The following is a 63,600-nucleotide window of genomic DNA, read 5'->3' as shown; positions in this document are numbered from 1 at the left end:
AAAAATGTAATTCAGCGATTGTATTAAGAATTAAATTGTCTATCAATCGCTGTCCACCCTATATTTTTTTAGTCACGTTTATGAGTATTTATGTATAAGACTAGATCACTGTCTAATATGGCGCACGACATTTTCTGACCAGCTGGGCTACTTTTGTCATTGTCTAACCATGATTTTGGTGGCTAAATATGCACATTTTCGAACAAACTCTATATGTATGTTGTAATATGATGTTACAGGAGTGTCATCGGAAGAATTCTGAGAAGGTTAGTGAAAAAATTAATATATTTTGGCGATGATTACGTTATCGCTCTCTTTGGCTTGAATCAATGCTCTGGTAACGTTTGCATATGTGGTATGCTAATATAACGATTTATTGTGTTTTCGCTGTAAAACACTTTGAACATCTGAAATATTGTCTGAATTCACAAGATCTGTGTCTTTCCATTGCTATGTGCTGTGTATTTTTAAGAAATGTTTTATGATGAGTAAATTGGTAATACATGTTGCTCTGTGTATTTATTCTAGTCGATTTGTGATGGTGGGTGCAATTGTAAACTATGATTTATACCTGAAATATGCACATTTTTCTAACAAAACCTATCCTATACAATAAATATGTTATCAGACTGTCATCTGATGAGGTTTTTTCTTGGTTAGTGGCTATCAATATCTTAGTTTAGCCGAATTGGTGATAGCTACTGGTGTTGAGAAAAAATGGTGGACAAAGAAAAATGGTGTCTTTTGCTAACATGGTTAGCTAATAGATTTACATATTTTGTCTTCCCTGTAAAACATTTTAAAAATCTGAAATGGTGGCTTTATTCACAAGATCTGTATCTTTCATTTGGTGTCTTGGACTTGTGATTTAATGATATTTAGATGCTACTATTTAATTGTGACGCTATGCTAGCGATGCTAATCAGTGTGGGGGGGGTGGGGGATGTTGTCATAGGTGTACCGACCTCGGGCTTGCAGCCATAAGAGGTTTTAAACACTGGAGTGATAGATGTGAAAAAGATGAGTGTGCAAGTAGAGATACTGGGGTGCAAAGGAGCAAAATAAATAACAGTATGGGGATGAGGTAGTTGGATGGGCTATTTACAGATGGGCTATGTACAGGTGCAGTGATCTGTGAGCTGTTCTGACAGCTGGTGCTTAAAGTTAGTGAGGGAGATGAGTCTCAAGCTTCAGTAATTTTTGTAGTTCGTTCCAGTCATTGGCAGCAGAGAACTGGAAGGAAAGGCGGCCAAAGAGGAATTGGCTTTGGGTGTGACCAGTGAAATATACCTGCTGGAGCGTGTGCTACGGGTGGGTGAGCTGAGATAAGGCGGGGCTTTACCTATCAAAGACTTGTAGATGACCTGGAGCCAGTGGGTTTGGCGACGAATATGAAGCGAGGGCCAGCCAACTGGAGCGTACAGGTCGCAGTGGTGGGTAGTATATGGCGCTTTGGTGACAAAATGGATGGCACTGTGATAGACTGCATCCAGTTTGCTGAGTAGAGTGTTGGAGGCTATTTTGTAAATGACATCGCCCTTATACATCGTCAGTTTTACGAGGGTATGTTTGGCAGCATGAGTGAAGGAGGCTTTGTTGCGAAATTGGATGCCGATTCTAGATTTAATTTTGGATTGGAGATGCTTATTGTGAGTCTGGAAGGAGAGTTTACAGTCTAACCAGACACCTAGGTATTTGTAGTTGTCCACATATTCTAAGTCAGAACCGTCCAGAGTAGTGATGCTGGACGGGCGGGCAGCTTGGGAGTGACTGGATACTGCCCATAGCTGTGGTATATTGGCCATATACCACACACCACCGTACCTTATTGCTTAATCATAGCATTCAAACGAGTTAAATCGACATCCATTTATGGAAAATGAACTGGGGAGTTTAATAAGGGCAAATTATTTTCTCTTATATTCCATTTAATTTATTAAGTCACGTTAGCTCGCAATAATTATTATTTTGATGGAGAACCACATTTTGATTCTTATGTTGTTACAAGTTACGTCGATATTCCTTCTTAATTCGCTTGATAACGTTATGGAAAATGGGTTTATTGGATATAGGCGGAAGATTTAAAACGTTAAGTTGATCGATCCCGTGGAGGGAGGAGCTGATTTTTTGTAAATGACAGTAAAACATTATTTTGATGACTATAACATGTGTCGGAACCTTCAATTCTTGAACATTTTCTCAACACTCACCCGCTCAGGCAAATTTGCAGAACTAATAAACTTGGAACCAAATCAGAACTCCCGTACATACTCCTCGTGATGAAGGCAGCCAATGGCCTGCTTCTATCTACGATGTAAACACAGCCACTTGTGAAAAAGCGAACTGCTGTCTGATGAAGAGGAACACAAATACATACATTGAACAAAAATGTGAATGTAAAGTGTTGATCCCAGAAATGTTTCATATGCAAATTAGACCAGCTTTTAAGCTTGTGCGCAGCTCTTTAAGCACACACAGCCCCCAGCCAGACAATGTTGCAGCGCAAGGTGGAATAGGCTATATACAGTACCAGTCAAAAGTTTGGACACACCTACTCATTCAAGGGTTTATCTTTATTTGTACTATTTCCTACATTGTAGAATAATAGTTAAGACAAAAAACTATGAAATAACACACATGGAATAATGTAGTAACCAAAAAAGTGTTAAACAAATCCAAATATATTTTATATTTGAGATTCTTCAAAGTAGCCACCCTTTGCCTTGATGACAGCTTTTGCAGCTTTGCACACTCTTGGCTTTCTCTCAACCAGCTTCATGAGGTAGTCACCTGGAATGCATTTCAATTAACAGGTGTGCCTTGTCAAAAGTTAATTTGTGGAATTTATTTCCTTCTTAATGCGTTTGAGACGGTCAGTTGTGTTGTGACAAGGTAGGGGTGGTATACAGAAGATAGCCTTATTTGGTAAAAGACCAAGTTCATATTATCACAAGAACAGTGCAAATAAGCAAAGAGAAACGACAGTCCATCATTACTTTAAGGCACGAAGGTCAGTCAATATGGAAAATTTCAAGAACCTTTGAAGTGCAGTCGCAAAAACCATCAAGCGCTATGATGAAACTGGCTCTCATGAGGACCGCCACAGGAAAGGAAGACGCAGAGTTACCTCTGCTGCAGAGGATAAGTTCATTAGAGTTACCAGCCTCAGAAATTGCAGCCCACATAAATGCTTCAGAGTTCAAGTAACAGACACATCTCAACATCAACTGTTGAGAGGAGACTGTGAAATCAGGCCTTCATGGACGAATTGCTGCAAAGAAACCACAACTAAAAAGGACACCAATAATAATAATAAGAGACTTGCTTGGGCCAAGAAACATGAGCAATGGACATTAGACCAGTTGAAATCTGTCCTTTGGTCTGATGAGTCCAAATTTGAGATTTTTGGTTCCAACAGCCGTGTCTTTGTGAGACGCAGAGTAGGTGAACGGTTGACCTGCGCATGTGTGGTTCCCACTGTGAAGCATGGAGGAGGAGGTGTGATGGTATGTGGGTGCTTTGCTGGGAACACCGTCTGTGATTTATTTACAATTCAATTCAAGGCACACTTAACCAGCATGGCTACCACAGCATTCTGCAGCGATACGCCATCCCATCTGGTTTGCGCTTAGTGGGACTATCATTTGTTTTTCAACAGGACAATGACCCAACACACCTCCAAGCTGTATAAGGGCTATTTGACCAAGAAGGAGAGTGACGGAGTGTTGCATCAGATGACCTGGCCTCCACAATCACCCGACCTCAAACCAATTGAGATGGTTTGGGATGAGTTGGACCGCAGAATGAAGGAAAAGCACCCAACAAGTGCTCAGCATATGTGGGAACTCCTTCAAGACTGTTGGAAAAGCATTCCAGGTGAAGCTGGTTGAGAGAATGCCAAGCGTGTGCAAAGCTGTCATCAAGGCAAAGGGTGGCTACTTTGAAGAATCTCAGATATAAAATATATTTTGATTTGTTTAACACTTTTTTGGTTACTACATGATTCCATGTGTTATTTCAACATGTTGATGTCTTCACTATTATTCTACAATGTAGAAAATAGTAAAAATAAAGAAAAATCCTTGAATGAGTAGGTGTCCAAACTTTTGACTGGTACTGTAAAAAAAAAGATGACATTCTTGGAATAGGTGCAAGTCATTGGGCTACTTTTTTTCATGGGGTTTAGCCTAGTACTTTGTTCTAAGTCAACAATAACAACAACGATTTATTGCAGACAATTGTCTATAAATAGCAGCAGACTACATCATTATTATCAGAGAATAGAAACCGAAAGTGGTGGGAGGCAGAGAGGAAAAACGAATCTGAATTTGAGGGGCGGGGCAGATCAGCTGTTATATACCAGGCTCAGCTGTACACGGTCACCATCTTCAATCGTAGAAGTTGTTTTTGTCAACACACCGATTTCTCAAAACTATTTGTTGAAACAGTTTGCAAGACTTCACAACAAGGACTTCTCAACAATATCTACTGAAAAAGGTAAGTATTTTTTTCATCTTTAGGCTATAATACTTTATATAACTCTGCTGTTAAAGCTAAATAGCTATCAAGCAATTCTCTAACACATTATTTTAGTTATTACAATGGGCTGAATCAATGGTAGCCTTGAATCCTGTAGGTTAATATAAAGGTTATAATATGTTGTATAAATTGTCATGAGCATGTATGATAATACCCCCTTATGTCTGTCAATCATCTCATAATGATTCTCACTAAATTCCAGCCATTTGAGTCAGCAGAAATGTTGATAGAGAGTGGACATTATATATTGAAAGCCTTATTATAAGACAAAGGATCATACATGCTTTCAACAAGTTACAAAGCATTATACCAGCAGGCTTTAAGTAAAGTGTTACTAGACTAAATCATTCAATTGAGCTATGCTAATGTGAGGCCAAATAAATAATACATGAAATCCTCTTTCAGATATCTATCATGGAACTCACTATAACACTTTTGAATGGGGACTCACATCCCCTGACGGTTCAGCCACACACCACTCTGGGGTCGCTCAAGAGTCTGATCAACCAACACTTTGGAGTGGCCATGGAAAGGCAGAGGCTGTCAGGTGTCAATGGGAACAACATCAGTCTCAGCGATGATTCAAAAACTTTGAGTGACTATGGCCTGCATTCAGGATCTAAAGTGATGGTGCTGATTACAGAACCCACTCACATCCAGGTGTTCCTGAAAAACGAAAAGGGCCAGACGCACACATATGAGGTGGTGTCAGGTGAGACTGTAACCCAGTTCAAAGCCAAGGTCCAAAACAAGGAGGGAGTCCCAGCCAACCAACAGAGGCTGATTCATGAGGGCAAGCAGCTCGATGATGGCAAGAAACTGGAAGACTATGGTGTCAGAAATCTAAGCACTATTCACCTGACGCTCCGTCTAAGGGGAGGCTGAAGACACCCAGTATCGACCTGAAACCACAGGTCACCTGAAGCCCTTAACTTATTATGCATTCCATGTCTATTGAGAAAAAGCTATCTTGTCCAAAAATGACCAGTGTTACTTTTGTAGTCAGTTGTAAACTTTTAAATTAAGCATGGCTGATATTGGCTTTTGTTGAAATAATGTAAATGAGATTGTAATAAAGTAATAACCACGTATAAAACTCAGTCTACCATCATTGGCATGGCTCCAACTCAAAACAAAAGTTAAAGCAACATAAGGTAATGGACTGGTTTTTGCTTTCATTTATAAAATACAGTTAAATCAAATGCATCAGGATGTAAATGTGCTGTCGCTCCCTTATTTGGCCTGATAGAGACAGAAAGAGTAACAACATTTACAGTTGAGTTGAGACTCAAACTAAACTGAAGGCAGTCCACATGAGGAAACTACAGGCCAGCCTTGTCAGCAATATACACAATGCTTCATGGTCTGATAAATCTTAACATTGCATATTCATATGGTGTTAAATGAATTGCATTCAAGGGTGAAATAGTTACTGATATTCATTTCCTACAGCACATTTGCTTAATCTTAAATTATAATATACATTTGTATCTTTCAAGAATAGGTAACATGTATTTACCATTGTTCAAACCAAAATACACCACGGCACAAAGATACTCAAGTATTTCAATTAATTTAAGATTGGAAGTACTGGTAGTAGTACTTTTGTAGTATGCGAGTGAAGGCCTTCACATCACACCAGTCAATCTGCCTGGTTGTACCAGCTTGCTGCACTGGCATTCACAGGCCTGTCCTTGTAACGTTCTGCAGCTCCAGAGGCACACCCTGTGCCCTCTACATTCAGTAATCAGGGAGAAGATCTTGGGAGTCTTCACTTCCTCACAGACGCAAGGTAAGCATACCAAAATAAGGCCACCATGTTGGCAAACAGCACTCGAAACTGAAAACACAACAACACAGATTGGTAACAGAGCACCACTACATTCCAGATGAATGCATAAAAGAAAAGCCAGTGAGAACTGCTCACCTCTACAGACACATAGTTGATGTTGATGAACTGGAAGGGGGTCCACACTTTCCAGTTCATCTTCAAGGCAGGCCAATAACTACTATTCACTTTGCTCTGGAAGTCTTCCCACCTCTTACCCTAAAATAGCATTAGAATGGATGAAAATGAATGTACAGGCATGGCAATAGTCTGGATTAGAATGTAATTAATGAACCACTAATGGAAATTAACTGTCTGAGTAGTACTGCATAATTTCACTAGGGCCAACCTAAACTGACAGACTAGGAGGCAGTCCCTGCATAAAGTTTGAACTACACAGAGTAATATTTTTTTTATACGAGACAGTGCTATCTGATCCAAGCAGGGAGAGTTGGTCAGTAATAATGGACTAAAGGAACCTAATGTTACTGCTTATAGTCCAAGGACCTTACATGTTCTGTTTAGAGGCTTACTGGCTCTGGCAGCCAAAACAGCCAAATACTCCAAACGTGAATCGATTCTCTATTGCAGTACGGTTCTAAACTTAAAGCCCTCTACTTTCATATCACATCAAAATAATTTCACAAATGCAAAATATACACTTACTGTACACTGTTTTAACACAGTTGCCGCCAACACTATTTTTCAGTGACAACACGTTTGTGGCATCAATCTTCCGTTTACCCACAGGTGTTATGAGACGCAGATAGCTAATTTGCACAGGTAGTCGACTGTCTTGATGTCTGTTTCCTGTAAACAAATGCTGTAACATGGAAATATGTCAGCGTGGAAACTCTATAAAGTTGTGTAGTAATATAAACGTTTGTTTTTTGAAAATGATTTCTCGCTGATATGAAAGATACATTCCTTATGTTTATTATATTTTACAAAACTGTATGTTCCCCCAGCCAGAAGATACTATCGTCGATAGGCTCTAAAGTCAGTAGCGTCTATGAATGGGCTAGTCAGGTGTATGGTACAGGAGACTCCATAGTGGAGAAGCTGACTTACCTCCAGGATGTTCATAACAAAGAAGAAAAGCAGCAGGAATGCAGGGGCGAAGATAAGGCGATCCAAGAGCAAGCGTTTCACCATGCAGTATGGAACAGTGGTAGGCATCAACACCTCCATAAGTTGGTAAAAGTAATGGCTTGCAGGCCCAGTAATGAGCGACCTGAAACAACAAAGGTACATTTCAATAGCTGTGTTCATTGTACAGTACATTGCAATGGATTACATTGTAACAAAAAAACATGAATTCAAGTGATTTGGACCTGATTTTAATCACATGTCTACCCATAAATGGCAAAGCGGGCAGGTCCTGAAATGTCAATCTCCTTCACTGGCCTTTCGTTTTGCTTCCAATGCTTGAGATAGAAGATTTCCCATTGCTGAGAGAATGTCACTGAAAAAGATATAGACCGTTTATTTGTAGTCATGCCATGGTAGTGATTAAAGTTTGAAGAAAGTTTTCTTCTTTAAGTGCATTGAAACAATGCAACTATGACAGCAACTGTTGTCAGGAGAGATGAGGGAGGTTCTTAGAGCAGAGGCTGATTGGCTGAAAACAGACAGAGCAAAGTAGAAAGGTCTTGGCAAAGGGACATGTTTACCTTGCCAAAGCATAGTTTGCAAATTATCAAGTAGCCCCATACCCTTATACCCTTACGATGCCTACCACAAATTAGTTGAAAATAGTTAATGCAGTCCTGTATTAAGAGCAATCAGTAGTAATTGTTGTCACTTGTTAGGTGTTACACAAGTTCGCTATAAGAGTGATCAGATGATGTGGATGCTACGCTACAGGCCTGTTTTGCTAGCACAGATTGGAATATGTTCCGGGATTCATCCAATGGCATTGAGGACTGTACCACCTCAGTCATCGGCTTCATCAATAAGTGCATTGACAACTTCGTCCCCAGAGTGACCGTACGTACATATCCCAACCGGTAGCCATGGATTACAGGCAACATTCGCACTGAGCTAAAGGCTAGAGCTGCCGCTTTCAAGGATCAGGAGCCTAATCCGGACACTTATAAGAAATCCCACTATGCCCTCAGACGAACCATCAAACAAGCAAAGCGTCAATACAGGATTAAGATTGAATCCTACTACACCGGCTTTGAAGCTTGTCGGATGTGGCAGGGCTTGAAAACTATTACGGACTACAAAGGGAAACCCAAGCATGAGCTGCCCAGTGACACGAGCCTACCAGACGAGCTAAATGTCTTTTATGCTCGCTTCGAGGCAGGCAACACTGACATATACACGAGAGCACCAGCTGTTCTGGACGACTGTGTGATAACGCTCTCAGTAGCTGATGTGAGCAAGACCTTTAAACAGGTCAAAATTCACAAAGCCGCGGGGCCAGACAGATTACCAGGACGTGTATTCAAAGCATGCGCGTACCAACTGGCAAGTGTCTTCATTGACATTTTCAACCTCTCCCTAACCGAGTCTGTAATACCTACATGTTTCAAGCAGACCACCATAGACCCTGTGCCCAAGGAAGCAAAGGTAATCTGCCTAAATGATTACCGCCCCGTAGCACTCACGTCGGTAGCCATGAAGTGCTTTGAAAGGCTGGTCATGGCTCACGATCAACAGCATCCTCCCGAATACCCTAGACCAGAGGTGCACAATTGGCCGACCTCGGTCCAGACCGAGTGAAGGTTCTATCTGGACCTTGACACATTTCTCATAAATAATTGTTCAATTAAATACTGATGAAGCAACCTTTTTTTCAATGTACATATACTGCGTTGGCTCAGCACAGCTGGGAAGGTCCCAAACAGTGCCCCATACTACTGTGTTTTGTCCAATCACGTGTGTTATTTAAATCACTTCACGAAACTCTGCCAATCAAAGTGAATGTTTACAATGCATGTTAGGAGACTGATGTTGTCAGAGAGAGAGACAGCGAGAGAAGCAAAAGCGGAAGCTAGAGGAGAAATGATAGAATGGCGTGCGCTAAAGTTAGGAAAGTTGATACAGAAAATCGAGCTTTCAAAGAGGAGTGGACAGACAAATATGCCTTTATCCTTCCCGCAGCGAGTGTCAAACCACTCTGCCTGATATGTTCAGAGACCGTGGCTCTAATAAGTGCCAACGTGAAGTGCCACTACGAGACAAAGCACAGATCTTTTGAGCAAACATATCCACAGCAGTCTAAGGTGAGGGCACGCAAAATACACAAACTCAAAGCCCAGTATGATCGGTCCACCAGAGTCCTCTCCCATGCATTCACTGCCCAACAACGTGCAAACGAATGTTCACTAAAAAATTGCTTGGATTTTGGGTCAACACCAAAAGCCATTTACTGACGGGGGAGTGGTGAGAAATTGCATGAATGCTGTTGCTAAAACTTTACTTGACGGTAAACAAAAAGACGAGCTGTGTGAAAAGATCAAGCAAATCCCAATGTCACGTACAACATCAGCAAGAAAGAGTGAAATACTAACAGAGGATGTATTAACACAGCTTGATGAAGATATTCGGAGTGAACCATGCATAGCATTAGCTGTTGATGAATCTACTGATGTGAGTAATAATGCCCAGCTTCTGGTGTATGTTAGATTTTACCACACAGAGAAGAAGGAATTCTGTGAAGACCTGTTAGGTGTAACACCACCCGAGACACATACAAGAGGAAAGACATAGACATGGTCATAAAGGAGATGCTGAGAAAGAGGGGGATAGATCTAAAACAAGTGATCTCCATCACCTCAGACGGGGCCCCTGCCATGACAGGAAGAGAGAGAGGAGCTGTGGCACGGCTGAAAGAGGACAACAATGATCTCACAGCTTACCACTGCATCATTCATCAGTCTGTCCTGTGCGCCAATCTGTCAGAAGAGTATGCTGAAGTGATGAATACAATGATGAAACTCATCAACTTCCTCAGGGCATCCTCATCTCATCAACATCACCTGCAGAAAGAATTCCTGAAAGAAGTTGAGGCAAATGACCTACTGCTGCACAACAACGTAAGATGGCTCAGTAAAGGTAGGGTGTTGCAACGCTTTTGGTCCATTCAAAAGGAAATAACAGCTTTCCTAGTACAACTCAAGAGTCAGAAGGCAACACAGTTTTCACTATTTTTTGCAAGACGAGAGCAAAATGGACACTGTTGCTTTTTGATAGACATCACATCACACCTTAATGAGCTCAAAGTGAAACTACAGGGCAAGAACAATTCAGTTTGTGATTTGATGACATCTGTCCGCTCCTTCCAGAGGAAACGAAGTGTTCAAGGAAGATCTTCAAGGAGACTGTACACACTTCCCAAAAGTGCAGGAACTGATTCAGGGTGAGAGAGATGTTTCTCCTTATGTTGACTTCATAGATACGCTGACTGGAAACGTCAGAAATCGCTTTGACAGCTTCAGCCTTGGACAGCAGCTCCTTCTAATTGAGAATCCATTCCTCATCACAGATGTCAGGGGATTGTCAAAGGAGGTGACACAGACCTTCAAGTGGGCACATGCTGGATCTCTACAGATTGAACTGATTGATCCGCAAGCAAATGTTGCACTAAGAGCACTTTCAACTAACTGATCATGACACTTTCTGGCTGCAGGCTGTGTCTGAGACTGTTTTCCCTGGTCTAACCAAAGTAGCACTACACACCTTGACCATGTTTGGCTCCACATACAGTTGTGAGTCTTCTTTCTACACTACGAACATCATTCAAAATAAGTACCGTTCTAGACTCACCAATGAGAACCTACAGTTGAAGTCGGAAGTTAACATACACTTAGGTTTTTCAACCACTCCACAAATTTCTTGTTAACAAACTATAGTTTTGGCAAGTCAGTTAGGACATCTACTTTGTGCATGACACAAGTAATTTTATCAACAATTGTTTACAGACAGAATATTTCACTTATAATTCACTGTATCACAATTCCAGTGGGTCAGAAGTTTACATACACTAAGTTGACTGTGCCTTTAAACAGCTTGGAAAATTCAAGAAAGTGATGTCATGGCTTTAGAAGCTTCTGATAGGCTAATTGACATCATTTGAGTCAATTGGAGGTGTACCTGTGGATGTATTTCAAGGCCTACCTTCAAACTCAGTGCCTTTTTGCTTGACATCATGGGAAAATCAAAAGAAATCAGCCAAGACCTAAGAAAAAAAGTCTGGTTCATCCTTGGGAGCAATTTCCAAACGCCTGAAGGTACCACGTTCATCTGTACAAACAATAGTACACAAGTATAAACACCATGGGACCACGCAGCCGTCATACCGCTCAGGAAGGAGACGCGTTCTGTCTCCTAGAGATGAATGTACTTTGGTGCGAAAAGTGCAAATCTATCCCAGAACAACAGCAAAGGACCTTGTGAAGATGCTGGAGGAAACAGGTACAGAAGTATCGATATCCACAGTAAAGCGAGTCCTACATCGACATAACCTGAAAGGCTGCTCAGCAAGGAAGAAGCCACTGCTCCAAAACCGCCATAAAAAAGCCAGACTACGGTTTGCAACTGCACATGGGGACAAAGATCGTACTTTTTGGAGAAATGTCCTCTGTTCTGATGAAACAAAAATAGAACTGTTTGGCCATAATGACCATCATTATGTTTGGAGGAAAAAGGGGGAGGCTTGCAAGCCGAAGAACATCATCCCAACCGTGAAGCACGGGGGTGGCAGCATCATGTTGTGGGGGTGCTTTGCTGCAGGAGGGACTGGTGCACTTCACAAAATAGATGGCATCATGAGGATGGAAAATTATGTGGATATATTGAAGCAACATCTCAAGACACCAGTCAGGAAGTTAAAGCTTAGTCGCAAATGGGTCTTCCAAATGGACAATGACCCCAAGAATACTTCCAAAGTTGTGGCAAAATGGCTTAAGGACAACAAAGTCAAGGTATTGGAGTGGCCATCACAAAGCCCTGACCTCAATCCTATAGAAAATTTGTGGGCAGAACTGAAAAAGTATGTGCGAGCAAGGAGGCCTACAAACCTGACTCAGTTACACCAGCTCTGTCAGGAGAAATGGGCCAAAATTCACCCAACGTATTGTGGGAAGCTTGTGGAAGGCTACCCAAAACGTTTGGCCCAAGTTAAACAATTTAAAGGCAATGCTACCAAATACTAATTGAGTGTATGTAAACTTCTGACCCACTGGGAATGTGATGAAAGAAATAAAAGCTGAAATAAATCATTCTCTCTACTATTATTCTGACATTTTACATTCTTAAAATAAAGTGGTGATCCTAACTGACCTAAGACAGGGAATTGTTACTAGGATTACATGTCAGTAATTGTGGAAAATGGAGTTTAAATGTATTTGGCTAAGGTGTATGTAAACTTCCGACTTCAACTGTACATATGTGCATGAGAATGGCACTGACTCCATTCCAGCCAAAGTTCAAATTACTGGCAGGCCAAGCAAAAGCCAATTTCTCTAACTAAAGAAAAGAGATGAAGAAATGAAGTGGAAGAGAGTAGGAAAGATAAATATTTAACTTGTGGTTTCTTATCTGTTCAAAAATCAAAGCACTTTTTTCAGAAACAGGCACTTTTGTTATTTTTGTGTGAAGATGCAGTCTTGTTTTGCTTGAAATGAGAACATTTGTGATAGGCCTACTTTTATTCATGATTAGGCTGCATATTTATTTTACCTCATGTTTAATGTGTCTGCATTGAAAATGTGCAATAGGGGCCTCCCGGGTGGCGCAGTGGTCTAGGGCACTGCATCGCAGTGCTAACTGCGCCACCAGAGTCTCTGGGTTCGCGCCCAGGCTCTGTCGCAGCCGGCCGCGACCGGGAGGTCCGTGGGGCGACGCACAATTGGGCTAGCGTCGTCCGGGTTAGGGTGGGTTTGGCCGGTAGGGATATCCTTGTCTCATCGCGCTCCAGCGACTCCTGTGGCGGGCCGGACGCAGTGCGTGCTAACCAAGGGGGCCAGGTGCACGGTGTTTCCTCCGACACATTGGTGCGGCTGGCTTCCGGGTTGGAGGCGCGCTGTGTTAAAGAAGCAGTGCGGCTTGGTTGGGTTGTGCTTCGGAGGACGCATGGCTTTCGACCTTCGTCTCTCCCGAGCCCGTACGGGAGTTGTAGCGATGAGACAAGATAGTAATTACTAGCGATTGGATACCACGAAAATTGGGGGAGAAAAGGGGATAAAAAATTTTAAAAAAGAAAAAAAAGAAAAAAGAAAATGTGCAATAAATATTGTTGAAATGTTATTGAAATGTAGTACTTTGTTTATTAGCTATACATATAGAAGAACTACATATGCCCCCAAATCATAGCGCACGTTAGACATTTTAATGGTTTGGACCTTTGGGGGGAGAAAATGTTAGTCGCTGGACCTCTTTAAATTCTAATTGTGCACCCCTGCCCTAGACCCATTCCAATTCACATACCGCCCCAACAGATCCACAGATGACGCAATCTCAATCGCCCTCCACACTGCCCTTTCCCACCTGGACAAAAGGAACACCTATGTGAGAATGCTGTTCATTGACTACAACTCATCGTTCAACAACATAGTGTCCAAGAAGCTCATCACTAAGCTAATGTTAGGATTTATGTTTATGCACTATAGCCCGCTACCATATTGTTTGAAGATGAATATTGTTTTGTTACACACACACACAAACAATACAGATGTGTAGGTGTGTAAAGACTGATCAACATAGAGGGACAGGCTATACAGGCTGTGGTCAATCTGGAGAGGGGAGGGGTGCATATCTCTAAGCCAACTAGGGAGGGTAGAGCACTGGACAATACCATATTAGGAACTGTTTGAGTGTAGAATCGACGGAGACACAAGACGGATCTAATCTACCCAACAACCAGATGCGGACAGAGGAGAGCACCATGGGACTTGGACAAGTCCAAGTGCCAGCATAGGCTGAGCAAAGTTTAAACCGCGCTCAGCCTCTACTATGATAGGCCAACGGACGAGTTGGAACTAAAGCTGTCATAGTATAAGAACTGCTATTTGAGTACATTCCACAGTTCCCTGTTTTACCCTGCGCGGTGATACAGCGAACCCGTATATACGAAAATTGCATTTACCATTTATCGCATGAGTTTAATTAAAATACTTAAAGTATATTCGGTGACTCTGAATCACATTTTGTCCTGATACCAGATTTGAACTGACGCAAATCTCTTTCACTAAGGAGCCTGGGACTAAACACCACCCTCTGCAACTGGATCCTGGACTTCTTGACGGGCATCACTGAGGCCAAGCTTCCTGCCACCCAGGACCTATATAATAGGCGGTGTCAGAGGAAAAAACAAAAAATTGTCTGGGACTCCAGTCACCCAACCCATAGTCTGACTGACCAGAGCGCCAAGTCTAGGACCAAAAGGCTCCTTAACAGCTTCTACCCCCAAGCCATAAAACTGCTGAACAATTAATCAAATGGACACCGGACCATTTGTTTTGTACACTCGCTGTTTATTATCTATGCAGTCACTTCAACCCTACCTACATGTACAAATTACCTCGACTAACCTGTACCCCCGCACATTGACTCGGTACCGGGAACCCCTGAATATAGCCTCGTTATTTATTTTGTGTTACTTTTTTTTTTTTTTTTTTACTTTCGTTTATTTGGTAAATATTTTCTTAACTCTTTTTGAACTGCACTGTTGGTTAAAGGCTTGTAAGTAAGCATTTCACGGTAAGGTCTACACTTGTTGTATTCGGCACATGTGACAAATAAAGTTTGATTTGATAACCAGAAAGACCCCTGCAAGCTAACTAACGTTAGTTAATAACAACAGCTAATGATTCCATATATTCAAACTATTTCAACAGGCTAGCTAACGTTAGCTATACTGACCTCGTCGCGGATTTGGTAAGAATTGGGTAATTCTTCAGCAGAATCAAGTATTGATGCAGCAGTCCCATATAGAGGGCAGAGTCTCGAATCGGTAAACTTTGTACAGGCATTGTAACGGTAGATATGTTGCATTTAGACGATACGTTTTGTGTTTGAAGGACCACCACCGCACAGATGTGTCTGGCCCTATGACAGATATGTTTGGCCAAATGATGAATATAAACCCTGGATTGCTGATGCTATGTACTGGCCAACGAGAGCATTTGAAGCCACCGGTCAGCCATATTGACACTTCCTAGAAGAAGCAGTCCTCCATAGGAATGGATGGAATTCTACAGTATTTTAATTAATGGTTTCAAGGACAAAAAAACATGTATTTACGTTTTTTTTGTAGAGGGACATTAACATTAGAAAATCATACTTTAGGGAAATGTTTTTATATATATTTTCATCTTTCAGGGACTAAAAGACTAGTCAGGATCGAGGGAAAGATGAACGGAGCAAAGTACAGAGAGATACTTCATGAAAACCTGCTCCAGAGCGCTCAGGACCTCAGACTGGGGCGAAGGTTCACCTTCCAACAGGACAACGACCCTAAGCACACAGCCAAGACAACGCAGGAGTGGCATCGGGACAAGTCTCTGAATGTCCTTGAGTGGCTCAGCCAGAGTCGACTCGAACCCGATCTAACATCTCTAGAGACCTGAAAATAGCTGTGCAGCAACGCTCCACATTCAACCTGACAGAGCTTGAATGGATTTGCAGAGAAGAATGGGAGAAACTCCCCAAATACAGGTGTGCCAGGCTTGAGGCGTGATACCCAAGAAGACTCAAGGCTGTAATCGCTGCCAAAGATGCTTCAACAAAGTACTGAGTAAAGGGTCTGAATACTTGGTGAATGTGATTTGTTTTTATTTTTAATACATTTGCAAACATTTATAAAAACCTGTTTTTGCTTTGTCATGGGGTAGTGTGTATACATTGATGAGGAAATTAAACCATTGAATACATTTTACAATAAGGGTGTAACGTATCAAAATGTGGAAAAAATCAAGGGGTCTGAATACTTTCTGAATGCACTGTACTTCTCAGTAGTCTCTGAACAGCTTTCAATACCACTTACCTCAGCTGACATGGCAGACATCAGTTCTGACTCATTAGAATTACATTAGTAAAATGCACAGAGGTCATTGACCCTTGGAGATGTACACAGATGCAGAAATAAAATTGTCTTTACTGGAGAACATGCAAGTAACTGTACTTCCACTGGTTACAGTTTGTACTAGAGAAGATAAGGGTGAATAACTTTGGGTAGTCTGAGATGTGAAGTCCGAAAGCCATATGGTTCAACTGCTGACAATAACATGTGATGGTTCAACTGCTGACTTGTTATCATTTTGGGAAAGGTGAGGCAGGGTGTGTCTATTTGTATTGCTGTTAAAATTCCCTCTGCACTCACGTATGTCTGACGTATCACAAGATACCTGCAATTGTTAGTCATTATCAGTATAATCTGGGCCTGGGTTTTCCCAAGGATTGGGTTTCATCGACAATGACATTAGGTTTCCCTTTCTGGTGTCCGACATACAGTATCTGTGTGAATGATAGGGAATTGTCTAGAATTATAGGGAATGATCTAGAATGGTTTCTCCTTCTGGTGTCCAACATACAGTATCTGTGTGAATGATAGGGAATTGTCTAGAATTATAGGGAATGATGTAGAATGAGAGAATTGTATCGAATTATAGGGAATGAGCTTTATACATGTTTGTGTGATATGTATAAACAACAACGAAATGTAAAAAAATGTACATCCTTGGAATGGGAGCAAGTCATTGGGCTACTTTATTTCATGGGGTTTAGGCTCTTACTCTGTTCTAAGTCTTAACTCAACAATAAAAAACAAACGATTTATTGCACACAACTCTCTACAAATAGCAGCAGACTACATCATTATTATCAGAGAATAGAAACCGAAAGTGGTGGGAGGCAGAGAGGAAAAACGAATCTGAATTTGAGGGGCGGGGCAGATCAGCTGTTATATACCAGGCTCAGCTGTACACGGTCACCATCTTCAATCGTAGAAGTTGTTTTTGTCAACACACCGATTTCTCAAAACTATTTGTTGAAACAGTTTGCAAGACTTCACAACAAGGACTTCTCAACAATATCTACTGAAAAAGGTAAGTATTTTTTTCATCATTAGGCTATAATACTTTATATAACTCTGCTGTTAAAGCTAAATAGCTATCAAGCAATTCTCTAACACATTATTTTAGTTATTACAATGGGCTGAATCAATGGTAGCCTTGAATCCTGTAGGTTAATATAAAGGTTATAATATGTTGTATAAATTGTCATGAGCATGTATGATAATACCCCCTTATGTCTGTCAATCATCTCATAATGATTCTCACTAAATTCCAGCCATTTGAGTCAGCAGAAATGTTGATAGAGAGTGGACATTATATATTGAAAGCCTTATTATAAGACAAAGGATCATACATGCTTTCAACAAGTTACAAAGCATTATACCAGCAGGCTTTAAGTAAAGTGTTACTAGACTAAATCATTCAATTGAGCTATGCTAATGTGAGGCCAAATAAATAATACATGAAATCCTCTTTCAGATATCTATCATGGAACTCACTATAACACTTTTGAATGGGGACTCACATCCCCTGACGGTTCAGCCACACACCACTCTGGGGTCGCTCAAGAGTCTGATCAACCAACACTTTGGAGTGGCCATGGAAAGGCAGAGGCTGTCAGGTGTCAATGGGAACAACATCAGTCTCAGCGATGATTCAAAAACTTTGAGTGACTATGGCCTGCATTCAGGATCTAAAGTGATGGTGCTGATTACAGAACCCACTCACATCCAGGTGTTCCTGAAAAACGAAAAGGGCCAGACGCACACATATGAGGTGGTGTCAGGTGAGACTGTAACCCAGTTCAAAGCCAAGGTCCAAAACAAGGAGGGAGTCCCAGCCAACCAACAGAGGCTGATTCATGAGGGCAAGCAGCTCGATGATGGCAAGAAACTGGAAGACTATGGTGTCAGAAATCTAAGCACTATTCACCTGACGCTCCGTCTAAGGGGAGGCTGAAGACACCCAGTATCGACCTGAAACCACAGGTCACCTGAAGCCCTTAACTTATTATGCATTCCATGTCTATTGAGAAAAAGCTATCTTGTCCAAAAATGACCAGTGTTACTTTTGTAGTCAGTTGTAAACTTTTAAATTAAGCATGGCTGATATTGGCTTTTGTTGAAATAATGTAAATGAGATTGTAATAAAGTAATAACCACGTATAAAACTCAGTCTACCATCATTGGCATGGCTCCAACTCAAAACAAAAGTTAAAGCAACATAAGGTAATGGACTGGTTTTTGCTTTCATTTATAAAATACAGTTAAATCAAATGCATCAGGATGTAAATGTGCTGTCGCTCCCTTATTTGGCCTGATAGAGACAGAAAGAGTAACAACATTTACAGTTGAGTTGAGACTCAAACTAAACTGAAGGCAGTCCACATGAGGAAACTACAGGCCAGCCTTGTCAGCAATATACACAATGCTTCATGGTCTGATAAATCTTAACATTGCATATTCATATGGTGTTAAATGAATTGCATTCAAGGGTGAAATAGTTACTGATATTCATTTCCTACAGCACATTTGCTTAATCTTAAATTATAATATACATTTGTATCTTTCAAGAATAGGTAACATGTATTTACCATTGTTCAAACCAAAATACACCACGGCACAAAGATACTCAAGTATTTCAATTAATTTAAGATTGGAAGTACTGGTAGTAGTACTTTTGTAGTATGCGAGTGAAGGCCTTCACATCACACCAGTCAATCTGCCTGGTTGTACCAGCTTGCTGCACTGGCATTCACAGGCCTGTCCTTGTAACGTTCTGCAGCTCCAGAGGCACACCCTGTGCCCTCTACATTCAGTAATCAGGGAGAAGATCTTGGGAGTCTTCACTTCCTCACAGACGCAAGGTAAGCATACCAAAATAAGGCCACCATGTTGGCAAACAGCACTCGAAACTGAAAACACAACAACACAGATTGGTAACAGAGCACCACTACATTCCAGATGAATGCATAAAAGAAAAGCCAGTGAGAACTGCTCACCTCTACAGACACATAGTTGATGTTGATGAACTGGAAGGGGGTCCACACTTTCCAGTTCATCTTCAAGGCAGGCCAATAACTACTATTCACTTTGCTCTGGAAGTCTTCCCACCTCTTACCCTAAAATAGCATTAGAATGGATGAAAATGAATGTACAGGCATGGCAATAGTCTGGATTAGAATGTAATTAATGAACCACTAATGGAAATTAACTGTCTGAGTAGTACTGCATAATTTCACTAGGGCCAACCTAAACTGACAGACTAGGAGGCAGTCCCTGCATAAAGTTTGAACTACACAGAGTAATATTTTTTTTATACGAGACAGTGCTATCTGATCCAAGCAGGGAGAGTTGGTCAGTAATAATGGACTAAAGGAACCTAATGTTACTGCTTATAGTCCAAGGACCTTACATGTTCTGTTTAGAGGCTTACTGGCTCTGGCAGCCAAAACAGCCAAATACTCCAAACGTGAATCGATTCTCTATTGCAGTACGGTTCTAAACTTAAAGCCCTCTACTTTCATATCACATCAAAATAATTTCACAAATGCAAAATATACACTTACTGTACACTGTTTTAACACAGTTGCAGCCAACACTATTTTTCAGTGACAACACGTTTGTGGCATCAATCTTCCGTTTACCCACAGGTGTTATGAGACGCAGATAGCTAATTTGCACAGGTAGTCGACTGTCTTGATGTCTGTTTCCTGTAAACAAATGCTGTAACATGGAAATATGTCAGCGTGGGAACTCTATAAAGTTGTGTAGTAATATAAACGTTTGTTTTTTGAAAATGATTTCTCGCTGATATGAAAGATACATTCCTTATGTTTATTATATTTTACAAAACTGTATGTTCCCCCAGCCAGAAGATACTATCGTCGATAGGCTCTAAAGTCAGTAGCGTCTATGAATGGGCTAGTCAGGTGTATGGTACAGGAGACTCCATAGTGGAGAAGCTGACTTACCTCCAGGATGTTCATAACAAAGAAGAAAAGCAGCAGGAATGCAGGGGCGAAGATAAGGCGATCCAAGAGCAAGCGTTTCACCATGCAGTATGGAACAGTGGTAGGCATCAACACCTCCATAAGTTGGTAAAAGTAATGGCTTGCAGGCCCAGTAATGAGCGACCTGAAACAACAAAGGTACATTTCAATAGCTGTGTTCATTGTACAGTACATTGCAATGGATTACATTGTAACAAAAAAACATGAATTCAAGTGATTTGGACCTGATTTTAATCACATGTCTACCCATAAATGGCAAAGCGGGCAGGTCCTGAAATGTCAATCTCCTTCACTGGCCTTTCGTTTTGCTTCCAATGCTTGAGATAGAAGATTTCCCATTGCTGAGAGAATGTCACTGAAAAAGATATAGACCGTTTATTTGTAGTCATGCCATGGTAGTGATTAAAGTTTGAAGAAAGTTTTCTTCTTTAAGTGCATTGAAACAATGCAACTATGACAGCAACTGTTGTCAGGAGAGATGAGGGAGGTTCTTAGAGCAGAGGCTGATTGGCTGAAAACAGACAGAGCAAAGTAGAAAGGTCTTGGCAAAGGGACATGTTTACCTTGCCAAAGCATAGTTTGCAAATTATCAAGTAGCCCCATACCCTTATACCCTTACGATGCCTACCACAAATTAGTTGAAAATAGTTAATGCAGTCCTGTATTAAGAGCAATCAGTAGTAATTGTTGTCACTTGTTAGGTGTTACACAAGTTCGCTATAAGAGTGATCAGATGATGTGGATGCTACGCTACAGGCCTGTTTTGCTAGCACAGATTGGAATATGTTCCGGGATTCATCCAATGGCATTGAGGACTGTACCACCTCAGTCATCGGCTTCATCAATAAGTGCATTGACAACTTCGTCCCCAGAGTGACCGTACGTACATATCCCAACCGGTAGCCATGGATTACAGGCAACATTCGCACTGAGCTAAAGGCTAGAGCTGCCGCTTTCAAGGATCAGGAGCCTAATCCGGACACTTATAAGAAATCCCACTATGCCCTCAGACGAACCATCAAACAAGCAAAGCGTCAATACAGGATTAAGATTGAATCCTACTACACCGGCTTTGAAGCTTGTCGGATGTGGCAGGGCTTGAAAACTATTACGGACTACAAAGGGAAACCCAAGCATGAGCTGCCCAGTGACACGAGCCTACCAGACGAGCTAAATGTCTTTTATGCTTGCTTCGAGGCAGGCAACACTGACATATACACGAGAGCACCAGCTGTTCTGGACGACTGTGTGATAACGCTCTCAGTAGCTGATGTGAGCAAGACCTTTAAACAGGTCAAAATTCACAAAGCCGCGGGGCCAGACAGATTACCAGGACGTGTATTCAAAGCACGCGCGTACCAACTGGCAAGTGTCTTCATTGACATTTTCAACCTCTCCCTAACCGAGTCTGTAATACCTACATGTTTCAAGCAGACCACCATAGACCCTGTGCCCAAGGAAGCAAAGGTAATCTGCCTAAATGATTACCGCCCCGTAGCACTCACGTCGGTAGCCATGAAGTGCTTTGAAAGGCTGGTCATGGCTCACGATCAACAGCATCCTCCCGAATACCCTAGACCAGAGGTGCACAATTGGCCGACCTCGGTCCAGACCGAGTGAAGGTTCTATCTGGACCTTGACACATTTCTCATAAATAATTGTTCAATTAAATACTGATGAAGCAACCTTTTTTTCAATGTACATATACTGCGTTGGCTCAGCACAGCTGGGAAGGTCCCAAACAGTGCCCCATACTACTGTGTTTTGTCCAATCACGTGTGTTATTTAAATCACTTCACGAAACTCTGCCAATCAAAGTGAATGTTTACAATGCATGTTAGGAGACTGATGTTGTCAGAGAGAGAGACAGCGAGAGAAGCAAAAGCGGAAGCTAGAGGAGAAATGATAGAATGGCGTGCGCTAAAGTTAGGAAAGTTGATACAGAAAATCGAGCTTTCAAAGAGGAGTGGACAGACAAATATGCCTTTATCCTTCCCGCAGCGAGTGTCAAACCACTCTGCCTGATATGTTCAGAGACCGTGGCTCTAATAAGTGCCAACGTGAAGTGCCACTACGAGACAAAGCACAGATCTTTTGAGCAAACATATCCACAGCAGTCTAAGGTGAGGGCACGCAAAATACACAAACTCAAAGCCCAGTATGATCGGTCCACCAGAGTCCTCTCCCATGCATTCACTGCCCAACAACGTGCAAACGAATGTTCACTAAAAAATTGCTTGGATTTTGGGTCAACACCAAAAGCCATTTACTGACGGGGGAGTGGTGAGAAATTGCATGAATGTTGTTGCTAAAACTTTACTTGACGGTAAACAAAAAGACGAGCTGTGTGAAAAGATCAAGCAAATCCCAATGTCACGTACAACATCAGCAAGAAAGAGTGAAATACTAACAGAGGATGTATTAACACAGCTTGATGAAGATATTCGGAGTGAACCATGCATAGCATTAGCTGTTGATGAATCTACTGATGTGAGTAATAATGCCCAGCTTCTGGTGTATGTTAGATTTTACCACACAGAGAAGAAGGAATTCTGTGAAGACCTGTTAGGTGTAACACCACCCGAGACACATACAAGAGGAAAGACATAGACATGGTCATAAAGGAGATGCTGAGAAAGAGGGGGATAGATCTAAAACAAGTGATCTCCATCACCTCAGACGGGGCCCCTGCCATGACAGGAAGAGAGAGAGGAGCTGTGGCACGGCTGAAAGAGGACAACAATGATCTCACAGCTTACCACTGCATCATTCATCAGTCTGTCCTGTGCGCCAATCTGTCAGAAGAGTATGCTGAAGTGATGAATACAATGATGAAACTCATCAACTTCCTCAGGGCATCCTCATCTCATCAACATCACCTGCAGAAAGAATTCCTGAAAGAAGTTGAGGCAAATGACCTACTGCTGCACAACAACGTAAGATGGCTCAGTAAAGGTAGGGTGTTGCAACGCTTTTGGTCCATTCAAAAGGAAATAACAGCTTTCCTAGTACAACTCAAGAGTCAGAAGGCAACACAGTTTTCACTATTTTTTGCAAGACGAGAGCAAAATGGACACTGTTGCTTTTTGATAGACATCACATCACACCTTAATGAGCTCAAAGTGAAACTACAGGGCAAGAACAATTCAGTTTGTGATTTGATGACATCTGTCCGCTCCTTCCAGAGGAAACGAAGTGTTCAAGGAAGATCTTCAAGGAGACTGTACACACTTCCCAAAAGTGCAGGAACTGATTCAGGGTGAGAGAGATGTTTCTCCTTATGTTGACTTCATAGATACGCTGACTGGAAACGTCAGAAATCGCTTTGACAGCTTCAGCCTTGGACAGCAGCTCCTTCTAATTGAGAATCCATTCCTCATCACAGATGTCAGGGGATTGTCAAAGGAGGTGACACAGACCTTCAAGTGGGCACATGCTGGATCTCTACAGATTGAACTGATTGATCCGCAAGCAAATGTTGCACTAAGAGCACTTTCAACTAACTGATCATGACACTTTCTGGCTGCAGGCTGTGTCTGAGACTGTTTTCCCTGGTCTAACCAAAGTAGCACTACACACCTTGACCATGTTTGGCTCCACATACAGTTGTGAGTCTTCTTTCTACACTACGAACATCATTCAAAATAAGTACCGTTCTAGACTCACCAATGAGAACCTACAGTTGAAGTCGGAAGTTAACATACACTTAGGTTTTTCAACCACTCCACAAATTTCTTGTTAACAAACTATAGTTTTGGCAAGTCAGTTAGGACATCTACTTTGTGCATGACACAAGTAATTTTATCAACAATTGTTTACAGACAGAATATTTCACTTATAATTCACTGTATCACAATTCCAGTGGGTCAGAAGTTTACATACACTAAGTTGACTGTGCCTTTAAACAGCTTGGAAAATTCAAGAAAGTGATGTCATGGCTTTAGAAGCTTCTGATAGGCTAATTGACATCATTTGAGTCAATTGGAGGTGTACCTGTGGATGTATTTCAAGGCCTACCTTCAAACTCAGTGCCTTTTTGCTTGACATCATGGGAAAATCAAAAGAAATCAGCCAAGACCTAAGAAAAAAAGTCTGGTTCATCCTTGGGAGCAATTTCCAAACGCCTGAAGGTACCACGTTCATCTGTACAAACAATAGTACACAAGTATAAACACCATGGGACCACGCAGCCGTCATACCGCTCAGGAAGGAGACGCGTTCTGTCTCCTAGAGATGAATGTACTTTGGTGCGAAAAGTGCAAATCTATCCCAGAACAACAGCAAAGGACCTTGTGAAGATGCTGGAGGAAACAGGTACAGAAGTATCGATATCCACAGTAAAGCGAGTCCTACATCGACATAACCTGAAAGGCTGCTCAGCAAGGAAGAAGCCACTGCTCCAAAACCGCCATAAAAAAGCCAGACTACGGTTTGCAACTGCACATGGGGACAAAGATCGTACTTTTTGGAGAAATGTCCTCTGTTCTGATGAAACAAAAATAGAACTGTTTGGCCATAATGACCATCATTATGTTTGGAGGAAAAAGGGGGAGGCTTGCAAGCCGAAGAACATCATCCCAACCGTGAAGCACGGGGGTGGCAGCATCATGTTGTGGGGGTGCTTTGCTGCAGGAGGGACTGGTGCACTTCACAAAATAGATGGCATCATGAGGATGGAAAATTATGTGGATATATTGAAGCAACATCTCAAGACACCAGTCAGGAAGTTAAAGCTTAGTCGCAAATGGGTCTTCCAAATGGACAATGACCCCAAGAATACTTCCAAAGTTGTGGCAAAATGGCTTAAGGACAACAAAGTCAAGGTATTGGAGTGGCCATCACAAAGCCCTGACCTCAATCCTATAGAAAATTTGTGGGCAGAACTGAAAAAGTATGTGCGAGCAAGGAGGCCTACAAACCTGACTCAGTTACACCAGCTCTGTCAGGAGAAATGGGCCAAAATTCACCCAACGTATTGTGGGAAGCTTGTGGAAGGCTACCCAAAACGTTTGGCCCAAGTTAAACAATTTAAAGGCAATGCTACCAAATACTAATTGAGTGTATGTAAACTTCTGACCCACTGGGAATGTGATGAAAGAAATAAAAGCTGAAATAAATCATTCTCTCTACTATTATTCTGACATTTTACATTCTTAAAATAAAGTGGTGATCCTAACTGACCTAAGACAGGGAATTGTTACTAGGATTACATGTCAGTAATTGTGGAAAATGGAGTTTAAATGTATTTGGCTAAGGTGTATGTAAACTTCCGACTTCAACTGTACATATGTGCATGAGAATGGCACTGACTCCATTCCAGCCAAAGTTCAAATTACTGGCAGGCCAAGCAAAAGCCAATTTCTCTAACTAAAGAAAAGAGATGAAGAAATGAAGTGGAAGAGAGTAGGAAAGATAAATATTTAACTTGTGGTTTCTTATCTGTTCAAAAATCAAAGCACTTTTTTCAGAAACAGGCACTTTTGTTATTTTTGTGTGAAGATGCAGTCTTGTTTTGCTTGAAATGAGAACATTTGTGATAGGCCTACTTTTATTCATGATTAGGCTGCATATTTATTTTACCTCATGTTTAATGTGTCTGCATTGAAAATGTGCAATAGGGGCCTCCCGGGTGGCGCAGTGGTCTAGGGCACTGCATCGCAGTGCTAACTGCGCCACCAGAGTCTCTGGGTTCGCGCCCAGGCTCTGTCGCAGCCGGCCGCGACCGGGAGGTCCGTGGGGCGACGCACAATTGGGCTAGCGTCGTCCGGGTTAGGGTGGGTTTGGCCGGTAGGGATATCCTTGTCTCATCGCGCTCCAGCGACTCCTGTGGCGGGCCGGGCGCAGTGCGTGCTAACCAAGGGGGCCAGGTGCACGGTGTTTCCTCCGACACATTGGTGCAGCTGGCTTCCGGGTTGGAGGCGCGCTGTGTTAAAGAAGCAGTGCGGCTTGGTTGGGTTGTGCTTCGGAGGACGCATGGCTTTCGACCTTCGTCTCTCCCGAGCCCGTACAGGAGTTGTAGCGATGAGACAAGATAGTAATTACTAGCGATTGGATACCACGAAAATTGGGGAGAAAAGGGGATAAAATTTTTAAAAAAGAAAAAAAAGAAAAAAGAAAATGTGCAATAAATATTGTTGAAATGTTATTGAAATGTAGTACTTTGTTTATTAGCTATACATATAGAAGAACTACATATGCCCCCAAATCATAGCGCACGTTAGACATTTTAATGGTTTGGACCTTTGGGGGGAGAAAATGTTAGTCGCTGGACCTCTTTAAATTCTAATTGTGCACCCCTGCCCTAGACCCATTCCAATTCACATACCGCCCCAACAGATCCACAGATGACGCAATCTCAATCGCCCTCCACACTGCCCTTTCCCACCTGGACAAAAGGAACACCTATGTGAGAATGCTGTTCATTGACTACAACTCATCGTTCAACAACATAGTGTCCAAGAAGCTCATCACTAAGCTAATGTTAGGATTTATGTTTATGCACTATAGCCCGCTACCATATTGTTTGAAGATGAATATTGTTTTGTTACACACACACACAAACAATACAGATGTGTAGGTGTGTAAAGACTGATCAACATAGAGGGACAGGCTATACAGGCTGTGGTCAATCTGGAGAGGGGAGGGGTGCATATCTCTAAGCCAACTAGGGAGGGTAGAGCACTGGACAATACCATATTAGGAACTGTTTGAGTGTAGAATCGACGGAGACACAAGACGGATCTAATCTACCCAACAACCAGATGCGGACAGAGGAGAGCACCATGGGACTTGGACAAGTCCAAGTGCCAGCATAGGCTGAGCAAAGTTTAAACCGCGCTCAGCCTCTACTATGATAGGCCAACGGACGAGTTGGAACTAAAGCTGTCATAGTATAAGAACTGCTATTTGAGTACATTCCACAGTTCCCTGTTTTACCCTGCGCGGTGATACAGCGAACCCGTATATACGAAAATTGCATTTACCATTTATCGCATGAGTTTAATTAAAATACTTAAAGTATATTCGGTGACTCTGAATCACATTTTGTCCTGATACCAGATTTGAACTGACGCAAATCTCTTTCACTAAGGAGCCTGGGACTAAACACCACCCTCTGCAACTGGATCCTGGACTTCTTGACGGGCATCACTGAGGCCAAGCTTCCTGCCACCCAGGACCTATATAATAGGCGGTGTCAGAGGAAAAAACAAAAAATTGTCTGGGACTCCAGTCACCCAACCCATAGTCTGACTGACCAGAGCGCCAAGTCTAGGACCAAAAGGCTCCTTAACAGCTTCTACCCCCAAGCCATAAAACTGCTGAACAATTAATCAAATGGACACCGGACCATTTGTTTTGTACACTCGCTGTTTATTATCTATGCAGTCACTTCAACCCTACCTACATGTACAAATTACCTCGACTAACCTGTACCCCCGCACATTGACTCGGTACCGGGAACCCCTGAATATAGCCTCGTTATTTATTTTGTGTTACTTTTTTTTTTTTTTTTTTACTTTCGTTTATTTGGTAAATATTTTCTTAACTCTTTTTGAACTGCACTGTTGGTTAAAGGCTTGTAAGTAAGCATTTCACGGTAAGGTCTACACTTGTTGTATTCGGCACATGTGACAAATAAAGTTTGATTTGATAACCAGAAAGACCCCTGCAAGCTAACTAACGTTAGTTAATAACAACAGCTAATGATTCCATATATTCAAACTATTTCAATAGGCTAGCTAACGTTAGCTATACTGACCTCGTCGCGGATTTGGTAAGAATTGGGTAATTCTTCAGCAGAATCAAGTATTGATGCAGCAGTCCCATATAGAGGGCAGAGTCTCGAATCGGTAAACTTTGTACAGGCATTGTAACGGTAGATATGTTGCATTTAGACGATACGTTTTGTGTTTGAAGGACCACCACCGCACAGATGTGTCTGGCCCTATGACAGATATGTTTGGCCAAATGATGAATATAAACCCTGGATTGCTGATGCTATGTACTGGCCAACGAGAGCATTTGAAGCCACCGGTCAGCCATATTGACACTTCCTAGAAGAAGCAGTCCTCCATAGGAATGGATGGAATTCTACAGTATTTTAATTAATGGTTTCAAGGACAAAAAAACATGTATTTACGTTTTTTTTGTAGAGGGACATTAACATTAGAAAATCATACTTTAGGGAAATGTTTTTATATATATTTTCATCTTTCAGGGACTAAAAGACTAGTCAGGATCGAGGGAAAGATGAACGGAGCAAAGTACAGAGAGATACTTCATGAAAACCTGCTCCAGAGCGCTCAGGACCTCAGACTGGGGCGAAGGTTCACCTTCCAACAGGACAACGACCCTAAGCACACAGCCAAGACAACGCAGGAGTGGCATCGGGACAAGTCTCTGAATGTCCTTGAGTGGCTCAGCCAGAGTCCAGACTCGAACCCGATCTAACATCTCTAGAGACCTGAAAATAGCTGTGCAGCAACGCTCCACATTCAACCTGACAGAGCTTGAATGGATTTGCAGAGAAGAATGGGAGAAACTCCCCAAATACAGGTGTGCCAGGCTTGAGGCGTGATACCCAAGAAGACTCAAGGCTGTAATCGCTGCCAAAGATGCTTCAACAAAGTACTGAGTAAAGGGTCTGAATACTTGGTGAATGTGATTTGTTTTTATTTTTAATACATTTGCAAACATTTATAAAAACCTGTTTTTGCTTTGTCATGGGGTAGTGTGTATACATTGATGAGGAAATTAAACCATTGAATACATTTTACAATAAGGGTGTAACGTATCAAAATGTGGAAAAAATCAAGGGGTCTGAATACTTTCTGAATGCACTGTACTTCTCAGTAGTCTCTGAACAGCTTTCAATACCACTTACCTCAGCTGACATGGCAGACATCAGTTCTGACTCATTAGAATTACATTAGTAAAATGCACAGAGGTCATGGACCCTTGGAGATGTACACAGATGCAGAAATAAAATTGTCTTTACTGGAGAACATGCAAGTAACTGTACTTCCACTGGTTACAGTTTGTACTAGAGAAGATAAGGGTGAATAACTTTGGGTAGTCTGAGATGTGAAGTCCGAAAGCCATATGGTTCAACTGCTGACAATAACATGTGATGGTTCAACTGCTGACTTGTTATCATTTTGGGAAAGGTGAGGCAGGGTGTGTCTATTTGTATTGCTGTTAAAATTCCCTCTGCACTCACGTATGTCTGACGTATCACAAGATACCTGCAATTGTTAGTCATTATCAGTATAATCTGGGCCTGGGTTTTCCCAAGGATTGGGTTTCATCGACAATGACATTAGGTTTCCCTTTCTGGTGTCCGACATACAGTATCTGTGTGAATGATAGGGAATTGTCTAGAATTATAGTGAATGATCTAGAATGGTTTCTCCTTCTGGTGTCCAACATACAGTATCTGTGTGAATGATAGGGAATTGTCTAGAATTATAGGGAATGATGTAGAATGAGAGAATTGTATCGAATTATAGGGAATGAGCTTTATACATGTTTGTGTGATATGTATAAACAACAACGAAATGTAAAAAAATGTACATCCTTGGAATGGGAGCAAGTCATTGGGCTACTTTATTTCATGGGGTTTAGGCTCTTACTCTGTTCTAAGTCTTAACTCAACAATAAAAAACAAACGATTTATTGCACACAACTCTCTACAAATAGCAGCAGACTACATCATTATTATCAGAGAATAGAAACCGAAAGTGGTGGGAGGCAGAGAGGAAAAACGAATCTGAATTTGAGGGGCGGGGCAGATCAGCTGTTATATACCAGGCTCAGCTGTACACGGTCACCATCTTCAATCGTAGAAGTTGTTTTTGTCAACACACCGATTTCTCAAAACTATTTGTTGAAACAGTTTGCAAGACTTCACAACAAGGACTTCTCAACAATATCTACTGAAAAAGGTAAGTATTTTTTTCATCATTAGGCTATAATACTTTATATAACTCTGCTGTTAAAGCTAAATAGCTATCAAGCAATTCTCTAACACATTATTTTAGTTATTACAATGGGCTGAATCAATGGTAGCCTTGAATCCTGTAGGTTAATATAAAGGTTATAATATGTTGTATAAATTGTCATGAGCATGTATGATAATACCCCCTTATGTCTGTCAATCATCTCATAATGATTCTCACTAAATTCCAGCCATTTGAGTCAGCAGAAATGTTGATAGAGAGTGGACATTATATATTGAAAGCCTTATTATAAGACAAAGGATCATACATGCTTTCAACAAGTTACAAAGCATTATACCAGCAGGCTTTAAGTAAAGTGTTACTAGACTAAATCATTCAATTGAGCTATGCTAATGTGAGGCCAAATAAATAATACATGAAATCCTCTTTCAGATATCTATCATGGAACTCACTATAACACTTTTGAATGGGGACTCACATCCCCTGACGGTTCAGCCACACACCACTCTGGGGTCGCTCAAGAGTCTGATCAACCAACACTTTGGAGTGGCCATGGAAAGGCAGAGGCTGTCAGGTGTCAATGGGAACAACATCAGTCTCAGCGATGATTCAAAAACTTTGAGTGACTATGGCCTGCATTCAGGATCTAAAGTGATGGTGCTGATTACAGAACCCACTCACATCCAGGTGTTCCTGAAAAACGAAAAGGGCCAGACGCACACATATGAGGTGGTGTCAGGTGAGACTGTAACCCAGTTCAAAGCCAAGGTCCAAAACAAGGAGGGAGTCCCAGCCAACCAACAGAGGCTGATTCATGAGGGCAAGCAGCTCGATGATGGCAAGAAACTGGAAGACTATGGTGTCAGAAATCTAAGCACTATTCACCTGACGCTCCGTCTAAGGGGAGGCTGAAGACACCCAGTATCGACCTGAAACCACAGGTCACCTGAAGCCCTTAACTTATTATGCATTCCATGTCTATAGAGAAAAAGCTATCTTGTCCAAAAATGACCAGTGTTACTTTTGTAGTCAGTCGTAAACTTTTAAATTAAGCATGGCTGATATTGGCTTTTGTTGAAATAATGTAAATGAGATTGTAATAAAGTAATAACCAAGTATAAAACTCAGTCTACCATCATTGGCATGGCTCCAACTCAAAACAAAAGTTAAAGCAACATAAGGTAATGGACTGGTTTTTGCTTTCATTTATAAAATACAGTTAAATCAAATGCATCAGGATGTAAAATACTTTGTCAGTTTCAGTCCGATGTGCTGTTGCTCCCTTATTTGGCCTGATAGAGACAGAAAGAGTAATAACATTTACAGTTTGAGACTCAAACTAAACTGAAAGCAGTCCACATGAGGAAACTACAGGCCAGACCTGTCAGCAATATACACAATGCTTCATGGTCTGATAAATCTTAACATTGCATATTCATATGGTGTTAAATGAATTGCATTCAAGGTTGAAATAGTTACTGATATTCATTTCCTACAGCACATTTGCTTCATCTTAAATTATAATATACATTTGTATCTTTCAAGAATAGGTAACATGTATTTACCATTGTTCAAACCAAAATACACCACGGCACAAAGATACTCAAGTATTTCAATTAATTTAAGATTGGAAATTTCAGTAGTAAGAATTAACATTGAACATTTTAGTTATCGGTTATTCTGCATGTGAGCAACACATTAGATGTGTTATGATTTCCTTAGTGTAGTACTTTTGTAGTATGCGAGTGAAGGCCTTCACATCACCCCAGTCAATCTGCCTGGTTGTACCAGCTTGCTGCACTGGCATTCACAGGCCTGTCCTTGTAACGTTCTGCAGCTCCAGAGGCACACCCTGTGCCCTCTACATTCAGTAATCAGGGAGAAGATCTTGGGAGTCTTCACTTCCTCACAGACGCAAGGTAAGCATACCAAAATAAGGCCACCATGTTGGCAAACAGCACTCGAAACTGAAAACACAACAACACAGATTGGTAACAGAGCGCCACTACATTCCAGATGAATGCATAAAAGAAAAGCCAGTGAGAACTGCTCACCTCTACAGACACATAGTTGATGTTGATGAACTGGAAGGGGGTCCACACTTTCCAGTTCATCTTCAAGGCAGGCCAATAACTACTATTCACTTTGCTCTGGAAGTCTTCCCACCTCTTAACCTAAAATAGCATTAGAATGGATGAAAATGAATGTACAGGCATGGCAATAGTCTGGATTAGAATGTAATTAATGAACCACTAATGGAAATTAACTGTCTGAGTAGTACTGCATAATTTCACTAGGGCCAACCTAAATTGACAGACTAGGAGGCAGTCCCTGCATAAAGTTTGAACTACACAGAGTAATATTTTTTTTATACAAGACAGTGCTATCTGATCCAAGCAGGGAGAGTTGGTCAGTAATAATGGACTAAAGGAACCTAATGTTACTGCTTATAGTCCAAGGACCTTACATGTTCTGTTTAGAGGCTTACTGGCTCTGGCAGCCAAAACAGCCAAATACTCCAAACGTGAATCGATTCTCAATTGCGGTACGGTTCTAAACTTAAAGCCCTCTACTTTCATATCACATCAAAATAATTTCACAAATGCAAAACATACACTACCGGTCAAAAGTTTTAGAACACCTACTCATTCAAGGGATTTTCCTTTTCTTTTTTTAAAACTATTTTCTACATTGTAGAATAATAGTGAAGACATCAAAACTATGAAATAACACATATGGAATCATGTAGTAACCAAAAAAAGTGTGAAACAAATCAAAATATATTTTAGATTTGAGATTCTTCAAAATAGCCACCCTTTTCCTTGAGCACACTCTCGGCATTTACTTACTGTACACTGTTTTAACCCGTTTTAACAAAGTTGCAGCCAACACTATTTTTCAGTGACATCACGTTTGTGGCATCCATCTTCCGTTTACACATAGGTGTTAGGTGACGCATATAATTTGCACAGGTAGTCGACTGTCTTGCGTCTATTTTCTATAAACAACGCTGTAACATGGAAATATGTCTGCGTGGGAACTCTATAAATTTGTGTAGTAATATAAACTTTTGTTTTTTGAAAATGATTTCTTGCTGATATGAAAGATAGTTTTGGAAAATATAAGAAACAGAAGAAATGTATGTTCCCCCGGCCAGAAGATACTATCGTCAATAGGCGCTAAAGTCAGTAGCGTCTATGAATGGGCTAGTCAGGTGTATGGTACAGGAGACTCCATAGTGGAGAAGCTGACTTACCTCCAGGATGTTCATAACAAAGAAGAAAAGCAGCAGGAATGCAGGGGCGAAGATAAGGCGATCCAAGAGCAAGCGTTTCACCATGCAGTATGGAACAGTGGTAGGCATCAACACCTCCATATGTTGGTAAAAGTAATGGCTTACAGGCCCAGTAATGAGCGACCTGAAACAAAAACGTGAAATTTCAATAGCTGTGTTCATTGTACAGTACATTGCAATTAAAAAAACAACAACAATTCAAGTGATTTGGACCTGATTTTAATCACATGCCTACCCATAAATGGCAAAGCGGGCAGGTCCTGAAATGTCAATCTCCTTCACTGGGGTCCCTTCTTTGGCCTTTCGTTTTGCTTCCAATGCTTGAGATAGAAGATTTCCCATTGCTGAGAGAATGCCACTGAAAAAGATGTAGACCATTTATTTGTAGTCATGCCATGGTAGTGGTCAAAGTTTGAAGAAAGTTTTCTTCTTTAAGTGCATTGAAACAATGCAACTATGACAGCAACTGTTGTCAGGAAAGATGAGGGAGGTTCTCAGAGCAGAGGCTGATTGGCTGAAAACAGACAGAGCAAAGTAGAAAGGTCTTGGCAAAGGGACATGTTTACCTTGCCAAAGCATAGTTTGCAAATTATCAAGTAGCTCCATAGCCTTTTACCCTTACGATGTCTACCACAAATTAGTTAATGCAATTTTTTTACCGTTATTTAACTAGGCAAGTCAGTTAAGAACAATTTCTGTATGAGTGATCAGTAGTAATTGTTGTCAATTGTTAGGTGTTACACTAGTTAGCTATAAGATAACGAGAAAGACCCCTGCAAGCTAACTAGTTAATAACAATAGCTAATTATCCCATTATATTCAAACTGTTTCAACAGGCTAGCTAACGTTAGCTATACTGACCTCGTCACGGATTTGGTAAGAATTGGGTAATTCTTCAGCAGAATCAAGTATTGATGCAGCAGTCGCACATGGAATGCAGTCTCTCGAATCGGTAAACTTTGTACAGGCATTGTCACGGTAGAAATGTTGCATTTAGACGATACGTTTTGTGTTTGAAGGACCACCACCACACAGATGTGTCTGGCCCTATGACAGATATGTTTGGACAAATGATGTATATAAACCCTGGATTGTGTTGCTATGTACTGGCCAACGAGAGCATTTGAAGCCCCGGTCGGCCATATTGGCACTACCCTGAATAAGAAGCAGTCCTCCATAGGAGTGGATGGAATTCTACAGTATTTTAATTCAATGTTTCAAGGACACAATTACATGTATTTACGGGACAGTAACATTACAAAATCCTACTTTAGGGAAATGTTTTTATATTTTTTATTTTATTTTAAACTCACATAATGTAAAAGTCTACATTAAGTTGTCAATAATATAATAAACGTGGAACAAACAAATGCAGGCATAAAAATAAAAAAAAGATTCTATAGCTTCCAAAATATTTTTTACATCGTGGGGGAGTGCGAAGATGGAGGGGTGGTGGCTTCAAAACAGCACCCCATGTACGTCCTCTAGTGTATATATAAATCATTGGTATGGCCAGTGGCCACTCAAGGTCTGGAACGTAACCTGACAGTGGGCGGATTCGATTACGCTAAACTGTCCCATGTATGGCACGTGACAGTGAAAGTGCAAAAACGGTGAGGGAGAAGCACCTTCCCATATCAAACACTAATCTGCACCGCTTGGCCATTTTGTCAACAAGTGTTCATTGCGAAGACAGATAAAGCAATGAGTTTTGCATTTGAAAACATAATCCGACTCATTATTCCACATTATTTTGCCAACGTCGCTGTGGGCTTTGTATTTATTAGGGATCCCCATTAGTCTTCCTGGGGTCCAAACATATTAAAGCACTTACATATAAAATTGGGCACCAGGCTCAAGCCCGCGAGGCAGCCCGGTTCCAAAACAAATGCAATCAACTTCCACCCGGTGCAAAACACCCAAGCAATCGAACCCCCCCTCTCACTTCATGTAGCACATTACTTAAAAAACAACAACAACCTTAATCATGTCATCAACTTAGAGCATCGTTTCCCAAACTCGGTTATGGGGACCCCAAGGGATGCACGTTTAATTTTTTGCCCGAGCACTACACAGCTGATTGAAATATATCAATTTTATGAATAGTTGATTATTTTATAATCAGCTCTGTATTGCTAGGGCAAAAACCAGAACATGCACCCCACGGAGTCCCCAGGACTGATTTTGGGAAACCCTGACAGAGGCATCAACCCCAGAGGAAACATTCTAAATAGATTCTTCATATTGATTACAGTATCACAAAACAGCCTTGAATAACAGTATGTTTATTTTTAAAGTAGAAAAGCATAATACAAAATGTACTAAAAATCAAGAACAGAATAATTACATATTTACAAACCAGCCACATTTAGCTCAGGGTTTCCCAAACACAGTCCTGGGGTTCGTAAAAAAAAATCTGATTCAAATAACCAGCTCATCAAGCTTTGATTATTTGAATCAGCTGTGTGGTGGTAAGGCAAAAACCAAAATGTGCACCCAGAGGTGGGGCCAGGACTGAGTTTGGGAAACCTTGATGTAGTTGCTATGTTTTGACATACCAAAGTGATACTTGTTGATGAGGTATTACTTAGCTTGAATGTAGATCAAATCCAATTACATTTTAAAGGGTGCAAACTGCAAACCAGAGTGAAAACTATAATCTGCCAATAAAGGAATATAGTATGGCCTTGCCCACTGCAGTAAACATTTACACACATGTCACCCAGATATTTGATAACAAAAATAATACCATAAGCTTATGGTTTGGTAACAGTAGTGATGAATCTAGTTAGTTACATTTTGGAATCCCCACCGTGAAAATAAGGCTGTGTGGGGACATCTCAAAGTGCCTTCCAGTCTATGGGCTCCTTCCCTGATTTCTCCAGCAACTCATTGGTCTTGGAAAAGTGCTTGCATCCGAAGAACCCTCGATGAGCAGATAAAGGGGAGGGGTGTACAGTGGGAAGAACATGGTGACGTTTCTACAGAGGATAAAGACAAAAGACCATTAAGCTGAGGTCAGTGGATTGCGTCAAGAATAGAAAAGTGTTTGTTTCACTATTAATACAATATTAAATTACATTTAACCAACCCTATCAATAGCTGCTCCCTTCTTCTGAGCATAGGCCCCCCACAGCATGAAGACGAGGCCCTCCCGGTTGGAGCTGAGCCACTGCACCACAGCGTCAGTGAAGGTTTCCCAGCCCTTGTCTTTGTGAGAGTTGGCCTGGTGCGCTCGGACGGTCAGCACAGCATTGAGCAACAAGACACCTGGAAAGAGAAGCATTGCGCCAGTTGGCTCCTGATAACTGCACATCAAGGCATTGAAGTTCATCAATGCCCAATCCATACTTCAATATACTTGTTCTGATTATCTGCATTATCCTGAATAGTGCCTGCATTCATGACAGTCCTAAGATATTGCACCAGGAGTCTATGATATTTATACTGTATGTCTATAGCCAAACTTGCTAGACCAGGGGTGCCAAACTTAGGGCTGGCGTATATTGCCAAAATATCATATCACAACAAATTGGGACGGTATTTGATGTTTTGGAATAATAAAAAGTTCTACATTTCCTTTATGAGTAGTGCATGACCCTAAGGTGGCAACACATACATTCTAAGAGATGTCAATGGGGCTTTCTCCATTATGATTGATTTGAACAGTGTAAAACAAACTTGAACCAAAAATAATTCAGCATTTTCAACCATTTCTGCATTTCCTGCACTCATTTGAGATCATTTCCACATTGGTTTGCATGATATGGACCAAACAATCTAGACCTTAGTTTTAACTAAATATTGCAATTGCAATTTGACTAGCAATTTACATCAAAACCCTTGGGTGAACTGTTGGAATGGAAATAGAATGAGGAGTTATTGTGACAGTGTAGTAACCAATGTGTTGGTCAGTGTTTCATTGGGCACCCTATAATCTTTGACTACATTAAATGTTTTTTTCGTTGCTACTTCTATTCATGCGGACGTGACATGGCGACAAATTTCAAGAACCATTTCAACAGTTTTCTACTACAGCGGATGAAGGACCGGAAAGAGCATGGAGATGTGGAAATGGACAGCGAGGAAGAAGGAAAGGAGTGGAGAAGGAAGCGGTATGGTGAAGAAGATTGACATCAAGTACAAAAAGCAAAAAAACGTACTCGAGTAGCTCAGAAATCTTACCTGACGAGAGAGAATGAATTACCTGCGGTGGCAGGTGTGGTGAAGACCGTCGAGGTCGAGCCTTGTCCCAATGATGATAAAGATCATTGTGGCCCAGTGAGTGAGATTTTAAGAGAATGGATCCTTGTCTTCTGGCTGATCCATATGTGGTGTCAGGTTGGGTGGAGAAGAGTTTGGGGACTGTTGAATCTGTGAAAGTACCTTGAAGTGGACTCAATGCTTTTTTGTGTGTTGTCCGTCCAGAAGGACCGGGCGCTCCGCACCACGGGAAAAGAGCAGGGCATCGCTAAAAGGAGTGATAAGTGGAATCGCGTTAAGTGTTGAGGATCAACTGAAATGGAACATTCCTGGTGTCTGTGACGACCACCATTTAGTGCGAAGCACACCCGGTGGAGAGCGTGGTGAAACAGAAGACACGGTCTGTCCTGCTGAATTTTGATGCAGTCCTTACACGACAAAGTCAAGTTAGGATGTGTCAGTTATCCTGTGAGAGCTTTTGTCCCGAACCGATCAAAGTGTTGTAGGTGCCAAGCTTATGGTCATGTCGCAGCAGTGTGTAGGAGGGAGATTCCTAGAGAAGTGTGCAGGAGGGCATGAGACAAAGGAATGTGTAATATCGGTGGAAAAAGCTGTGTGTGTTAATGTTGCTGGAGATCAGAAGTCCGGTGAAAGAAAGGCAGGTCGAGGTTGACTGGGTCAGAGTAGTACAGAAGGTGTCTTATGTTGAGGCTGTGAAGGGAGTAGTACAGGAAGATGGGTCCAGGGCGAGTGATCCTAACAGGTTCCCTGAGAGTAAGCGGAGGCCAATGGAGAGTAATAGAAATAACATGTACTTCAGTAAGATTGGCTTCTTTGCATTCATAGCCATGGTTATTAACTGTCCTGCAGAAATGGAATGTCAACCACAGAATATAGATGTTGTGGGGGCAGCTGCAGGGAAGTACTTCGTTGGACAAGATTTTACTGCAGAGGAGTTACAAAGTGTGTTGAATGATAGTGTCCCAACCTCCCAGGCTGCCAGCCTGGTGTAGCATCCGATAGGGACAATTAGTGGAATAGTGGTGAGGTTTTAATGGGTGTAGAGCAATTTATTTTCCCCATACTTTTCCCCTTTGTTTCACAAAGTGTAATGAATTCACACTCATTAACAGTAGGCGGAACCAAAGGGCTTGATCAGAGAAATAGATGAATGGAGGGGCCATAACAGGCTTCACACTCCAGTACAGTAGGTGGCGGTGCATGCACCTTTGTTGGTTGCGATCCGCGAATACACATTTTAAATAGCATTCACGCTTTGCATATAACTCTTTAATTTAGAAGATACTGTTGCACAAACATGTTGATTTAGGCCTACACAATCAATGGAATCAAGCTATATTAGCTAACTACGTTTGCTCTGACTCAGTACATTTATTAGCTAGCTAACTAGCAATTAGCATTAGAGGCTAAAACGATTAATTTTAGCCACAACTTTCTAAGAAGTTGCAGACAGTATGATACAAACTAATTGTGTAATTATATTACGCTTGTGGAATATATTAAGACGCAAAGTGGAAATCAGCATCGTTATCAACATCTTGTGCCATGTGCGGCATTGACCATGCAGACTGGATCAAGCAAGTGGTCTCGTGGTCGAGCAAAAACAACTGCGCTCCTTGAGTGGCAGGGGGCAGGGCTTGGTCTGTGTGGAAAGCGGAATGAGAGAGGAGAGAGACGACTCAAGTAGTGGAGTAAACTATAAAACGGACTTTACACATGGTGGAGTAGCGTCTCACATTTCCCAAACAATATTCATAGAAAAAAGAATTACATTGAAATTACTTTATATAATGTTAAGTGAAACCCAAACCGGTCCATGCATCAATACCGGTATATTGTAAAATACAGTATACCGCCCAGCCCTAGTCAAACTCAATTCCTCAAGGGCTGTCTCTCTGCTGGCTTTCTTTATTTGCTTTCAATTAGTGTCCACTTAAGACCTAGACAACCAGGCAAGGAGAGTTCCTAACTAATCAATGACTTTAACTGATCAATAAGGTAGAAGGGAGGAGCGTAAACTTGCAGACATTATGCCCTCGAGGACTGGAGTTCGACACGTGTGCTAGACTATTGTGCGTACAGTACCTTGTTTAGCCCATCCAGTTAAATCTCCATGTCCAGGGTGCTGGAAGCCCTCTATATCAGACGCCAATTCTTTGTACATATTCAACAAGCTGAAAAAAAAGAAGAGGCTCTACATTTGACGATGCGGTAACTGTGTCAATGATATGAAAAACTAAATCCAATACAGTACCGAATAAAAAAGGCTAAAAAAGCTAAATGTCCTTCACATAGATAAATGTACAGTGCCTTCAGAAAGTGTTCACACCCCTTGACTTTCTCCACATTTTGCCATTACAGCCTGAATTAAAACATTTATTAAATGTAGATTTTGTTTTACACTGGCCTACACACAATACCCCATAATGTCAAAGTGGAATTATGTTTTTCGATTCATTTATCTTTTACAAATGAAAAGCTGAAATGTCTTGAGTCAATAAGTATTCTACTCCTTTGTTATGGCAAGCCTAAATAAGTTCAGGAGAAAAAATGTGCTTAACAAGTCACATAATAAGTTAAATGCCCTCACTGTGTGCAATAACAGTGTTTAACATGATTTTTTGAATGACTACGTCATCTCTGTATCTCACATACAATTACCTAAAGTCCCTCAGTCAAGACCAGGGAGGTTTTCCAATGCCTCACAAAGGGCCCCTATTGGTAGACATTGAATATCCTTAGAGAATGGTGAAGTTATTAAGTACACTTTGGATGGTGTATCAATAACAGTTGGTTGGTGGCACCTTAATTGGGGAGGACAGACTCGTGGTAATGGCTGGAGCAGAATTAGTGGAATGGTATCAAATACATAGAACACATAGTTTCCATGTGTTTGAAGCCATTCCATTTACTCCGTTATTATGAGTCATCCTCCCCTCAGCAGCCTCCACTGGTATAAATACACCCAGTCACTACAAAGTCACTAACTCAATTGCCCGGAGAGGAAGGAAACCACTCAGGGATTTCACCATGAGGCCAATAGGGACTTTAAAACAGTTAGAGACTAAAGGCTGTGATAGGAGAAAACTGAGGATGAATAAACATTGTAGTTACTCCACAATACTAACCTAATTAAACAGTGAAAAGAAAGAAGCCTGCACAGAATACAAATATTCCAAAACATTTATCCTGTTTGCAATAAGGCACTAAAGTAAAACGGGAAAGAAATTGGCAAAGAAATTAACTTTATGTCACGTATACAAAGCGTTATGTTTGGGGCAAATCCAACACAACCAGGGCCTAAAATTAACACCCGCCACCTGCCAAATGTGGGTAGATTTTGGCATTAGTGTGTAAGATGTCTATTTCGCCAACCATGTTGACAGATGGGCAGGGCTCAACAGTTCGAGCATTTCACTCACATGTGAATAAAAAGTCAAGTATGATCACATTTATAGTAAAATAAATGGTGCAGTAGCTGTCTTCAAAGTATTTCTGTCGTTTTGTTTCATAGTTGGTAAATTAAATCGCACAAAGTCAAAGAAAGACGAATCCTATATAGCCTATTCCACCTCACACTGCCTGGCTGGGGGCTGTGCACATGTAAAGAGCTGAGAGAAAGATTCATTTTTACACCTCGATCACACCGACAGCGTCATTGCATTTTGGTACACCAGAAGTACATTCATTTCCAATGGAACACTGCATTTGCCTTGCAGCATTGCGTTGCAGAGGCAGTTGCAGTGCGTTGTGCACACGTTGAACGTATGCGTCAAACTGTATGTGTAGATGGCTTGACAGAAATGGTAGCAGAAGGTGAATGTTGAAATTTTGTTGCACACATATCCAGATGATTCTGTGTACTATTTTGAGCAATGACGCTATCGGTGTCATCAATGCGTTAGAAGAGCTGCGCACATGTATAAACGCTGGTCTAATTTACTTGAAAAGAAAGTCTACTGAAGTTAGACTTTGAACTTGTGTTTCTTGGCTATTTACATTGTTTTGTTTACCAGCTAGGTTGTTTTTCTATGTTTGAGTTTCAACTGCTAGGGAAGAGAAGATAACACTGCTACTAGTCAGACTCAATCTCACAGGCACAAACACGACTGGAGCAACCACAGTAACCTCTCGAATTTAAAGGGGTAGGTGTCTTCTCATCTGTTATTTTGGTTAAAAGACTCAGGTCACAGGGCCTCCCGAGTGGCGCAGAGGTCTAAAGCACTGCATCACAGTGCTTGAGGCGTCACTACAGACCTGGGTTCGATCCCAGGCCGTGACCGGGAGTCCCATAGGGTGGCACACAATTGGCCAGCGACGTCCAGGTTAGGGGAGGGTTTGGCCGGGGGGGCTTTACTTGGCTCATCGCGCTCTAGCGACTCCTTGTGGCGGGCTGGGCGTCTGCAGGCTGACTTCAGTTGAATGGTGTTTCCTCCGACACATTGGTGTAGCTGGCTTCCGAGTTAAGCGGGCTGGTGTTAAGAAGCTCGGTTTGGCGAGTCATGTTTCGGGGGACGCATGACTCGACTTACGCCTTTCCCGAGCCTGTTGGGGAGTTGCAGCGACAAGACAGGATCGCAATTGGATATCAAGAAATTGAGGAGAAAAAGGGGGTAAAATAAAATAAGACGTCCAGAAAGACTCACAGCTGTAGTCGCTGCCAAAGGTGATTGATTCTAACATGACCAAGGGGGTTGAATACCTTACTTTAGACCTCTGCGCCACTCGGGAGGCCCTGTGACCTGAGTCTTTTAACCAAAATAACAGATGATATGACAAATGTCACCTACGCCTTTAAATGCGAGAGGTTACTGTTGTAGCTCCAGTCGTGTTTGTGCCTGTGAGATTGAGTCTAATCAAGATAGGGTTTTATTTTCCATATTTTTTTTTACAGATGTTAGAAGTTTTCTTCCACATTGACATTCAAGTATTTTGTGTAGATCATTGACAAAAAATACAATTAAAATACATTTCTAAAGGCACTGTATGTATTACACCATACATTTTATTGCAGGAAACATATTCCCCTTGCCTGGATATGTTCAACATGGTCTACAATGTAATAATACTGTAGGCTACCTGGGTGGAGGTGGGATAGGTCTCTGCACACTGAAGCATAATCCATGGGCTTGGTTTGAACCGTGATATGGGTCCTGACCGAGGACTACAACCTTGACCTGTACCAAGGAGAAATGGCTCTGATCATTATGGGCAGTGCAGTGGTTCTTCCCCCTGGAAATAACTTGTACAGCCTAACCTTATGAGTTGGCTCATACTGTACATTAGAGGGTTTCTACCCCTTAATATGAAAAACTGTACATGTGCCATTGTTGTCAAAAACCTAAACTTACATCGTGGATGTCACACATCTGTGTCCAGGTGAAAACATGCTGAGGGGGTGGGTAGACAGTGTTCAGTTTCCTCTCTCCATCAACGAAAGACATCAACTGAAACAGTAAGGAGCGAAGGGAATTGGATTATGCACATTTCTGATAATCTGTACGATGTAGCTATGTGTGGGTAGACTCATCTTACGTTTTTGAAATAAGGCTTTCCAAACTCAGAGACCAAACTCTTTCGCCAACTCTCCCCAAATTCATCCGGTGTGTTACTTGCGCACAGTTTCTCCAACGCTGCTTGCTTGTTTTTGGCGATTCGGGCCAGCAGTTCTGGACACACTGGAGAAGAGGATGACTCCGTCGTTCCGTTGCCTGATCGCTTCAGCTTCTTCACCCGTCCAACCTTGGTATATTGAGCAAAATGCAAGGTTGGTGAAACACGTGTGGCTGTTAATGGTGCAGTTAAAAAAATTATTGGAGAACGTCGCAAATATGGTACATTCATTGCAAGCATTTTAGCTAGCTAGCAACATGTTCTAAATCTGCTACGAAACTTGAGCAAATTTCCTAAACACTGACGCCAGTGACGCCACCCCCTGTGATCGCTGATGGTAAAGATATCGCGGGATTTGTGTGTTACGGTCAAAGATGGTTAAGACTACTGGTTTGAAACCAATGTTGTATGGTCTTTTCAATGTTATCACATAAAATATAACAATTGAATCAATGATTTTGTTAGTTAGCAAGCAGATTATTGTAATAACAGCGTCAAGACAACAAGGTACGTGCTGGTGAAACTATATAACTTGATTTCAATGTGTATACATGCAACTTTAGGTTAAAAGTTGTAATGTACAGAATGTTAGCTACTTAAAATAGTTACACAATTGCACCGGTTTGTACTCATGCAGCTCGCGTGCAAACAATTATTATAAATTAATAGTACGCTAATTCTCACATGTTCTTGGGCATCCTCTCTCTCATGTTCCCCTCCCGAAGCTCTCTTCTTCAAAATGGGCGGAAAAAAAGAATTGATCGTTTTCTGCCCTATCATTTTAGTAACCTTGATTAATTTGGTAGTAGTTGACTTAGAGCTTGCTTTCCTTATTGTTCAGCAGCACTAACACAGTCCCGCTTGTTTTGAACCACTTCTCTGACAGAACATTTCCCGCCAACTTGCGATGACGTATTGCTAAGGTGAACGCGCAGGGCTTCGGTCATAGTATGGTCGGCGCTATCCAACATTGTCTCAGAGCATTTAGTATTATTCTGTACGTAGATTTGGGGACACCCTATTTAGTATGATATATATTAATTTGTGGCTGTCCATCACCCATTTCTTATGATATGTTACAAATTACAATTCGTATTATATTGTAATGAAACAGCAGGGAGCGGGTCTCGAACCCTCGACCTCCTAGCCCGAGGTCCGGCGCGCTATCGACTGTGCCGCAAAAGCATGCTCGAGCGGCAGAGTCGATTTCCGCGCTTATAAACCCAGGGTCGTTACACTACTCCCTCCTTTCAAAGAGCGCGTCCTCGCGCTAGCTTGCGACTTTACGTCTTACAGGAACGCGCTCACCGGCCAAGCACACGCACTGTCGTGGATACGAGGTCCGATCACTTCTGACACCAATGTAATATAACAGGCAGGGAGCAGGTCTCGAACCCTCGACCTTCTAGCCCGAGGTCCGGCGCGCTATCGACTGTGCCGCAAAAGCATGCTCGAGCGGCAGAGTCGATTTCCGCGCTTATAAACCCAGGGTCGTTACACTATGTTATGAATTTGCAAAACGTACAATATGTTATACATTTGCAAAACGTGTTATATGTTACGAATTTGCAAAAACTGCAATGTTATGTTAGCTAGGCTAGGGTTAGGGGTTAGGGTTAAGTTTAGGAGTTAGGTTAAAGGTTAGCTAAAATGGTCAAGGTTAAGGGAAGGGTTAGCTAACATGCTAAGTAGTTGCAAGTAAGTAGTTAAAAAGTTGCTAATTAGCTCACATGCTAAAGATGTCCGTGATGAGAGTCGAACGCACGCTAGACGTTCACGTTATACGCCAACCCATTCACCAAGACCAACCATTGAAGTTTAAATTTAAAATGGTTAAGGCAGTGTTTACCAAACTCGGTCCTGGGGACCCCAGGGGGTGCACGTTTTGATAATAAGTTGATTATTTGAATCAGCTGTGTTGCTATGGCAACAACAACAAAGTGCACCCCTTGGGGTCCCCAGGACCAGGTTTGGGAAACGCTGGGTAAGGGTAGAGGTTAAGGTAAGGGTTAGGGTTTAAGGGTAGGGACGTCCCAAGGATCCCGGGTGGCACTGTCCATCATAGTGTGCATTTTGTACCTGTTTACGTCAATGGTTATAGTTCAATGTTCATAGCAAGGTCAGCAAGGTATTAAACTGTAATGGCCAAGTATAGTGATATGTTGTAAACTTTCCACTCATGTATTTAGTAATTAATTATCCTATGCTATACGTTTATCTGTAGGCCTATTCCTTCTGTTATCCGTACTCCTGTGTTCTCTTTTCATTCTTGGTCTTGGACATTATTACAATGAAGTTTTCTCATGTTGGTGAGCACAGAGCAAGAAGGTGGCTGATGGATACATTTGTGAGTCAAACCAGGAAGCGCTATATTGATGGGACAACAGATGAACAGAGAGAACCTGTGTGGAAAAAATGTAAAGAGGAAGAATGCAATCAGGGGATTGTAAAGGAGGATGCCTATTTGACTGAGTTCTCTAAGTCTTGGCAGAAGATTGAAGCAGAGGGACTGGACTGTGACTATGCTCTACTCTTTCCTAAAGAGGAAGCAGACTGCCTCTACACACAGCTGGAGGAGGAGGTAGTCTACCTCACAGGTATACAATTGTCACACTCAATTCAGTGACAGTTCAGATACATTTTTTCTTGGTATGTAGATGAGCCATTCTTATTTTGTTACAGGAGATAAAACAAAGATTCAGGTGTTTGGGAAGGTCTACAATGTCCCCAGAAAGCAGGCGACTTGTGGGGACGCAGGACTAACCTACACCTATTCTGGAGTGAGTCTTCAGGCTAGCCCGTGGACTCCAACCTTGGAGTACATTCGTGATGCTGTTACAAAGGCAACAGGGCAAACCTTCAACTTCGTCCTGATTAACAGGTGAGTCTGTCTACGCTGCTATAGAAGATTCTACATCTACAGGGGTGTATTCATTACGTCTTGCAATGGAAACAGTTTACCGTTTAAGAACCAAATAGAAGCAAATGGAGCAAAACAGGGAGGGACCTACTTGAATTTGTCCAATAGAAACTCTAGTTTTCATTGCAAAACGTTTTGTTTGGAATAAACGGTTTCGGTGTAATAAATACACTCTAGGACTGTTGGACTGTGATTCCATTGTAGCTGCTCCTGGTTTACTCAGGTACAAAGATGGACACGATCACATGGGTGAGCACCGTGATGATGAGCGGGAACTGGACCCCCTCTGTTCCATCGCCTCCGTATCCCTGGGGGCGGTCCGGGACTTTGTCTTCAGACATAGGGAGTCACGGGGAAAACAGTGCCGACGGCAGATCAACCCGGTGAAGCTGGAACTGGCCCACGGAAGCCTGCTCCTCATGAACTCTCCCACAAACACCCACTGGTGCCACAGCCTGCCAGCCCGCAAGAGGGTCCTCACACCCCGCATCAACCTTACCTTCAGACGCATCCTCCAAGACGGCAAGAAATGAGGGTCAGACATGGTCCGTTGGGAGTCTCACTTCATTGTGGCTGACGTCACGGGACGTACTATCTAACCACTGTCCCCACTGCAATATTGATTCAACTAGTTTTTGAATTTGTTCATGGTCCAATTCATAAAAATCAGTCATGTGGTAACTCTTTACTTATAGATTCTTTATTTTCATAATTGTATCTATGAAAACAATCAACTTCTTCACAGATCTCACACACACAAATCTTCAAAATATACATTAGTGCAAATTGATCAGAAAATGGGTAAGAGGGATATTTAGAGGTTGCATCCTAATTCAATACTAGGAGAGTAAATGGCAGTATTTAAAACACAACTAGTATGCTTGTTGAGCATTACACTTAGATTGTGTAGTTGTACACACTGCCACCACAACTTTAAACACTGTGGTAAATTTGTTACATTGCTATCAATTCCAATGCTCTATAAAAGAGTTGTAAAACTATCATGTTGCTTCAATATCATTTAGGAACAAAAATAACAATATACACATTAGCTTGATACCATGAGATCTTGTGCAACAACTGCAGAAATGATTCTACATGAAAGTAAATGGTCTGCAGACATGTGGAGCTAGACTACAATCCAAACCACCTGCATGTTATTACAGTATTCTGAATTTGTTACACACGTAGAAAAATGTAATATACAGCAGCTTATATACAATGTCAATTGAAACATTGCATTATTTTAATTAAACCTACATTAAGATATGAGTGATTATTTCCAGACTGAAATAGCTGAAGACAGTGATTACATATCAAGTACCTCCACATTTCCTAATCTAGTAACACCCATTTAGCCTAAAACATCTTGGTTGAAGTAATGCAAATCTTTTGTGAAACGACTACCAGTATTCTGAGATGTTTTTGAGAACAGTCCAATCATTCCTACAGGTAGGCAATCTCTGGGATCTAAAAGGCAGTGCCTCCTAAATCACTGTAAAAGAAGAGGGGGACATTCATGATTTTAATATGACAGGAGGTCAAGGTAGAGCAGCATAATCTTTTGTACTGTTAAAGCACAATCCTACAGGTAAGCCATTGGGGCTGGAGAATTACACTTCTGAGGGGTGTTTTCTGTGGCACATATGGCTGTGGTGGTATGGGTTGGCAGGGGAGAGGTGTACAGTCTGGCTCAGTGCTCCAGGGCTCTACTCCAACAGTAGACGGAGCCGTCTCACCCGCTCATAGAAGAGTAGGTAGGCGTTGGAGGACAGCACCTCCTGTAGACTGGCCTTGCGTACAGAGTCATCTGAAACCCACAGCCACTGGGAGCTGAATGGAGAGGGGCTGCGGGGCGAGGGAGGGCAGCGGCGGTAAGTGACAAAGTGTCCTGAGTTCATGTCACCATGGTGAACCAACACAGCCATCAGTTGAAAGTGGTATTCTGAGGAGCTGTGGAGAGACATGGTGTATTCAACAGTGTTATCAGAGTACACACTATAATTCCAAGACAATTTATCTGATTTTGTATAATTGGTTCTTCTCTTTATTGATATGAAAAGGCTGTTTAAGATGATCAGGTTGTGTTTACCTGTAGTCATATGTGAGGTTGACCTGTGGGTTCAACCCAGGAGAATGGAGAAAGACAGACGAACAGGTTCCATTGGACAGAGGCTTGTTGTTGTTATGGTGTTCTATATCTGAAAATAAGTAGAATACAGTATGCTCTTAGTGTTGTACAAGGCCTTTCAAGGGTCTGTAAAACAACAATTACATTATGAGAGTAATCTGGAGTATCTGTCCTCAAACAAATCCCAAATATTCTAAGGCCAATTTCTAAGAACCCACTAAGAACAATCATGACAGTTCTCAGTCCTCTCAAGCTGAAAGGGTAATAAGAGGTCATAAGACAAGCAATTTAGTCCCAGGAAGACAATTTAAGTGATTTCACCATACCTTTGCCACTGGGAGGAGTCTTATCTGCAGCAACTCCTGAATCCTCTGCTTTAATGGTTTTGGGAGTACAGTTGATGCGCTGGAGCCTCTGAATGGTTGTGCGGTGTTTGTAGCGGTCCATAGACAGGTACTCTGAGATCTGGACATGTTCCTGTCTCTTTATGGGCGTACCCTCATTAGACCATGTCAGTCTCTGCAGGTGAATACAGAGACACTGTGGGAGCTGGAGGGAGGAGTCACACAAACACACGCCGTCATATACCTGTATACAGTATGTCACATAACCGAGGACAAGGATATGCTGAAGCCAGACACAAATGCATCTGATAGTGATGTGTGCAGGGGGATACCAGTAAAGCAGTGAAACCATTTAGTACACAGCAATTGTTTCACATATCATCAAGTAGGTCACAATAGGTAGGTTTCCATGTGAATATTCTAAAATCTGCATAAAGCAAATATGTACATTTTCCCACCAAACTGACTTGTTGCAGATAAATCATTGTGTGATGTAGTGGACACAAAATGTACTTTTTTGCTTACGTTTCATGATGTTTTCTCCCTCTCCCCATCTCTCTCCCTCTCTACCCCACCTGCTGTCTCGACCACTAAATACTTGGCTATGAAAAGCCAACTGACATTTACTCCTGAGGTGCTGACCTGTTGCACTCTCTACAACCACTGATTATTTTTTGACCCTATGGGTCATATATGAACGTTTGAACATCTTGAAGATCAATCTGGCCTTAATGGCCATAAACTCTTATCTCCACCCAGCACAGCCAGAAGTCGACTGGCCACCACTCAGAGCCTGGTTCCTCTCTAGGTTTTTTCCTAGGTTCCTGCCTTTCTAGGGAGTTTTTCCTAGCCAACGTGCTTCTACATCTACATTGCTTGCTCTTTAGGGTTTTAGGCTGGGTTTCTGTATAAGCACTTTGTTACATCTGCTGATGTAAAAAGGGCTTTAAATATATTTGATTGATGTGCCGAATAAAAATCTAAAGTCCAATGTGTTTCCATTGCATTTTCAACTACCGAAAATTCAACCCTGTATATTTATTGGAAAGGAGCATCAAGCTCATCACCGTGCACTTTCACCACCCTGTGAAGTTCATAACTTGTTTCATCTGCACTGCACAAAAGGCCAAATGCAGTAACTTCCTTTTTCTGTCTAGACAGGATACTCCATGATATATTCTGATCAACTGGCTCGTTCTTGTGTCAAGAAACTAAATGCCAACATTAAATCAGATAATATACCTGGCCATTACAACAGATTAAACATTTTTGACCAAATTCGTAGTTACTGCGTTTTGCCTTTGTAGGGCAGCGTAGCCTAATAAATTGCATGGTTTCCTGAGTCGTAGTGGGAGGACCACACACCATATTATTGTGTGACTCAAAGTTTACTTCGATATGGTTATCTAGTCAATATTTGCACATAAAGGACGTTTCCACTGCCATTTCTTGTATAATTAATTTTACCAAAACAAAAAGATCCCACCATGTCGAACGAACAAATGTTGGAATTTCTAAAATTGTGCCGAAACTTCCTGTGTCTATCACAGCAATTTCTGTATACGTTTTGACTTTACTTGCATAAAAACATGGTTAGTGGGAAAGACCATTACCTTTCCCAGTTTAAGCTGTTTGATGAAGGTTGTCCTCTGGCTTTCCAGGACATGCCCATTCACTAAGGCGCCTTGTTGAAGCTGACAGGAGAGAAGATGTCAAAACAAGGTTCATTCTAAAGCTCCAAAATAACATACCCATAGGTTCACAGAAGTACAGTTCCATTTTCTTAACCAACCAAGTGAAGACTAGTACCTTGGTGCAGTTTTCACACTCCACCTCTTTAATGGTCTCTGAAGAGATGAAATGCTGGAGACAGTGATCCAGAGAGATAGGCCAGCCCTAAGGGAAATATACTCAGCACATTGCATATACTGTAGCTCACAAGCTATTATTTTACATACATTCGTGTAGAACAGGGTTACCTGAACTCGTGCAAGCTTTTGCTCCTGCAACCTTGGTGTACACATATCAATGATATTTGTACCACCAGTGGTACAAGGAAAACCTTCACCTGAATGATATGAAGGTTTCCATCATGTATTTTATCTCCCGTCACCCATTCTGCTTACCCATTGCGGCGAAGGGATGGATAAGGAGAGGCTGTCGAAAGAGTCATATCGCACTGGACTCTGCGAACAAGAAAATGAATTAATAGCACAAACAAACCACTGATTTAATGACAGTACACTGCCAAATATCTGATATTCACGTGATATGAAAAATAAACAAATACATTAATCACCTGTTGTTCGCAATGCTTGCAAGCCATATTGCTTGTTAGGCGGCCATGGAAAGGATGTGGAAACTTCCAAGGACTTTGTAAAGGATGAAGAGGGCCTGGAAGAGCAAAAGTATTTTTCCTATTTTCACAAAACCTACTTCTCTAGTAAAATATTCCACACCACTATTTGCCTCCTTACCTCGACTCTTGCAGCTTAAGGTCTTATCATCTATATCTGGGAGACTCTGATGCCAAAAACAAAGGAACAGAAGTCAGAAGGCAAAAATACAATTAACTTACATCAAAAACACACTGTGCTGAAAGAGACTAAGCTTAGCAGGGCTGTGATTATTAAAGGAAGGGGAGTGACAACTTACCTCAAGGGACTGAATGTCAAAGAGGTGGGTGACTTTGGGCTGTCGGTCTCGCTCCTCCTCCAGGGAAGAGGTGAGGACATGGAAGAGCTCATGTGCATCCTAAGAAAAGTAAATAGGGACGAGAGATTAAACCAATATACCTTACACATTAGTCATATAGCACACGCTCTTATCCAAAGTGACGTAGTTAGTGCATTCATCTTAAGATACTTTTGTGTATGTGGATACCCCTTCAAATTAGTGGATCCAGCTATTTCAGCCACACCGTTGCCGACAGGTGTATAAAATTGAGCACACAGCCATGCAATCTCCATAGACAAACATTGGCAGTAGAATGTCCTTACTGAAGAGCTCAGTGACTTTCAACGTGGCACTGTCAAAGGATGCCACCTTTCCAACAGGTCAGTTCGTCAAATTTCTGCCCTGCTAGAGCTGCCCCGGTCATCTGTAAGTGCTGTTATTGTGAAGTGGAAACGTCTAGGTGCAAAGGCTCAGCTGCGAAGTGGTAAGACACACAAGCTCACAGAAAAAGACCGCCGAGTGCTGGTAAGTCACAACACTCACTACTGAGTAGAGGTCGACCGATTATGATTTTTCAACGCCGATACCGATTATTGGAGGACCAAAAAAAGCCGATCCCGATTAATCGCCCGATTTTTTTTTTGTTATTTGTAATAATGACAATTACAACAATACTGAATGAACACTTATTTTTTTTAATTTTACCCCCTTTTCTCCCCAATTTTCGTGGTATCCAATCGCTAGTAATTACTATCTTGTCTCATCGCTACAACTCCCGTACGGGCTCGGGAGAGACGAAGGTCGAAAGCCAATTTAGCCTCCGAAGCACAACCCAACCAAGCCGCACTGCTTCTTAACACAGCGCGCCTCCAACCCGGAAGCCAGCCGCACCAATGTGTCGGAGTAAACACCGTGCACCTGGCCCCCTTGGTTAGCGCGCACTGCGCCCGGCCCGCCACAGGAGTTGCTGGAGCGCGATGAGACAAGGATATCCCTACCGGCCAAACCCTCCCTAACCCGGACGACGCTAGGCCAATTGTGCGTCGCCCCACGGACCTCCCGGTCGCGGCCGGCTGCGACAGAGCCTGGGCGCGAACCCAGAGACTCTGGTGGTGCAGCTAGCGCTGCGATGCAGTGCCCTAGACCACTGCGCCACCCGGGAGGCCCTATGAACACTTATTTTAACTTAATATAATACATCAATGAAATCAATTTAGCCTCAAATAAATAATGAAACATGTTCAATTTGGCTTAAATAATGCAAAAACAAAGTGTTGGAGTAGAAAGTAAAGTGCAATATGTGCCATGTAAAAAACCTAACATTTAAGTTCCTTGCTCAGAACATGAGAACATATGAAAGCTGGTGGTTCCTTTTAACATGAGTCTTAATATTCCCAGGCAAGAAGTTTTAGGTTGTAGTTATTATAGGAATTATAGGACTATTTCCCTCTATACGATTTGTATTTCATATACCTTTGACTATTGGATGTTCTTATAGGCACTTTAGCCCCTACCTGGGCTCGAACCAGGAACACATCGACAACAGCCACCCCCGAAGCATCGTTACCCATCGCTCCACAAAACTGTAACTGTAAGTGCAGAGCAAGAGGAACAACTTCTCCAAGTCTCAGAGCGAGTGACGTCATCGGTTACACCAGCCTAATCTCGGGAGTTGATTGGCTTGAAGTCAAACAGCTCAATGCTTGAAGCATTGCGAAGAGCTGCTGGCAAACGCACGAAAGTGCTGTTTGAATGAATGCGTACAAGCCTGCTGCTGCCTACCATCGCTCAGTCAGACTGCTCTATCAAATATCAAATCATAGACTTAATTATAACATAATAACACACAGAAATACGAGCCTTAGGTCATTAATATGGTCGAATCCGGAAACTATCATCTCGAAAACAAGACGTTTATTCTTTCAGTGAAATACGGAACCGTTCTGTATTTTATCTAACGGGTGGCATCCCTAAGTCTAAATATTGCTGTTACATTTTACAACCTTCAATGTTATGTCATAATTACGTAAAATTCTGGCAAATTAGTTCGCAACAAGCCAGGCGGCCCAAACTGTTGCATATACCCTGACTCTGCGTGCAATGAATGCAAGAGAAGTGACACAATTTCAACTGGTTAATATTGTCTGCTAACCCGGATTTCTGTTAGCTAAATATGCAGGTTTAAAAAAATATATACTTCTGTGTATTGATTTTAAGAAAGGCATTGGTGTTTATGGTTAGGTACAGTCGTGCAACGATTGTGCTTTTTTCGTAAATACGCTTTTGTTAAATCATCCCCCGTTTGGCGAAGTTGGCTGTCTTTGTTAGGAAGAAATAGTCTTCACACAGTTCGCAACGAGCCAGGTGGCCCAAACTGCTGCATATACCCTGACTCTGTTGCAAGAGAAGTGACACAATTTCCCTAGTTAAAAGAAATTCATGTTAGCAGGCAATATTAACTAAATATGCAGGTTTAAAAATATATACTTGTGTTTTGATTTTAAGAAAGGCATTGATGTTTATGGTTAGGTACACGTTGGAGCAACGACAGTCCTTTTTCGCGAATGCGCACCGCATCGATTATATGCAACGCAGGACACGCTAGATAAACTAGTAATATCATCAACCATGTGTAGTTAACTAGTGATTATGATTGATTGTTTTTTATAAGATAAGTTTAATGCTAGCTAGCAACTTACCTTGGCTTCTTACTGCATTCGCGTAACAGGTAGGCTCCTCGTGGAGTGCAATGTAAGGCAGGTGGTTAGAGCGTTGGACTAGTTAAACGTAAGGTTTAAGATTGAATCCCCGAGCCTACAAGGTAAAAACCTGTCGTTCTGCCCCTGAACAAAGCAGTTAACCCACCATTGAAAATAAGACTTGCCTAGTTAAATAAAAGGTGTAAAAAAAATATATATATATATTTTTGGTGATGTGGATGCAAAGGAACTTGAAGCTCTCAACCTGCTCCACTACAGCCCCGTCAATGAGAATGGGGGCGTGCGCAGTCCTCCTTTACCTTTAGTTCACCATCTGGCAGTCCAACGGACAAATCTGGGTTTGGCGGATACCAGGAGAACGCTACCTGCCCCAATGCATAGTGCCAACTGTAAAGTTTGGTGGAGGAGGAATAATGGTCTGGGGCTGGTTTCATGGTTCGGGCTAGGCCGCTTAGTTCCAGTGAAGGGAAATCTAAACGCTACAGCATACAATGACATTCTAGACGGTTCTGTGCTTCCAAATTTGTGGCAACAGTTTGGGAAGTCCATTTCCTGTTTCAGCATGACAATGCCCCCGTGCACAAAGCGAGGTCCATACAGAAATGGTTTGTCGAGATCGGTGTGTAAGAACTTGACTGGCCTGCACCGAGCCCTGACCTCAACCCCATCAAAACACCTTTGGGATGAATTGGAACACCGACTGCGAGCCAGGCCTAATCGCCCAACACCAGTGCCCGACCGCACTAAAGCTCTTGTGGATGAATGGAAGCAAGTCCCTGCAGCAATGTTCCAACATTTAGTGGAGAGCCTTCCCGGAAGAGTGGAGGCTGTTGTAGCAGCAAATGGGGGAACCAACTCCATAATAATGCCCATGATTTTGGAATGAGATGTTCGACGAGCAGGTGTCCACATACTTTTGGTCATGTAGTGTAGGTAGGTGGGACGACCACATATCTCAGTCATAGACTGAACAAAAATATAAAATGCAACATGTAAAGTGTTAGTTCCGTGTTTCATGAGCTGAAATAAAAAAATCCCAGAAATGTTCCATATGCACAAAAAGCTTATTTTCTCAAAATGTTGTACACACATTTGTTTCTGTTAGTGAGCATTTCTCCTTTGCCAAGAGAATCCATCCAACTGACAGGTGTGGCATATCAATAAGCTGATTAAACAGCATGATCATTACACAGGTGCACATTGTGCTGGGGACAATAAAAGGCGACTAAAATGTGCAGTTTGTCACACAACACAAGGCCAGATTTTACATTTACATTTAAGTCATTTAGCAGACGCTCTTATCCAGAGCGACTTACAAATTGGTGCATTCACCTTATGATATCCAGTGGAACAACCACTTTACAATAGTGCATCTAAATCTTTTAAGGGGGGGGTTAGAAGGATTACTTTATCCTATCCTAGGTATTCCTTAAAGAGGTGGGGTTTCAGGTGTCTCCGGAAGGTGGTGATTGACTCCGCTGACCTGGCGTCGTGAGGGAGTTTGTTCCACCATTGGGGTGCCAGAGCAGCGAACAGTTTTGACTGGGCTGAGCGGGAACTGTACTTCCTCAGAGGTAGGGAGGCGAGCAGGCCAGAGGTGGATGAACGCAGTGCCCTTGTTTGGGTGTAGGGCCTGATCAGAGCCTGAAGGTACGGAGGTGCCGTTCCCCTCACAGCTCCGTAGGCAAGCACCATGGTCTTGTAGCGGATGCGAGCTTCAACTGGAAGCCAGTGGACAGAGCGGAGGAGCGGGGTGACGTGAGAGAACTTGGGAAGGTTGAACACCAGACGGGCTGCGGCATTCTGGATGAGTTGTAGGGGTTTAATGGCACAGGCAGGGAGCCCAGCCAACAGCGAGTTGCAGTAATCCAGACGGGAGATGACAAGTGCCTGGATTAGGACCTGCGCCGCTTCCTGTGTGAGGCAGGGTCGTACTCTGCGAATGTTGTAGAGCATGAACCAGATGTCTCAAGTTGAGGAAGCGTGCAATTGGCATCCTGACTGCAGGAATGTCCACCAGAACTGTTGCCAGAGAATTTCATGTTAATTTCTACCATAAGCTGCCTCCAACATAATTTTAGAGAATTCGGCAGCAAGTCCAACCGGCCTCACAACCACAGACCACGTGTAACCACACCAGCCCAGGCCCTATACATCCGGCTTCTTCACCTGCGGGATCGTCTGGGGGGGTGGGCGCTGAAGAGTATTTCTGTCTGTAATAAAAACGTTTTCTGATTGGCTGGGCCTGGCTCCCCAGTGGGTGGTCCTATGCCCTCCCAGGCCCACCCATGGCTGTACCCCTGCCAAGTCATGTGAAATCCATAGGGGGATTTCTTGCTGCTCCATTGGAAAGTACCATGGTATTGTAGTGGATGTGAGCTTCGACTGGAAGGGCTTACTTTTAATTTGTTTTGAACGTGGAGCAGAATTCTTATGGGGAACAGATTTAAGACAATAATTTTGACTTGAATGCTCTGAAAAAATGCTCACAAATGCTTAACAAGTAAGGATAACGTACCTGTTCCTCAAAGGAACTGATGTGCCACCTGTAGAGTCTGAGGACCTCCAGCAGACGCCCTGCATCCAGCACATCCTCCGCCCCAGTGTTGTCATTTGACAGTGCTGCAAATCAGAGAATGTACTGTCAGGGTGCATCCCATATGGTACCCTATATAGTGCATTACATGGGCCCTGGTCAAAACTAGTGCACCATAGGGTATAGGGTGCCATTTGGGTTGCACCATAGAGTCTAACAATTGAGTGAACAGGGATTCTGATTCCTTCTTCGCCCATCACCAAACACTACCTTGGAGAAGCTGCAGGAGAGTTGTGGAAAGTTTGGGGTCCTTCTCTGGCTCTCCCTCTGACACACCTTTGCGGCTAGTGAACTCCTCCAGCCACTTGACGAAGGAAGGGCAGGCTGCCAGGCCCTGGAGCAGAGAGTTCATGAAGCAGGTGTTTCCCAGGTTCAGCAGGCCTGGTACCATGCCTATGGTGGATACTTTTGTTAGTATACAGTCAATGGCCCTCATAAACATCCACCTACATAACATTAGTGATCCCATCTTTAACTGCCTACACAGACATTGGGCAAGCTTACCTTTCTTCCTTTTCTTGCTGTCTGTAATTGGACCCCATAGAACATATACTCCAGCAGCCATGGCAGCCGCTATTCCACCAATGACTCCCCAATTTTTCATAATTTTGTTCCTGAAAAATATTCCAGTGATACATATTATTGACAGTCTCACAGAAAAGTCTGAACTGTTGGGACATCAAATGCGTTTCCCTTCAGTTACTCTGAATATATTGTATGTCCATACCTAACAAACTCTAACGTATCCAAAGCAGCAGCGGACCCCAATAAACCTTTTTACTAGATAATTCCTGGTTCATGTAAATCGAATTTCAATTGCCGAACATGACACAAGTTCGCCAGCCAACGACAGGCAGTCCTGTCGACTTGACAGACAGATCTGCCTATAAACGTTAGCTATTGTAGATTGCTCTTTTTGACATCCTCTACTACGACACAATGCACAAAGACTTCTCTAAAACATGTTGGAATTTTGCTAACAGATGGTATGGTAATCCCATAAAAGTAGTCCGTCAAATCTTTAATTTCAGATTGACGCAGTCAGATCAACAGTACTCGATTGCTTTGGCGTCGTTTGTGTGTGCGCCACTTAAAAACGTCGTTCGAACTGCTCACTAAGAAAGAGCAAGCTCATTGACCACACTTCGCTAAACCCCGACACAATCACACATTTAATTCGCGAAATGAAAGGCCTTGTAAAACATTCAGGTCTGACCTGACAATGGTACCAGAGTACAGGAACTCCCGAATAAGCTTTTCAGATGTCGCTGGTCTGCACCACGGCATATTCTCGGAGCTAACGTAGTGGAACTTAAATTGGGAGTCTTTGGATATTTGACGGACCAAACACAGCTGTACAGGAAGTCATTTGTCGCAGACTTTTTTATTTTTTATTTTAATTAACAACAAATCAATACAGGAAGTACATGTGGGAACACAAGTATATATAAATAATATACAAAGGACAATTGGGCTAGGGGGTACAATAGCACATTACACAAGGACCTTAAGGGACAAACATACACTTATTATTCTAACAGCTTTTTTGTTAGTATAGTATTTAATTGTCTTAAAATACAGTTCAATTTCTTTTTGTAAGGTAAGAAAATGTCGTGTTTTGTTTGTAAATGTACATTTGTGAATATGAAATTTGTCCAAAGGAATAATGAAATTAATTACATAAAATGTTTCAGCTTATTTCTATCATAGGTAAAGAATCCAAGCAGTACATCTCTCCACAATAGTGTAAAATCTTCATAAATGTGTTCAATTATAAATCTACTGATGTCTTGCCACAGTTTTCTTACATGTATACAATGCCAAAAAAAGATGCAACACTGTTTATGGGTGGTCATTACAAAAGGAACAATTTGAGTTGATGTTTTCCTTAAACTTCTTCATATAGTGGTTGGCAGGATAATATTTATGAATAATTTTAAAGGAAACTTCCTTCATTTTGTTAACAAGTAGGTATGTGTGTGGCAACATCCAAACTTTTTTCCAACAGATATTATCAATAAATCCATTCCAATAAGGCATGACATAAGGTATAGATAGATACAACATCCTGCTGAAACAAGGTTCGTATCGCTCTGTTGTTGAATGGACCAAAAGAGAAACAAATCTTTCCTACTGATGAGTCAACCGGGTCAATGGAAGGTAGGCTCTGAGAGTCAGGTCTTGACACGTTCCTGAATAATAAAGCAACACCTGAGGGAATGGCATCTAAAACAATTGCAAAATCTTTAGGTGTTACAGGGACCTTGTAAAGTGATAAGAATTCCTTATGACTAAGTAAAAGACCCTCTGCATTTACCAGTTGGCTCACCAATAGGATATTATTTCAGAACCAATATTCTAAAAACAAAGAAGTATTTTATACAATATATCCCGATTATTCCATATATAATATCTGTGTGGAGAAAAATTATGCTTATAAATTAAGGACCATGACAAGAAAATCTGCCAATGAAAAGCAGAAAGTTTCACTGGAACTTTGTCAATATTATAATTGCAAACAAACATGAAGTTAAGGCCGCCAAAAGTAGAGAAGACATGATGAGGAATAAAATTCCACATAGAGTGGGTCTTCTTAGGAATTGTTCTATCCAATTGATCTTAAAAGTATTATTTAAGGTAGTAAAGTCCAGAAAATTCAGTCCACCATTCTCATAAGTGTTCATTACAACAGTTTTCCTAATGTAATGGCTACTGTTTCTCCACAGAAAGTTGAAAAGCATCTGGTCTATCTCCTTGCTTATTTTACCGTCAAGATATAAAGATAGAGCGCCATATGTTAGTCTAGAGATACCTTCAGCCTTGGTTATTAGGACTCTTCCTTTTAAAGATAAGTCCCTCTGTAGCCATTGATTTAGCTTCTTCTGGGTTTTTTTTAATAAGAGGGTTAAAATTTAGTAAGCCTCTAGACTTCTGATCCTTTGTAATGGTTATGCCTAAATATGTAAGTTCTTATTTTACTGGAATACCATAATATGAGGGTGTCACACAATCTTTGACAGCCATGAGTTCACATTTATTAATATTAAGATATAGACCAGAAGCTTTGGAAAAGGATTGTATCACATTGATCGATATGGGAATTTGGTTAGCGTCTTTCAGAAAAAGTGTAGTATCGTCAGCCAGCTGGCTTATAATAATTTCTTTACCAGCTATGGAAATACCCTGTACAGGACTATTATTTAAAGAATTTGTAAGAAGTTGGGTGATTAATAAAAACAGGTACGGAGAGATAGGACAACCTTGCCTAATTCCTCTCTTTAACTCAAATCTAGGTGAGGTGCCATATTTCAATTTGATAGAGCTATTACCATTCGTATAGAGAGTCTTAATAGCCTTACAGAAAAAATCCCCAAAGCCAAGTCTCTCAAGGGAGTGGAAGAGGAATTTAGCTTTTCATGTTTGGTCATCTGTAATAACACCATCAATGTTTAACTTATGGATAGTGTTATTTGTAAAGTGAAATTTCTCAAGTCTAAAGAAATAGGATTAATTCTGTTCTCCCTCCTCAATCAATTTTTTCTAGATCTAATAAAGGCTCCTGCTTTTAATCTGTATATATTATCCAGTTTATTTTGTAACTCAATCAGTTCCATCTTCTCCTCCCCCGAGAGGACGGTTGGGGACCTCTGAGAAAGGGAAGTTATCTTAATGATCACCTTTTCCTCCTCATTTCTTCTGGTCTTAGCAAGATTACTACCATATTTTCTAAGGTATTTGGACACCTCAAATTTAAAGAGCTCCCTGTTCTTGCAATAAGATTTTTCTTCACAAGCCCTTTCCCAAAAGTGTGAAAGCAGATCTTTAACCTCAAACTTAACTATATCATTATTTAATAAACTATTTAGCTTCCAGTAGGATAATCTACCAAGGTTAGTATCAGGGGTAAATATTTTGATATCAATGTAAATGGCCCTATGGTCTGTGAGGGGAGTAGTACAACTATTTGTAGTAACACACTCACTATCAATACATTTGGATATAAGCCACAAATCTATTCTGGATTGTCTGGAACCTGTTTTGTTACTCCAAGTGAATGATATGTTGGCCGGAAACCTCTCTCTCCATATATCCATAAGGTCAAACTTTTCCATAAAAAGTATTAAACCCAAATTCTGATTGGTTGGCCTACCTGGGGGCCATCTATCAGTTGAATTATCTATAGTAATGTTAAAGTCCCCTCCTATCAATAATAACAAATTCGGAAATTTGGATAACCAATGAAGTATATGTTTCTCTATAGATTCAAGCAACTCATCATTCTCATGTTTGGTGTTTTACCCGTAGAAGTTTACAGTAATGAGCGTAATGTCATTGTAACTGATCACAAGACAAATAAAGTGACCAAAGGGGTCACATTCCGAGTGTAGAACATTACCACCAATGGTATTTTTCATTGTAGTGACACCAGCGGAGCGTTCAGATCCATGGGAAAGCCAAATATCGTTGCCCCAATGTGACCTCCAAAAGTTGGCATCAGCTGAAATTGAGTGAGACTCTTGAAAAAGCCAAAATCTGTTCGAAATTGTTTAGCAAATAAAAATAAGGCCTTGCGCTTCACATTGTTTCGTAACCCCCTAACATTAAGAGAAACTATAGACAAAGACAAAACAACAAAGATTATATAAAAGTATAAACTGTAGTAGGATGAGTCAAAAACGTAGGAGCAGTGAACGCAAGAGATAAGGAACCGAGATCTGCACCATTTAAGTCAACTTAAAGTGAAAATAGCTTATTCCATAAACTCTGAGCTAGATGTTATCCGGCTTTTGAAATTCAACTCAACATAAAATTATGTTCAAGACCAAACCAAGGGTTCTTTGTAGTAAGAGAGACTAAAACCCCTCCTTAGTGTAATCAGGAACTATTCTGAGACATAAAATATAAAATAATAATTTAAATAAAAGGGTACCTACTATTTTAAGTGCATATGAAAACTGATCATAACATGTTCCTAAGACCTCTATCATTTGGAAATAAGTATTAATAACTAAATAGAACAATAACCGTGTAAAGTCAGAGCAGACCTGTATGCCCTTTAAAACAGTATCTTAGTTACTGCATACATAAAAAATAAATACAACTTCCAGTCTTCTTCGTAAGTTTGTAAACAAAATAGGCCTTCTGGTCATACAAGAACAAACTAATAAATTGAGGTACCTGAGTATTCCGAAAAATAATCATCTGATGTTCCTTCTTTCTATGTCCTCCGGGCTGAGATGCTCGGCGAAACGCATACCATGGCTCTGAAGGAAGGCGTTCTTCCTAGCAGCTTTCCAGACAGCATCCCTGTAGTACCTGGCAGTGAAGAGGATAATGATACCCCTTGGTCTTGAATCATTTTGCTGTTGCTTCTTGCCGAGGCGATGACCAACGTCGATGGTATCACCAACTTTGTTCTTCTCTGCAGGCATAACTTCTTGGCAGATGCGGATAGCCTCCCCTCGCACATCCTCATTCTCCACCTCTGTCACGACGTAGAGTCTCAGGTTCCATCTTCTTGTGTATTGTTCCAGATCAGTGATACGTCTATGGTTGACATTGTTATTCTTTTCCACCTTTTCCACACTTTCTTCAACTTTGCAGACTTCATCAGCACAAAACATTTAATTTAGTCACGCTTCAGGCGACATTTTGAAATGAAAGTGAGGTTGGGGAAATCATATGACCCTGGAAGTAAGCCAAGCCAACGTGTTGTTGTGTGATGGTAGCTAGTTAAGATAGTAAACTCAGCAAAAAAATAAACGTCCTCTTACTGTCAACCGCGTTTATTTTCAGCAAACTTAACATGTGTAAATATTTGTATGAACATAACAAGATTCAACAACTGAGACATGAACTGAACAAGTTCCACAGATATGTGACTAACAGAAATGGAATAATGTGTCCCTGAACAAAAGGGAGGTCAAAATCAAAAGTCACAGTCAGTATCTGGTGTGGCCACCAGCTGCATTAAGTACTGCAGTGCATCTCCTCCTCATGGACTGCTCCAGATTTGCCAGTTCTTGCTGTGAGATGTTACCCCACTCTTCCACCAAGGCACCTGCAAGTTCCCGGACATTTCTGGGGGGAATGGCCCTAGCCCTCACCCTCCGATCCAACAGGTCCTAGACGTGTTCATGGGATTGAGATCCGGGCTCTTCGCTGGCCATGGCAGAACACTGACATTCCTGTCTTGTAGGAAATCATGCACAGAACGAGCAGTATGGCTGGTGGCATTGTCATGCTGGAGGGTCTTGTCAGGATGAGCCTGCAGGAAGGGTACCACATGAGGGAGGAGGATGTCTTCCCTGTAACGCACAGTGTTAAGATTGCCTGCAATGACAGCAAGCTCAGTCCGATGATGCTGTGACACACCGTCCCAGACCATGACGGACCAAATCGATCCCGCTCCAGAATACAGGCCTCGGTGTAACGCTCATTCCTTCGGCGATAAACACAAATCCGACCATCACCCCTGGTGAGACAAAACCGCGACTCGTCAGTGAAGAGCACTTTTTGCCAGTCCTGTCTTGTCCAGCAACGGTGGGTTTGTGCCCATAGGCGACATTGTTGCCGGTGATGTCTGGTGAGGACCTGCCTTACAACAGGCCTACAAGCCCTCAGTCCAGCCTCTCAGCCTATGAGCAGGGACCCTGGGCATCTTTCTTTTGGTGTTTTTCAGAGTCAGTAGAAAGGCCTCTTTAGCGTCCTAAGTTTTCAT

General features: G+C 41.7%; 7 protein-coding genes and 2 pseudogenes across 10 annotated transcripts; 4 read left to right on the top strand and 5 right to left on the bottom strand.

Annotated features, from left to right (window-relative positions):
- Positions 1 to 4,361: 4,361 nt before the first annotated feature.
- On the top strand, positions 4,362 to 5,635 carry LOC120063296 (polyubiquitin-like). The gene is made up of 2 exons (XM_039013585.1): positions 4,362 to 4,497; positions 4,945 to 5,635. Exon 2 carries the CDS (start codon positions 4,954 to 4,956, stop codon positions 5,422 to 5,424), a length of 471 nt encoding a protein of 156 aa, XP_038869513.1. The 5' UTR covers positions 4,362 to 4,497; positions 4,945 to 4,953; the 3' UTR covers positions 5,425 to 5,635.
- LOC120063295 lies at positions 5,542 to 15,363 on the bottom strand (annotated as a pseudogene).
- Positions 15,364 to 17,285: 1,922 nt separating this feature from the next.
- Positions 17,286 to 18,559, top strand: LOC120063293 (polyubiquitin-like). The gene is made up of 2 exons (XM_039013582.1): positions 17,286 to 17,421; positions 17,869 to 18,559. Exon 2 carries the CDS (start codon positions 17,878 to 17,880, stop codon positions 18,346 to 18,348), a length of 471 nt encoding a protein of 156 aa, XP_038869510.1. The 5' UTR covers positions 17,286 to 17,421; positions 17,869 to 17,877; the 3' UTR covers positions 18,349 to 18,559.
- Positions 18,560 to 19,018: 459 nt separating this feature from the next.
- Positions 19,019 to 28,285, bottom strand: LOC120063292 (annotated as a pseudogene).
- Positions 28,286 to 29,984: 1,699 nt separating this feature from the next.
- On the bottom strand, positions 29,985 to 34,723 carry LOC120063291 (peroxisomal membrane protein 2-like). Its single transcript, XM_039013581.1, has 5 exons — positions 34,517 to 34,723; positions 33,891 to 34,013; positions 33,617 to 33,779; positions 32,415 to 32,534; positions 29,985 to 32,327 (listed from the first exon to the last, which is right to left on the bottom strand). The coding sequence occupies exons 1-5, from the start codon at positions 34,624 to 34,626 to the stop codon at positions 32,259 to 32,261; spliced, it is 585 nt and encodes a 194-aa protein (XP_038869509.1). The 5' UTR covers positions 34,627 to 34,723; the 3' UTR covers positions 29,985 to 32,258.
- LOC120063294 (polyubiquitin-like) lies at positions 30,210 to 31,483 on the top strand. Its single transcript, XM_039013583.1, has 2 exons — positions 30,210 to 30,345; positions 30,793 to 31,483. The coding sequence occupies exon 2, from the start codon at positions 30,802 to 30,804 to the stop codon at positions 31,270 to 31,272; it is 471 nt and encodes a 156-aa protein (XP_038869511.1). The 5' UTR covers positions 30,210 to 30,345; positions 30,793 to 30,801; the 3' UTR covers positions 31,273 to 31,483.
- A 680-nt stretch (positions 34,724 to 35,403) lies between the features above and the next one.
- Positions 35,404 to 44,348, bottom strand: unga (uracil DNA glycosylase a). 3 transcript variants are annotated; one of them, XM_039013577.1, is made up of 7 exons: positions 44,177 to 44,348; positions 43,415 to 43,621; positions 43,231 to 43,326; positions 42,959 to 43,056; positions 39,965 to 40,053; positions 36,747 to 36,925; positions 35,404 to 36,636 (listed from the first exon to the last, which is right to left on the bottom strand). In XM_039013577.1, exons 1-7 carry the CDS (start codon positions 44,270 to 44,272, stop codon positions 36,496 to 36,498), a joined length of 906 nt encoding a protein of 301 aa, XP_038869505.1. In that variant the 5' UTR covers positions 44,273 to 44,348; the 3' UTR covers positions 35,404 to 36,495. The 3 variants fall into 3 exon arrangements, with proteins under 3 accessions (XP_038869505.1, XP_038869504.1, XP_038869507.1); XM_039013576.1 differs by lacking the exon at positions 44,177 to 44,348 and having other exon boundaries at positions 43,415 to 43,814; XM_039013579.1 differs by lacking the exons at positions 35,404 to 36,636; positions 36,747 to 36,925; positions 44,177 to 44,348 and adding an exon at positions 36,932 to 39,521 and having other exon boundaries at positions 43,415 to 43,819.
- alkbh2 (alkB homolog 2, alpha-ketoglutarate dependent dioxygenase) lies at positions 43,052 to 47,759 on the top strand. The gene is made up of 4 exons (XM_039013580.1): positions 43,052 to 43,999; positions 45,812 to 46,089; positions 46,175 to 46,373; positions 46,636 to 47,759. The coding sequence occupies exons 2-4, from the start codon at positions 45,828 to 45,830 to the stop codon at positions 46,943 to 46,945; spliced, it is 771 nt and encodes a 256-aa protein (XP_038869508.1). The 5' UTR covers positions 43,052 to 43,999; positions 45,812 to 45,827; the 3' UTR covers positions 46,946 to 47,759.
- On the bottom strand, positions 47,091 to 58,190 carry LOC120063288 (ubiquitin carboxyl-terminal hydrolase 30-like). Of its 2 annotated transcripts, none has more exons than XM_039013574.1 (13): positions 58,096 to 58,190; positions 57,384 to 57,493; positions 57,090 to 57,272; positions 56,802 to 56,905; positions 51,543 to 51,641; positions 51,365 to 51,410; positions 51,187 to 51,281; positions 51,014 to 51,073; positions 50,697 to 50,783; positions 50,501 to 50,581; positions 48,870 to 49,092; positions 48,505 to 48,613; positions 47,091 to 48,365 (listed from the first exon to the last, which is right to left on the bottom strand). In XM_039013574.1, the coding sequence occupies exons 1-13, from the start codon at positions 58,164 to 58,166 to the stop codon at positions 48,122 to 48,124; spliced, it is 1,512 nt and encodes a 503-aa protein (XP_038869502.1). In that variant the 5' UTR covers positions 58,167 to 58,190; the 3' UTR covers positions 47,091 to 48,121. The 2 variants fall into 2 exon arrangements, with proteins under 2 accessions (XP_038869502.1, XP_038869503.1); XM_039013575.1 differs by lacking the exon at positions 58,096 to 58,190 and adding an exon at positions 57,607 to 58,071.
- Positions 58,191 to 63,600: the final 5,410 nt, after the last annotated feature.

This window comes from Salvelinus namaycush, chromosome 18 (genome assembly GCF_016432855.1).
Source record: "Salvelinus namaycush isolate Seneca chromosome 18, SaNama_1.0, whole genome shotgun sequence".
NCBI classification, from domain to species: Eukaryota; Metazoa; Chordata; class Actinopteri; order Salmoniformes; family Salmonidae; genus Salvelinus; species Salvelinus namaycush.
This window is presented reverse-complemented; position numbering and strand designations above follow the sequence as displayed.

Bases quoted from the DNA above. Each gene is read 5' to 3' on its own strand.
- LOC120063288 (XM_039013574.1), bottom strand. From the start codon at position 58,166: ATGCCGTGGTGCAGACCAGCGACATCTGAAAAGCTTATTCGGGAGTTC. The intron at 56,906-57,089 runs GTAGTGTTTGGT...TCTGATTTGCAG, and splicing joins TCTCCTGCAGCTTCTCCAAG to CACTGTCAAATGACAACACT. The intron at 48,614-48,869 runs GTATGGTGAAAT...ACTTATTTTCAG, and splicing joins GACTCCTCCCAGTGGCAAAG to ATATAGAACACCATAACAAC.
- LOC120063291 (XM_039013581.1), bottom strand. From the start codon at position 34,626: ATGCCTGTACAAAGTTTACCGATTCGAGAGACTGCATTCCATGTGCGA. The intron at 33,780-33,890 runs GTAGGCATGTGA...TTTTTGTTTCAG, and splicing joins GCCCGCTTTGCCATTTATGG to GTCGCTCATTACTGGGCCTG. The intron at 32,535-33,616 runs GTAAGTCAGCTT...ATGCTATTTTAG, and splicing joins TTGTTATGAACATCCTGGAG to GTTAAGAGGTGGGAAGACTT.
- unga (XM_039013576.1), bottom strand. From the start codon at position 43,732: ATGCTTGCAATGAATGTACCATATTTGCGACGTTCTCCAATAATTTTT. The intron at 43,327-43,414 runs GTAAGATGAGTC...TTACTGTTTCAG, and splicing joins GAAAGCCTTATTTCAAAAAC to TTGATGTCTTTCGTTGATGG. The intron at 40,054-42,958 runs GTAGCCTACAGT...CTTTTTTTTCAG, and splicing joins CCTATCCCACCTCCACCCAG to CTTGTTGAATATGTACAAAG.
- alkbh2 (XM_039013580.1), top strand. From the start codon at position 45,828: ATGGATACATTTGTGAGTCAAACCAGGAAGCGCTATATTGATGGGACA. The intron at 46,090-46,174 runs GTATACAATTGT...ATTTTGTTACAG, and splicing joins GGAGGTAGTCTACCTCACAG to GAGATAAAACAAAGATTCAG. The intron at 46,374-46,635 runs GTGAGTCTGTCT...TGGTTTACTCAG, and splicing joins AACTTCGTCCTGATTAACAG to GTACAAAGATGGACACGATC.
- LOC120063296 (XM_039013585.1), top strand. From the start codon at position 4,954: ATGGAACTCACTATAACACTTTTGAATGGGGACTCACATCCCCTGACG.
- LOC120063294 (XM_039013583.1), top strand. From the start codon at position 30,802: ATGGAACTCACTATAACACTTTTGAATGGGGACTCACATCCCCTGACG.
- LOC120063293 (XM_039013582.1), top strand. From the start codon at position 17,878: ATGGAACTCACTATAACACTTTTGAATGGGGACTCACATCCCCTGACG.